We start from the raw sequence: 72089 nt of genomic DNA, 5'->3' as shown, positions 1-72089 counted from the left end.
AATGGGGATTACACATAAAGTATGTCAGCTCCACAGTGAAGTATGATGTTGTTATGAGGAAAACATTGTGATTGTTTGAATTGTAAGCTAAAATTAGCCAATGTTTTTGTAAAAGATGTTTTATTTGAACAAATGATTAATAGGTAAACTATAGTTATACAGATTTGGGTATTTGGCAGACATTATATTGAAAATGAATAAAGTAAGCCTGGTACATCAAAGGAAAACAACTGTCAGTATGTGTTATCAGTGATGAAGTTTGAATTTTTACGTGAAAATTACATTTTGGAATACTTACCTTCACAACAATGAGATTTAACAGCATCTCACAAGTACTTGACTTTTCTTATGAGATCGGTAGTTATAATAATAAATATTACTTTTTGATATTGTATAATGAAATCATAAATATTTGTAACAGCTGCATAAATCAGTTACTCAATATTTTCCAGATGACCAATGCATGATGTTACAATAGCATGCATGGGTAAAAGATGTTTTCAAGTACAAGATAAGCCAATGGATTTCAATGTAAGAGAGTAAAAGAAGTTCATTGATATGGTATCAATTTCTACGTTGCATATAGCATTTAAGAAATTACCACTTGTCAAGATTTGGTGTTGTATCAAAGAAGAAAATCCCAAATTAGCTGATGAGACAATTAAAATACTCTTCCCTCTTCCAAGGACACAGCTGTGTGAGGCCATAATTTCTTCTGGAACTTCAATTAAAAGAACATATTGCAACACGGAATTCAGAAAGAGAAACAAGAATCCAGCACTCTTTCTCTAAGCCAGCCATTAAAGAGCTTTGCAAAAATGTAAAGTGATACATCACTCTTCTCACTAAATGTATGTTTGTTTTGAAAAATCTAGTTGTTTTTCACAAAATATTTTATGTTAACATGTAATGGGTTTATTATTTTTTACTTAATAAATAGATGTTTATGATGTCTCCATTTTAAGTTTTCATACGGTAAATATTGATAGATGTAACACGCACCTACATTGTGGTTCTCAGACATTTTTAACAGTGTGTAAGGGGTCCTGAGAACAAAATATTTGAGAACTGCTGCCCTAAACCAGAGGCAGGTATCAAAGCCTGGTCAGACGACTGCTCTGACTAAACAGAAGGAAACTGAGCAAGCTGACATGGAATCTGACACTAAAATCCCAGAGAAGCCAGGAGAGTGCTGAGGAACCATGTGACATTGTCAAGGGAAAGTGACAGACCAGAGAGATGGCTTTCATGGTGGAGAAAATGACAGCGATTCAGGCACGAGAAGACTGAGACCTGAACCCGAGCTTTGATTCGGATCTGTGGAAAGGAAGGTGCAAACATTCTGACTGCTCTAGAAGAAATCATTCTGATTTTTCAGGCAAGGAGTCAGAATTTACTCTAAGAGTTTGTCTTGGGGTGACTGCTACTGATACACACACCGCATGGTTGTTTAAGGGGCTGGGAGGCCTGGAGGAAGAGCATTAGAAATTAAGTCCTGCTTTGCTCTGGTGAGGTTCTTCCTGCCCCCAAATTCTTTGTGATAATTTAAAATAGCCTGTCTCATTTTTAGGATTTTACTCTCTGTATGAGGCTCTCTGAATACATCCATTCAGTTCTATTTATTGTGTCGGTCTTGAATGTGTTATATGATGTATGTTCACGGGTTTGACATCTCTGGGAGCGGGAAAGAGAAACTGGCCACAGAGCTCTTGAGTGGAGTTTGAGGCCCCTCAACCTGGTGTCTCAGAGCATCAAACCATGCTCCAGGAAGGGCAAAGACTTCGGGAGGTGAGCTAAAGATTACGGAGAATAAGACAAGTTTCGATCTTTGGGATACGATCGGTTTTGCAGAAAGTTGAGAGCACTCCTTTACTCTGGGATTCTTCCCTGGGTTTGATACAATACATTTTCAAGAGCTGACTGGCTTGCTGCTTGCTTAACCATGCTTCCTATGAAGTGCTCCTTGAGAATCAAACTGCCATGTTACATTTGCATTGTGTGTTATGCCTGGAGTGTTGTCCTTTGAAATAGATTGGTCAGGGCTGCTATTCACAGAAGAGCAAAAAGCAACCAGCTTGATATTGACACTGAAATTGTGCTCTCGCGGAGAGAATGCCAAAGTAAGTTATCAGAGGCTACTCTTGAAAAATAAAAGAGCTGAGTAGAGCAGGAAACACACACACACAGCCCTCTCAGCTTGACTAAACACGTCTTTATTCAGCGGGAGTACTCACATTATCAGGCACAGCTGAAGAGCTCTCCTATAACCTCGGAGCGAAGGCGACATCTCCCTGACTTCCCATTTACAGCTTTGCTTCCGACCCTTTTGTGCTAGTCATGTTCACGCATCATCGTCACCTGGCGTTGGACGTGCGGAGGCTGCCTTTACGGCCTCTAGGAAAAGGACATTCACTCCAGTCCCTGAGGGACAGATATAAAAAGTCAGCTTTCAAGAAATTTGCTAACTGACACGGCTTCTTCATTCTGTAACCCCATTTGGGGGAAAGTAATTTCAAACTGGCCTCAGATATTGGAAATATATCAAGTTCCAAGAGGTCAATATTGTCCATCAAATATTTTTCTGAGAAAGGCAATGCTGAAGGCAATATCATGGACCCAAAAAGCTACTAACACTTTAACTTTGTAATATAGCATGATGTTTAATGAATTTATTTACCAGTGGTCTTGAATATCTGAATTAATAGCATTATCATGAAATAATAAAATTTTATGAAAAGATCTGATCAAAATAAAGGTTTCTTTTCCAATTTATTGCTTATAAGAGATTTTCTGATCATCAATTAAGACTTTGGAGTTGGTCTCGGGACATGAATCCACCACCTTCTCCTCAAGTTGCCAGCTTTTCTGATTAAAGCACCTTTCCTTTCTACTGACACTTGCTTCTCGAATTATTGGCTTTTGAGTGGCCAGTAGCCAAACCTGAGTTCGGTAACATTTTGATGATATTTGTGTGAAGAAGGGAAGGAGAAGAATCTGTCCTTCTCAACGATAAGTGCTTTGGTTTTCTTTAGTCTAAAACATCTTCATTTCTTTAAATATTTTACTTGAAATATTTCAAGTTTTCAGTTAACAGAAATGTCTCAAGCATTATGCTGTTGTCATAAATCACTTAAATTGCCAGGTTATATTTTACAGCTTCGGTTGCTTGAATATTTATTGTAAAGCACCAAGTACAATAATTTCCATTTTTGTAATTAATGAAAAGATCTGGGAAAATAATTCTAGTTGGGAAGGCAAGAGTGAATGCAACGTATTCTCAAAATGCTGTCAAAGTTCTGAAGTATCACGCCCTTTCGTGAATACACTTTAATTAGAAGAGCAAAGGGGGTGTACCTACTAAAAGCTGAGTCACCGACACTTTGACGTTGTGATGAGCGACCAATGACAAGATGCCGCTTGGCCATCTTACGAATGCCCTTCTTTTCAATGCACGACTCTCTTTTTTGGTGCATTTTTCTATAATTTTTGAAATACTTCCTCAGTCTTAACTCATTAAATACTTCCTTCATGAGGGCAATTAAGCCTGAATTTGGATCTCCCAGTGTAATTCTGATGACAGTATTTAACAATTATACTGGTCTCCCCAAATCTCTCCTAGTCTCCAGCTACCCAGTACTCACATCATAACCTTAGATGTAGGAGAGTCATACAAGTAGTTCTCAGCCATGGTGTTCAAGTCATTCACTTTGGAAATGCCCCATTTTAACATTCTTTATATACACATTATTCTTGACCTTGTTTCCTCATCTGTGGAGTGATCATAATAAAATCTATTTGTATATGTATATTATATCAAATATCATATTGTATACCTCAAATATGTAAAATTTTTATTTGTCAATTATACCTCAATAAAGCTCAGGGGAAATCTTAAAAAAAAAAATCACAATTATACTTGTCTCAGACCTAACCTATCTACATCTTTTATTCTTTAGTTTGACTCTGTTATCTTCCTGAACTTTTATGTCTATTCACTCTTCATTCTTTAAAGAATGCAGTCTATTTTCTTGTTATACGAGACAGCAGTTTGCTTGTGCTCTTTTTCCTCCAAAAGTTCTCCTTTTATATTGCTCCCAAGGCCCCAGATAGTTAAGTTACCCTTGACTTGAACCTACTGTTTCCTCCTCTGCCTTTTCACCTGTCATGCACCCTTGAACATTTCTAATACATGCCCTTACCAGAGCCTTGCCTATGCTGAAATTCTTATTTATATCTTAATCATTTTCTATATCAAATACTACCTCTACCTCATTTACAGCCTTCTTAAATCTTTAATCTGTGAGTTTCAGAAGATCTAGGATTCTGCTGCTACACTATGTTACCTCTGCATTTTTCAAAGCTCTATATTCTCGACCTTTTCCTATAATCATTAAAGATTATACCTCAAGGCTTTTTCATCCTTTTTTTTTTTTTTCCTAAACTCTCAGTTACCAGCTCACTTGGTTTATTCTGGATATCTTTTAAACTTTCTTATACTCTACTCTTGAAATGGTCCCATAAAAAAAAAAAAAACCCAATACAATGTACCTAATCTCCATTGTGTTTCTGTGAAGTTTATTTTCACAGTATTATTCAACAAACAGCAGTTGAATTCCTATAGTCTGTGCTAGAAAATGTGTAGGGCACTGAATATAAAACGTTATGCTGTATATAGGGCATCTGTCATTACGTGTTTACTGAATTGATTCCTCAGTGTCATCTTTATGAACTTAGATTCCTATTCGAGGCTATAATAAAGGGTTGACTTTACAGTTGAATGAGACAGTAAGGTCCCTTACAGTTTGAATTCTTGATCTCTGCTTTTTGTAGTTTCCTGCATTTCTCTGTGTTTTCTTGCTTTTATCAGTGTGGATACCAAGAAGCAACCTCTCTCCCTAACTCTTATTTCTGCTTTTGTCTCCCAAAATCTGGAATAATAGACATTTATAATGAAAACAATGCACAAAGAGTAAATAGGCTGAGAAGCTGATCCTCATTTTTAAGATGGTAGGAGTTCACCCCAAAAATAAGTTGTGGAAATTTAGTGCCTAGACTTGGGGAGCTGCACTTTATCTCCTCAAAAGCATGTTTTGCTTATTCCATGGTGTTCTACTTCTGTATGACTGTTGGATACACAGGTTCAAAATACAGATGTCATTAAATCTGTTAGTGAGGTAGCTAAGGGTATGCTAAAAATTTATTCACCTCTAAAATGCATGTGCCATGGCCACTCCTTTAGGTGAAGAGAATAATAATTTAGGGACAGACAGTAGGCAAGGAAGAAAGAGGAGAGTGGTTTGTGGTCTCCACAAGTGCCCCCCCACCCCCAGTTATTTGCCAGGTGTGGTTAGTCCAGCGGAGGGCAGGAGAGTCACCCCGTGGAGTTTGAGATAAAGTTGTCCTCCAAGAATAAAATCAGGAAGATTCAAAAAGGTAATGGATGAGATTAGTTATCTGTGGAAATGACATACCCTAAGGAATAGCCAGAAAGATTATGTGGAGAAATTTAGAAACACCCTGAGGAATTTGACAATGGCATAAACTTGATTGTATCCGTATATTTCCAGCAACAATCGAATCAAAGTAAATGGATGAAGCTGTAACACAATCAGGCAGGAACCTAATCTGTTATAGTGAATAGATTAAGTGCTCTAATCACAATCAATTGTACTGTAACCCACCTGAAGAACGAATGTACTAGCGGATGCTGGGGGCGTGGAGAGCCCAGGAAGCCAGGATTTGTCTGTGACCAGCTCCCTCCAGCGTGAGAAAGGCAGCCTCAACCTCCACTTCCAGAGCTGAACCCGGGGCTGTTTCCATAGCAATTTGTATTTCAAAGGCTTAATTCACATGTAGATTTGCCTATCGGGGAGAGCCAGCTTATCAGCAAAGCAGACTTCCCTATCAGTTTGGAGGCCAAAGGATTGCATTCTTAGAATTAAAATAACAGCCAGTAAATCTAGTAAAGTAAGAGGATAACGTTAATTCAACAGCCACTATGGAACACCTACCATATTGAAGCCGCTGGCCTAGGAGCTGGGAATCCCGTGTTGAATAAGAGAAAACCCGTGCCTGCGTGGAGGGTTCCGTGGAGGAAGACAGACATTAAACAGTTAATTATCCAGTACACTATTTTGTTACAATTGTGATTACTTCTAGGAAGAAAATACACAGGATTTACTTGAACAGAAAAAAAACAAAAAACCCGCAGAGGCCCCTGAACTGATCTGAGGTTTAGAGAAAGCTTTTATGAGGATCCCTTTGGTTCATTTACGCTTGTCTTACAAAGGGGAAAGGGAATGAGGAAGATGAGAATAAACACAAGTTGAGGGAATAAAATTAGATTAATACTGTGCATATAGTGGTGAGAGTAAGTAGCTCAAAAATGACCTGTGACAAAACAATTATCCACAGAGAGACTACTTAGAGGACTATTGCTAATATTCCTTTAAGAGTGGCTCCAAGAGGAGCTTACAGAGTGATCCACATTCCGGAGCTGATGTACTCTTCAGAAGTGAACGCCTTCCGAGATACTTAGACCAGACAACAGCTTTGAAGATTTTACAGCCCTGGAGTTGACCAGGGATCAGAATTACCTATGCTCGCTCCCGAAACAAAATGAAGACTTCTGGAGACGTGTTCTGGACGCATGCAGCCCCTTTGCAGAGTGCTGGACAATCAGCTACAGCGGACAAGACCAATCTGGGGATGCAAGACCGGAAGACGTAAAGGTGGAATGACTGCGAAGTGATGCTGAAATAGAGCATTCTCCTGTACTTTCCTATTCGAGGCAGAGAAGGGTTACTGAAAAGTTTTAGATCAACCAAGCACATGCTCTAAGTGGGTCTCAAGGGTGCTCGAGCAGAAGCTGCATTACCCAGGAACGTGTTAGGAGTGGGGTGCCGGGACATAAAACATGGAGTGCCAACATCCTGTGCTGTGTAAGAGAGAGGAGAGAGCCCGCATGTGTCAGCTCCCCAGTCAGAGATCGCATCAGAAAGGCAGTAGGGGCAGATGAAGCAGCAAATAGGTGAATCGAAAAACTGTCCCTCCTTGCAAAAACACAGAGAAAATATTTTGGAGAGATGCTCCAAGGATTGTAAAGGGAACCAATCTTACTGGGGCTAAGATTATAAGGCATTAAGCATTGATTCTTTAAGTCTGTATCCCTTAAACTTTTATTGAGAAAGTATTTGTTTAGAGCGTTATGCTAAATGTTATGGGGGGTTTACCAAATCCTGCCTTTTAGAAGTTTACAGTTTCATATATGCAAGATTTGGTGCCAAAGCAGCTCAACAGAAAGCAAATCAGTACAAGAGAAGATGGATGGAAGGAAGGAGGGAAGGGAAATTCTAATGGACTGTGTACAAAGGGAAGGGTTAAGTTTTTTCTCTAGGTCTCTAGCTTCTGAAATCTTAACTTTAGTGAAACATTGTTTTCTTCTTAGTTCCCATCCCCTGTTAATTGTTCACTTGACATTCAAGACAGAATATTTCACACTCCAAGATAAAGACTATTTGTTTTGTTTTCTTCTAAAAGTCTATTGGGGAGTTTTAATCAAGGAGCCTTCAGGGGAGTTTTAATATGTATCAAAGTAAGGGGATCCCATTTTAAATAACTATGTAGTGAACCAATCACTGCCCCAAAGTGGGAAGGTAGAAAGAAAAGGTTTAAAAATGATGGACGGGAAACACAGCAGAGAGCAAGGGCTGGACTGCTTTCAAAAGACACAAGAGGAGAACACAGCTGAAGATCACCTGCAAAGAGACTGACATGTATAAATTATTTAATTATGCAAATAATTACTGTTAAAACCCCTTCAGAACCACAGTATTTTAGACTTGGAAAGGGATTTTAGAAATCTTCCAATATAACCTCTTCGTTTAATGGCTGAAGACTCTGAGGTCCAAGAGAAGTTCAGTATCTTGGCGGAGTGAGACTTTCTTTAGCGGCATTTATTGTTACCATTTAGAGGCAGGGCTGGAGTTAGAAACTAGGCGGCCTGACTCCCAGCGCATTCACTGTTTTCTCCAACCTCACGTCCCCATTTCACGTCAGATTAATTTACCTGTTAGAGCACACTTAAAAAAAAATTGTCACATGTTTATTCTAGTATATTAGATTAAATGTTGTCTAAAACACACGCAGATACTCTGCTCCAGAACAGCGGTTCACAACCTTGAGCTTGTAGAGAGGTTACCTGGGGAGCTTGTTGAAGCGGGCCTGCCTGGGCCTGCATCCTGCAGCGTTTACCAAGCTTGAAGGCGACGCCGATGTGGCGGGCTCACATTTTCAGCGGCACGTTTCCTAGCACTGGCCCTAGGGGACAGACAGTAGTGACAGTAAACCGTTCTTGGAAATCTGGATGAGAACAATCAACAACTTGCGATGAGCGAACAACACGGGGAAAACGACCAGCGCCAGAGTTACTTGGTTAGCTCTAGCCATCAATCAGAGAGGCCTCATTAATAGCCGCTTTCCAGGCCAAAGTGCCTTGCACAAACCTTTCTCTCTGCCTACAGCCTCCTGCGTTCCACCTGGCACACTCCTCATCCCCAGCCTTGCCCCCTGGTGTCTTGCAGGTTGTCATGGGAGTTCTCTCCCCTATTTTCTCTTCGAACCCCGTATCTCTGTCACTCTGAACCGAGACTGCGATTACCGCTTTGAACGCTCACTTCCCTGCGAAGACTTTAAACTCCTTGAGGCACTGTTCTTCATCTACACTTTCAGCCTCGCCCAGCAACAGGCACAGAAATAACATCTGTTGAACGAATGCTTTTATAAATGAGGATAACTCGAGAGAAAACAAATATAAAATACATATGATAGAACTAATTCTCTGTGAGTGAAATGCATGGTTCTTAGTTGTGTGTTTATTACCTTTTATTTATCTATGTATCTGTCTATCCATCTATCCATCCATTTTATCCTTAGTAGGCCTATAAATAAAATGAAAACTTCTGTCAAAAAACAATAAGCATGTGAACATGTGTAAATGTCATTTCACGTGACATCAAATCTTTAATGCAAGTATTCAGAAACTACCACCCAAAAGTTTAGCACCATTGATGATAATACATTCATTTACTGCTGTACTATCTCCTCTACAGATGGGATTTTACAATGTACCTTCTCCTCTAGGGTCTGAGATTACAGTGGGAAAAAAAACCTTTGATAGAACCTGAGGTCCTTCTAACCACATCCAGCCTTGCAGGAAGTCAGGCACTGAATTTAGTTGATGACATTCCTGGCAGGACCTAAGCACCTTCCAGTATACTCATTTCCATTTTAAGAACTCTGAAAATTTTTGGAATTTTGTCTTGTTATTAAATCTATCATCTCATGTTTTTCTGGACTTGTACGGAATGAACATGATTCTTTTTCCCGTCAGTCCCTCAGATTTCTAGATTGTTATCATGGTCCATCCAGCATATTTCCTTTAGGTAAAAAGGGATAGAAAACAATGAAACTGTGTTTTTTGCATTTTTTAATTTAAGAAATACTTATCAAGTACATTTATTAATTCAAATGCAACTATATATTTACTGTACATATCATCATTCAGATACATATCTGAATATAATTTCATTCAGAAGGGATATATGGGAATGATATGCACTCATTAAAAGAACTTTACAAATTGACTTCTGTCTTATCCTATTTCAATTTCCAATTTTACAGGAGCTTTTTGGTCATTGGTAGTATCCTTGCTTCCATATTGCTCATTTATAGAATTATATCCACATGAACATTAAGAGTATTATCATCAGAAGAAAATGTAAAGTGGCCATCTGCCATCCAACCTTAGAATCGTCCTTGATTTTATTTCATGGTGACGCTCCCACCCAGTTCAAGACATAGCTGATACACCTCCCTTCCACTTGAAGTCTCCATGTCTGTTAAAAAATGAGATACTTGAGTTTATGCAGCTGTTCACGAGCTAATTATCTGCAATCACTTCTGATTACTTAATAGGCCATGGTAGGATGTGTGTTTGCTGCTATGCAGAGTTTACACATTAGGTTTTAATGCGCTGATATGGTTAATTGTGCTCACTGCTGCCTGCTAATAGACCATTCCTGAAAACGAGACCATATCTCAATGGAATTGGCTTGTTTATTTAAATAAGTAATAACTACAAACTCAGATCCTAGATCTAGTGTTTACCGTTTTAAGAACACACTTTTCTTTTTTTTAGTGCTGGTCATTCCTAATGCATTCAAATTATTCAAGTTTGGAGAAAACGAGTTATTAAACTAATGAGTCCATAACCAACTCAGATAGATTTAACATTTTTCCTGCTCTGTTCAGTTTCCTAAATTGTTTTCTGCCATTGACAGCAAAATAAATTCTTTTTAAATGGAGCTAAACACTCTGAGTATAATAATATGAGAAAGATACATGCATATGAAAAGCAGATGAATATTTATTAATATGTAAACCAAGATGCCAAGGTGAGCGATTGGGAGTGATACAGAGATGTGCACACGGACAGTAGGTGTGGAATTGTTGTAATGAGACTGCTCATTTGCTTTGCAGTTTTGCATTTTATGATAGCATTTAGTCCAAAAGCTAGTGCTTAGTTTTAAAAATTTACAAGGCTGTTCTTTTGTTGACTATCCATATATTTGTGTTTCTGATTGCTAAAAATGGAGGCATAGTGTCTGTATAGATGCTTTAGACATTTCTCTTTGTCTTTCCCTTTCTGTTCATAAGATCTCTTTTTTCCTACCATTACTTTTTCCTTTCTTCATCTCTTTTAATTTCCTGTGTTTTCCCCTCCTTCACTACTCTTTTATTAGAGAAGCAAATATGATTTGAATAATAAATAGAAAGTATTTCAAGCCCAAAACCCTTGGCTTTTATTCTGCAACTTCCAAGAACAGTAGGGTTCATCCACTCTCCATGTGTTTGGGGGCCTTGCTCTGCCTTGTCAAGCACTGGATTTACCCCTTTAAAAATAGATTTCAGTGAATGGGACTCTATGCACTGCTGGGGCCCATCACTCTGGGTGAAACTGTGCGACCCAATGACCTGCTTTCCCAGAAACACTATATGCAGTGCTTCCATGCGCTCAAAGCCAGAATCTCTTCTGCAGTCAAAGAAATAGGGAGAGAAGGGGATGCGAGTGATTGTGGTTGATAAAGATTTATACTCATTGTTGGGATATATGATTTCTATCTAGAATAATGGATGCCTGGATTACTATGAACCTTTGGGTCTCTCAATTCTTCATGAATGAAGGCTTTTCATAGTTCTTTCATGTTTTGTATTCCTAAATTTCTGATGCCTCACTGGAAACTTAAAACTGAGTCCACCGTCTTCTTCCTAATACCTTCTTATAAAGTTCCAGGCTCTCCGTTCCCCAAACACAACTGCACTTCCTCCTGCCCCCAAGCTTTCCTCCTATTGCTCCCTTCCATCCCGAGTCCTTCTCTGTCTGGTGAAATCCACATCCTTTTTTAAGGCCACCACCAGTGCTATTTCCTCTCTGAAACCTCCCACGATAACCATTGTAAGGGTAGGAGGAGGAGTAGGAATAATGAAGATAAAAAAATTAACTCTTGTGTTTTGACGGCCAGGGATTGTGCTCAGCCCTTTAAACAGATACAGCACTTTATCCTCAAAACAGCGTTGGAGATGGTACCATCACCACCTAACAGGTGAGGTACCTAAGACTCAGCACACAGTATCCCAAACCTAATAAAATATCACGTTCAAGGTCACAGGGTCAAGGTCAGGGTCGGGGGGGGGCAGGCTTTGAACTAGCAGTCTTGACTCCAGAACTCAATTGTTTTCTAGAATCTAAGTAATTAAACACTATACATACCATCTTGCACAGCATTGGCAGAATAATTCCTTTTTTCATTTGTTCAGAAGGCCCACTGGTTGCATCATTAACCTAGCACAGGTCCCGGTGTGCACTGGCTTGCTTCTCTGCCATGGGCTCCCTAAGGGGAAAGAGTGACTTTTTATTTTTATATCCTGGGAACAAAGAACTGGCCCATCTTAGGAACTCCATTTGTAGCAGCGAAATGGAATGAATTCTTCCTTTACAGATTTTCCCCCTGTATTCTCCTTCATATTCCCTATGATCTAGCCAAACAGGACTCTTTGCTATTCCCCACACATTCCCTGTGCTCTGAGCTTCTTTGCTTACGCTGCACCTACACTCTGAAATGCCCTTGCACATATGCAAATCTTCACCAAGGTGAAATTCCAGCTGCTGTCTCTCCTGAGGCATCTCCAGCTCCTGAATCAGGCGTGGGCTCTCCTTCCACACTCTGCTTACAGAGCTGCTATCCCTTATTATCTCTCCCTCATTTCGGCATTGGCAAGATCTACTTTAAAAATACGTATCATTGAATTTTTCACATAGTAGGTGCTCAATAGAGATTACTTGAATTAAACACTAAGAAGTAATTTAAACCAGTTGACTTGGTTTCCTACAAAATGAAGAGGTTAAAACTCATGGGTGTTGTAAGGGGTACTCACATTGTTTTTCATCTCTATATGTTATGAAACACAGGGTAGCACTAAGGCAGCCTTATGCTTTCTTTCCTTTCCAGTGAATGCATACCCTTTGATCTGATTAGTTTGGGCCTGTCCGTGAAGACTTTCATTTAAATTACCAGGAAGATTTAACAGCTTTTAGACACCAAGGAATTTCTTTCTCTTTTATAATAAACCAGTGACACTCTTTTCAATGACATTTAAGTGACTTCATGTTTGAATAGTGGTAACAAGGTTAACAATGTTCAAAAGACTGACATGATATTAAACCTTTATCTATTAGATTCATCAAATGTTTACCAAGTTTCTACTGTGTACAAGGCACAATCTTTGGTAAGAGTCTGTGAAGAACAAAGAAGGGTTACATACAATCCCTTAGGTGAACATCAGAAAACGCAGACAGGACAAGTAATACAACACAAGGCAAACACTAGCATAAGCTCCAGAAGAGATATAAGTGCTGGAAAGATATACCAAGAAAAAGGAGGTTAAATTTTTTGGAAACTCATTGGAACATTTGTTCCTTCATCCCACACCCCAACTTGCTAATAATGGTGGTCTAGAATATACGATGGCAGGTACCTTTAGAAAGTACATGAAAATAACAGATTTTTAAAAAGAATTTTAATAGAAATTAAATAAATAAAAGCAATGGAAAGTAATGGAGATTTCAAATAAATTTATAGAAATTTTAACATGACAAATTTTAGAGAAAAAAAATGACCACAATCTTATTGTCATCTGACAATTATTTTCATTTGTGTATGTTAGATATTTGTACATATCAACAACACGCAATTCTGGGTACAGCCAATTTTCTTTAATACATGGAGAGGGGAGAAGCTTATTCAGAGCATGCAAACTTCATTCAAACCACAGCCTGCGTGACACATATTTCTGACTTAACCTACAGCAAGCCAGCTTTCTTAAAGTGTAAAATGAGAAATAACAGTAATAGATGTCACAGGGCAGTCAAGAGGATGAAATGAAAGAATCTATGGAAAGTGACAGCAGCTGTCACCAAATAAGGGCTCAGAAGCAGTGGCTCTTAAAATCATCTTCCTCATTTTTACCCTCTCTATTGTTTTCCCCCAATCATGAAAAGCCTTTATATTCATATGCTATGGTTTGAAGTACCAAGAAATAGGCAGGTAAACTCCAGAGAGATGAATACCAGCAGACCACACAGCAGCTTCCAAAGGTTCAGACAGTGATGAACAGATGCAGCTCTGAAGGCTGACAGCCCGGTCCTGGTTCTGCTTCCGTGGGAACCAGTGTTGTTGATGTGGAAGATAACAATACCAGTTCCCCCACCCAGTGGCATAAGGAGACACAGGCACAGTGGCTTCTGCCCACACCCCTCTGCAGAAGATGTCCTAGAAGCACCAGGCAGCCCAGGGAATCACCTTCTGTGTCTGCAGACAGCACCAGAGGGCTTGATGAGGACCCACAGCAAAACCAGAAAAAAGCAGACCAGAACTGGATTGCAAAGGCTCCGAAAACTAAGCTGTCACTGGAAATAAAGCCCACAATGTAAGTCAGAGCCTACACACTTAACTAATCTGGATGACTGCATGCTAAAATATAATATTTACATAGGACCTAGAGCCTCCTAACATAATAACAAACATCCAGGATACAATCAAAAAATCACCTGTCCTGCCCCAAACTGAAGAAACCACATCTGAAGGAGAAAAGACACTCAACTGATAAAGATACTGAGATAAATCAGATATTAGAATTATCTGATAAGGATTTTAAAGCAGACATCATAAAAGTGCTTCTGGAATCAACTATAAATTATCTTGAAACCAATGGAAAAAATGGAAAATCTCACTAAAGAAATAGAAATTATAAAAAAAGGACCAGGTGGAAGTTATAGGTATGAAAAATACAATTATTGAAATAAAAAATTAGCTGGATGATCTCAATAGTAGAGTGATGAAGACAACAGAGTCAGTGAACTTGAAGACAGATCAATAAAATTTACTCAATTTGAATGAGAGTGGGAAAAATAGACAGGGAAAAATAGACAGGGAAAAATAAATAGAGTCCAGAAATCTGTGGGACAATAACAATCTAATGATCTAATATTTGTATCACTGGAATCTCAGAGAGGAGGAAGCGTGTGGAACTAAAAAAGTACTCAAAGAAATAGTGGTTGAAAACTTCCCAAGTCTGATAATAGATATCACATGCAGACACTTAACTTTTTACAATTAGAGTTAATATAGAACCACTTCACACAAAACGTAGAAAACTTGCAACTGTATAGCTCCTTTGACCTCTTTATGCTACAGTTCTCATATCTACATGCATTATAAATCTCACAAGACTATGTTGTAACTTTTTTTTGCTTTGAACAGTCCCATGTATTATAATGAAACTAAGAGACAAAAATAATATTTTATATTTATTTAGATATTTGCCATTTAAGAGTTTCTGTATTGCTTCTTGAAGATTTGAATTTCCATTTGGTATCATCTCCATTTAGCATTTACGTCAGTGAGCACAGTTATAATGGCTGCTTTAAGATCCTTGGTAGATTCCAACATCGTGGTCATCTTGGAGTCGGTCTTGGGTGTTAGTCTTTTCTCTGAATCTAGGTCACATTACTCTGGATCTTCTTATGTTGCATAATTCCCGACGGAACCCTGAACATGTGAATATGATGTGGTGGAGACTCTGGATTTGGCATATTCCTCTAGACAGGAATATGATCCTGTCTAGAGGAATGTTGATCCTTTTTTCCTAGAGGAATGTTGGTCGACTTTTGTCTAAGGACAAGTGGATTCAAAGTGCAAATTCTCTTGGTTCAGTTCTTTTATCTATCCAGTTCTTTCAGCTGCTCTGTGTTGTCTGCCCCACGCCTGAGTGTGTGGTCCAGGGGTCATTCAAGGTCATGGGCAGTTTAGACACAGAACTTGGGCTCCCCATCTTGCAATCTCTTCTGAGATTTCCCCCTTCCCGGTGGCTGTGGTTGGCCAGACTGTCTGCTGGCTCTTCAGCCCAGAAAGACTCTGGGTTGAAACCGACTTTGTGCTGCCCTCAGGATAAAAACTGTAAAACCTGGGAAATTACCTCCAGGCAGTCCCTTCTTCCACATTTTACACGCCTCCAGAATCTGCCTGCTTTTGTTCACTCTCCAGTATTGTTTATTTGTCCAGAATCTGAAGCTGGGTTCAGCTGGAGCTTACTCCACAATGGAAGCAGAAACCTCCTTAAGATTTTGATGGGAAGTTTCCTTAAAACTCGAAATTAAGTTTGGAAGAATGACATTTTTTAAACATCCATTCTTTCCAGTCAAGATCCTGCTTTGTCTATCCATCTGATTCTTTGATGTTTGTCAGTAAAATTTTCTTTGTTTCTTAGTAGATAAGTCTCTAAACTTATTATATTGAAATCTATTGTTTCACTTGCCTATATTTCCTTGTAATTAATTTGCTAATTTTTGGAGACTGGAATTTATGGAAGCTTGATTTGCAGTAGGCCTTCTCCCTTGTTGTTGTACAATTAATTTGTAGTTGTCTTCTGAATACACACTATGTGTACTTCACATCATGTCACTAAGACCATCAATGGTCCAGTCTCATTCCTGGTTTGCTCTGTAGTTATTACCCTGTTGAGCAATTTAGGTGAAGACCACTGGTCTTAGGTTGGTTCTAATTGTGTCTCTTCAGGGTAGAGTTCAAACACAGGACGATGAAATATGCTCTGTCCCTGCTGGTAATTTCGTATGCTGTTAACTTCTAGAGCTCTGCATGGGCCATTTAGTTTTAGAAGGGGGAAGGGTTCCAGCCATCTTCCATGCTGCCTTTTTTTTTTTTTTTTTAAATAGATTGAACCAGCTCTGAATGGAATTTTCCACCAACATGCAGAAATGCATTGATTAACGTTTTTCTTTTCTTTTGGGAAATAATAATACCTGAACTAAATTTTAAAAAAAAGGAGAGGAGTTAAAATAAAACTAGAAATAAAAAAATAGTATCACATTAAGCTTTTGAAATGAACTTACTTTTAAAAATTAATTAATAGGTATTAAAATCAAGATCAGAAAAGTTTAAACCAACTTCTCTTTTAAAGATATACAGATGACTTCTTTTCTTAAATGTTACTTTTATATTCTGAATCCCCACAGCTTTTCACAAAAATGCATTTGAAGTTATACAAGTGTTTGGCATGTCTCTAGCATCTAGAGGAACCTGATGTTTTTATTTATTTATTTGTTTATTTAATTTGTTTATTATTTTTGGCTGTGTTGGGTCTTCATTGCTGCACGCGGGCTTTCTAGTTGCGGCGAGCCAGGGCTGCTCTTCGTTGTGGTGCACGGGCTTCTCATTGCGGTGGCTTCTCTTGTTGCAGAGCACAGGCTCTAGGTGCACGGGCTTCGGTAGTTGTGGTGCGTGAGCTCAGTAGTTGTGGCTCGCGGGCTCCAGAGTGCAGGCTCAGTAGTTGTGGCGCACGGGCTTAGCTGCTCTGCGGCATGTGGGATCTTCCCAGACCAGGGCTCGAAACTGTGTCCCCTGCACTGGCAGGCGGATTCTTAACCACTGCGCCACCAGGGAAGCCCTAGAGGAACTTGATGTTTGTTAAATAGAAAAAAAGAAGAAAATATGATTTTCTATAACGAAGATCCCATTTCTTACATTTCATTTACGAAAACAAGAAGTTTCTTTAATCATATGTTATGAATAGTGGTGATACTTGAGAAATTATTCATTTCAGACAGAATACCTTATTATTTTATTGTACTGCATACTCCACTCCTAAAAAAAAAATCACTGCTTCCCCAAAGAAGTTACAAGAGACCAAGAGCATACTAAAAATACTTTATTGTCATAACTAAATGCATTAAATATACATTCTAAATGGAATATATTGTATATTTGATAAAATGAAGAGTTCTCAAATATTGCAATAACTTTAGCATCCTGGAATAATGTTTATTCCTGGCCCATTTTCTGCCCATTGGAAAAAATTGCACTGTTCTTCCTTCCCAAGAGGGCACACAAAAAAATTCTTTCCATTATTAGGTCCAATCTTCAACACTGTTCTCATGATGGAGCGTTTGCCATGGCTGCAGAATGGGAAGGACAAATCTGCCCACTGGGGGGGAAAAAGATTGTAAAGTTTAGATGGAAGGTAGAATGACAGACAGGCTGAGCCTCGGCACATTTGATTAGTACTGTACTGTCTTCACTGCTGTTCCTATTAATTTGACATTGTAAGATACACGTAAGTCATTAGTTGTTGCCCCTAAAAAACCTTATATCCTATAAGAAGCATCTCTAACAAATTTGCTTGAATCACACAGAAAATTGTCATAATTCTGAGCTTCCCTCTGTCCAAAGGCATACCTACAGAAGTTCCTTCACTTTACTGAAAATCTCTCTGTAAAGTAAATCACCAGTGTTCCTGCTATAGCTCTGTTTAAACTATTAAAGTCAAAGATTTGTTATGATTTTAATATTAAACTTCCTTAGTCTCCTAGGAAAAGAAAGCATCCAATACAGAATTACCAGGACTAATTCACGCAAATTCCATTGTATTATTCTTATCCTTATTAATTTTGGCCTCAAGAGAGCTACCAAGAAGGCTGTGATATTGTTAATATTGCTAATAATATTTCCTCCATTACATCTATACAAGCTTTGAGGGGAGGAGATCAGGAAGTTGAGTAGTCGGGAGCCACGTCTCGGGCAGGGGTTATGCTCTAAGATCATGATCAAATTTTCCCTGGGGAATTCCTTAGGAAGGTATCACACTGAAGACAGATCATTTCTCTCTCAGCAAGCCCAACCAGAAAACTTTTGCTCCAGTGCTGAAACAGATCCATATTTTCATCTTCTAGTTAGGCACCAGATGAAGCAGCTGGGAAAAATATGTATCTTTAAACCTTCGGATCACAGTCAGAAGTGAGAGGCTCTCGTTCTGTGGAAGGCAGAAAGACTGACCAAAAGCGCCCAGATTCCTGTCTTGTATCTCACACTCATTTGCAGGGACAAACTCATAGATTGAAAGGTTGGGGAATCACCTACATCTAAACTGTTATTGTGTCATCACTTTTTTTGGTTAAGCCTGTGCAGTAGGATTTGCTAAGTTTACTGTAAATCCAGGGCATGTAAATTATTTCTCTGGGTTCTTCTATCCAATGCATAAACCAAAGGTTTGGATGTCACACGGAAGTCAGGAAGAGCAAGTATCTATCTTGGATTATCAGTCACTTGGGTGACTCAATACCTCTCTCTTTGTAAACCAAGGGGGCAACACTTCTACCCTGTGGTTACAAGTATGATATACTCTAATAATGGAATACCTGTCATTTGATTAATTTTTCTTTTTGGGATGAACCTCTTTGAATTTTCAGTTATTCAACATTCAGGTTTTAGACTAAATGTCAGTCAGCATGGCTTTTAAATTTAAAGGTAAAACCAGAAACGGACTGCTATTTGTGACATTTTAATAACTGAAGTATTCAAGGACACTATCATTAAGCTTGAGGTCGTACACGTACTTCGAAAAATCCACATTGTGCATCTCTCGGTAGAGGACAAGCATAAAAGTGCCTGCCCTTGTTTTCTCCATCCTTCCTCACCACTCGGAGAACGCAGGGGCGGTCATGTTTACTGCAGCGGGGACTGCTGGCATTTAATGAACGAGGACCATCTGTCGTGTTACTTTGAAGTTCCCTGTAATGACAAGTTACAAAATAACTGCAGCATGATAGTGCTAAAAGGGGTCATTCACACCACCTCACCCCTGCATCGGAATCCCGCCTGTACAAAGAAATGGTACCAGAAAGTGACCATGGTCAACTTCCCGCAATTACTGGGTTGGCCAAAAAGTTCGTTCGGTTTTAGGTAAAAATAAAAGACATCTTTCATTTTCACCACGAATTTTATTGAACAATGTATTCACTAACTGAACGATCTTTTTGGCCAACCCAATACATAGACTCCTACATCCTTCTAATTCTTGGTTTTCCTAGGTAATTTCCTTCCAAAGCTACCTATTTATGTAAATTAAATTTAAATTAGACATATCATTTAAATTTCTCAAGAATAAAAGCAGCTGAATTGCACATCCAATCTTCTTAGTTTTCATTTGTGACATTTGGTTCTTTTCTTACCCAACATGACAGGGTGGCCACTTTTATTTCCCCTAAAATATTCTCAAGTCCAGCTGTCCCCTGACCCCCAAAGGAACTAGAGTCACAGTCTTCTCCAATTATTTTCTCATCGGTAGCAAACTCTCATCAATGGTTCTGACAAGGCCAAAGAGATCTACTGTCCAATTTAAAGACAATTTTCTATGCTTTTCTTTGATCAAGTCTACCATAATAGTTGCAATCATATTTCAGCAAGTAACAGGCTGCCTGGCAGAGCAGAAATGTGTATTTTGTAAAGCTAGCGAGGAAGCTTCAGTCTCCCCCCATGATTAGATCAAGAGTGTCTATTCAGGAGGTTACCCCTGAACACAGTGTATAAAGGCCAGAAGCCGGGCTTCCACTGTAGCTGTCTAGGCGGAATGTTTTCTTTGAAAAGGAGCTTCATGATTATTTTTAATTTTTTTATATTTTGCATATTTTAATAATGCCTTTATAAAAGGCTCTTATTAAAACCAGAAGTCCTTCCCCTTAATAGCCCCATTTTTAACCTTTTAATGATAAAGTTCTTCCTTTCTTTTTTTGTTAACTTCTAAAGAACAAAATACCATTCTTAAATGATTTTTTAAAAACACTTATAAATCAGAGGTTGGTTCCCTCTTCCTTGTTTCCTAAACCACATTCTTCCCATACTTGTTCCTATAATGATGCCTTGAGGCGTCATATCTAATCGAAATGTTCAGAGTGTGAGATATTTTTTCCAGTCTTATTGAGATAGAATTGACATACAAGGGATCTTTTATTTGTGGTGAAATTGGCTTACACTCGTTTATAAAATAGATGCTTAAATATATTTCTTTAAATGGACTCAAGCATCCTGATATCTGGGATGGACTCAAACATCCTGAAGTTTCTGAAGCTGCTTGGGCAGCGGGCGTCTGCAAGATGAAAGCAGCTGTGGGCACTGCTAAGGAAACTGTTATAATTAAATATTTCTCCAGCAGCTATTTTGTTGGTAGCATTTTCAGGGTAGGGGATAGTGGCTTACATTTTAGCATCACGGGGGATGTTAACCAGAAATAGGGAGGGTGAGGGGCAACAGACTTCTCTTTTCCAAACCCCCTTCACTTCAACAGCCCCCCTCCCCAAAAGGGGCAATATTAAAACGTTAACTTCAAGAGAAGCTGAACATCTGGGTGGTTGTAGAGAAGTTGAGTGATTTCAAAATTGAAGCAAGTGGGTCATAAACAGTGCTTAAAAAAAATTTAGAGGAGGAACACAGAAGGTTAAGAATCTTAACGGAAAGAAAGAAACTGATGCTTTCGTAAAAAAAAAAGTACACCCATGCAAACAGTTTTATATATTATATGGAAGGCTGTCTGAGGTAACAATTAGTGAAACATTTGCAAACCCACTTGCTTCAACCCAGAAATCTCCAGAGTTTCACAAATCCAGGGAGATGTTTAGATTTTCTTACTAGTACAGCTTTTCTGGAGAGGAGCACGGTGGAAGGCAGGATGAAGGCAGAAAGGAGAGATCCCAGTGTTTCCTCCAGGTTCCTCATTTCTGTCTGCAATCTGTTTCCTCCTTGGTACAGAGGTGAAGGAGAAGAGAGCCACCTGCTGTCTGATCCCGGCCCTCAGAGTGCGGTCCATCTGACCAGCAGTGGCAGCATCGCCGGGCAGCTCCTCACAAGCACGGAGTTACCCTCCCCTACTCCAGCCCCTCCCCTACTCCAGCCCCTCTCCTACTCCAGCTCGCTGGCAGAATCAGCATCTGCATGTTAACAGGACGCCCAGGTGATTCGTATACGCATTAAGTACTGAAGCACTGAGTTAATGTAACCAAGACACTGATGCCATCTGTGAACACATCAGCTCTAAAGATGTACAGGGAATCTTAATTTTATGAGAGCAAACATTATCCAGGGTAATTAAATGTTCTGATTAATTGAGGACATCTTGGTTCCTCTTTGTTTCAATCATTACTTTAAAAACTTCCGAAAATGTAGCAGAGCATCTTCTTGGGTAAACTTAGCATATGGGATAGTTTAACTTATTTTGATAACTAGGACCATCATTTTGAATACTAATACTGGATTATAAATGGTCAATATAATAGATCAGGGTTGGAAAATCTTTTTCAGAAGGGACATACGTTTAGGCTTGTGGGTCTTATGGTCTCTGTTGCAAAATACTCAAATCTGCTGTTTTAGCATGAAAAGCAGCCAGAGGGAATATGTAAACCAATGGGAATGGGATGTGTCCCAATAAAACTTTATTTATAAAAACAGGGGGTGGGCTGACTTTGGCCCTGCTGGCTGTAGTTTGCTGAGGTAGAGGTCGTCATTAGAACCAAGAGTAATGCTTAATGTATAATAGGTTCTTAATAAATACTTATTAATAAATAAACACTGAATATGTTCAATAAGCATTGTTCAAGTAACACTGAACAGAGATCAGATAAAAACTATTATCAAGAAGGAAGACATTACCAAGCACAGGTTTGTAATTTTTAAAACGGGTATTTTTTCAGTGATCCATTTATCATGGTTTAACTTATTTTACAGATAGGGTGATTCATTATAATAAAAACATTGAACTGATCAGTCTCACTGAATATAGGTTTTGTAGTTCAGCAGTATTTCAAGGATCGTAACAAACAAACAGAGGTTAAATGACTCATCCTGGATGGTCCCAGGTGGTTCTGACATCCTTGGGGACTGAAAACACCAAAAGGTGAACCAGAAGCATGAATGAGAGGTGAGGGCTTCACTGGTGATTAGAGGTAGAATTTGGCAACCCTGATGGAGGCAGACCTGAGAAAATGTTAGTGATTTTATTTGTTTCATTTCACTCATCTACGTGAACCTTTGCATCAGCTCAGGAAAAACTTCAACCCAAAACACATTATGCTTCTTTGAAGCGGTATCACTGTGTTTTGCTCTGCATTTACAATAATTGGATCAAAGACTTAAAACTGTCTAACAGTCATTCTTAACTGCTTAAAAATTGGTTCAACGATCTAATTTATAATCCAGTAGCTGGATAAAATTCAAGTCTATCTAAAGACCAATCTGAAAATATGCCCCATCAACATAGCACGTATCATGTGGTGATGAGAGCAGTAATTAAGAGAACAAAAGGCAAATTAATTAGCATACCATTATTAAAGAAACAATGAGCTGGCTTTGAATTCTCTGAGTGGACCACCTGCTTTAACCCTATTATGTTGTGAGCTTCTGCTCGGCATCTTGTCCGCAAGATGAACACTGTAGCAGCCAGACAAGGAGAAAAATGAAATAAATGACAGTAATTTGCAATTTATTCCTTGTAAAGTAGCTGGGTGCAGAAGGGCTGCGGGGTGAATGTATTTCATCACTTGACATTTATTCTGCTAGTTGATGTTGATTGATTTTGGAGTCTCATTCCTGGGGTTCTTATATTCAACACATACGCACGCTGCAGTGTTTCTAAGTAAAGCTGTGTGCTGTGATTAATCATATGACCCTATTACTAATGGCTTATGAAGAAATCTTTAAAATTTAAGGTTACATTAATGTTTTTCTAAATCCATAATTCATTAGTTAAATTGTCTGAGATTTTCTACAAAGCACTAAGGAAATAAAAATATGCCAAGATACTTCATTTGAGTACAACAAAAGCCACAATATTTTTAAATGATCACATCTGCTTCTTTCCACTTAAGCTACACAACAGAAAAGGCTGTTCAAAAATGATTTTCCTACAGCATAGCCTCCCAACTCAGACACTCTTAACTAGCTTCTTCATGAACTTTCGTCATGACACATTAATTAGTGTTCAGTGAAAAGGTGGTGTACTGATCAAGTCAGTTAAAAGTTTGCCCTCCATAGCTTAACTCAAATGTTTATATTTTGTGAGTATTATGGACAAAAGTCAAGCCAGTTATTATAAATGATTATGAACAACAACAACAACAAAAATCAGCCAAGGATAAATGATCAAGATTAACTGATGGTAAAATTAGAGTTAGTACAAGAAACTCGAGATTAAAGCATCTATTGACCAAAAACCGTCTCAGAATTCTGTTATTAAAGGATTCCCAGAGGTCGGTCTAGGTTTGTGCAATGGTGGTCCTTGATCTCACTGCCCAAAGAATCTTTCCATCAGCAAAGACATAGCTCATCAGATGAGAAGTTGGAAGTCAGAATCCCTCCTGAGATTATTTTAGATCCCATCCACAGCAACTCTTCCTCTTCTCATCCCCCGTTAGCAAGAAAAGGCACAGGGGAAGAAAACTCACATTCACTCCATTTAAAATAGTCTTCCTTTCATTTAAAGATGCTGGATATACAGTGTCTGCTTTCTGAAGGAAAAGAAAATTGTGGAGAGATCTGTCTCCCTGACGGAGGCATAATATCAGGTGTGACAGGAGCCCCAGATAAAGAAATTAAACAAGGTTGGGGAAGAATAGTGCCAGGATCTGCCAATAATCATTAAGGAACAAGGATGACATTGTTTATGAAAATTTCTCTATCTCTGGTGACAGCAACTGGCGGGGGCGGGGGGTGGTCCTTCTCCTGAATGTGTAGCTGGTAGTCTCATAAAACATATCTGATCTGGTAGCATTCATTAACTGGAATTCCAACTTTTTAATTTCAGGTCCAAAAGTAGTACTCACGCTCTTTGAGCCTCTTTGGTTGAAACAAAGACCACCCTCCCTGCCCCCTGGATGTTTGAAATACAGTCACTTTCTTTAGCAGAAATGTCACTAAAAATATCTCAGATCCCTCTCTTTAGAACAAAAGACATTTACTAAACGTTATGAATGATAGTTTCCCTTCTAGAAGAACTATCTTTCATTGGAAGAAAAGCTTAAACAAAACTGCTAACAGTGGAGACTGCTAACCGGTAAGATTATGGGGGATTTAATCATTATTCTTTATACTTTCCAATATTTTCCAAACATTCTGTATTAAGCATGTATATGGTTACAGTCAGAGAAAAGCAAAACAAAACTTTCTACAGATGGAGGAAATTCTGTTTTTCATTCCCTTCCCTTCTCTAATATTATAAGCTAGAGGAGGCAAGGGATGCAAATTACTGTAATAGTCTTTCAGGGTTTGACTGACATTTCCAAGATCAATTCAGCTTCCTCAGCAATGGATGATCTTTCTGCGTTCTTAAAACTTAAGCAAATACCTTAAAGAGCAAGGTTAGAAGCATCATACCTGTTAGATAATCCAGGGTTGCCACTTTTGAGATCCCGTGATGAGTAGTGGGTTGTTTTAAATTTTTTATATGCTGGACTAAATAATTTAGACGGAGAGCAGACCACAGATGATATGTTTACTTTGTTAGATAGTTGAGTTCTATAGTTTGTTCTCTCCTTGGAGGGGTGCACTGTATCACTAAAACAAATGTTAGTAGGATGGTTTAGAAATTCCCCATCTAGTATCTGGTTTTGGCTTTCTTCTCTTTCCAAAGCACTGGATTTATTGCTGAAATCCGTCAAAACAAGGGTTGCAGTTCCAAATGCAGTTTTCCTGTTGATCTTCACTTCCGTCCTTGGCTTTCCAAAGCTATTACAAGGGTATTTCACTAAACTGTTAAAGGCAATAGGATTTTCTTCATTCTTGGGTACCGAATCTGGAAGGAGAGACCAGTAATTCTGCATTATTCCTATAAATACATTTACTGTTTGAAACATCTTTTCATTTGATTAAAACATTTAGTTCATTTATTACAGTGACCTCATGTATAGAACTAATAATACAAAGTTAGCTTGAGCAATTCAGAATTAACCACCTTCAGATTAGGAAATAAAGTACCATATGAAGTGCAAAATTTCCAGGGACTCAGAGGTGGGTTTAATAAAGATTTCTACTTGTTGTGCTTTATGTTATGTTTAAGCATTTAAAGGTTACTGAGCTATCAATTTTGTTGCTATTAGGCCAAATATTAAAGCAGTGTAAATAAGGGGTGACACCCCACAAAGCTTTAGATCAGCAGTTAAAGCCTATATCTAGATTATCAGGAATGCTTCTGTGAATGACAAGACCAAGTGAAAGGCCTATTAAAATTAAGTAAAGATGAATTACAAAGATTTACATTTATTAAATGTTTCAAAAAAGCATCCTAGGATTTTGGAATCTGTAATTTATTCTAAATTGCAGTTATCTGCCTTTCATACTCAGAAAAAAATAACAAGAAAATAATTAAGATGTGTAAAGGCATTACACAATGTCAGAATAAATGTGGAAACCTAAGACTGGGGTTTTCTGAGGGCTCTCTGTTGAATGATACTGCAGAGGGAGGGACAGAAATAGGAGACACAGTCCCTTCTGCTATGAGCAAAGCTGTATAAGGGGTGATGCCTGCATTTCTGGCCCAGCGAACAAAACACAGTATGACAGCTCACACAATGGGGGGTCCAGAAGTCAAGAATGAACTTTCTCCTCTCTAACTGAAGAAAGAAAGAACACTTTGAGAACACAATAGAAGCTGCATCAATGAGATGGTTCTTAATCACAGGTTTCCTCTGAGGTTCTACATCCTCTGAACGCATGAAATTGTGAGCTATAAAGAGTTATTCTGAAGGATTTCAATGAAATCAGTACAATTGTCTGGGTAAAGATTTTAATAACAAGGGGTAGGAGGGATAAAGAAGAGAAAAAATTCAGCATTTTTCTCTTCCACCTGCAAAGATATTCTTACAGAAATCCTCCCTTTCGATTTTTGAAACACTTGGACTGAATAACAAACTCAAAAGTTGCTGAAATCTGCATAAAACAAAGCTTTATTGAATAATTCATTAGAAACAGTAGAGAGCAGATGTGATCATCTCAGTTTTTTGAGATACAATGGTACATACTCTTTTAGCACAAGCGTGTTTTCCCCCCGTTAAAAAAAAAGTGCTCAACAGAATGTCAGCACGGTTTACATGCAAAGGCTGGCAATTCCTTTAAACCTTCCAGAAAGAGAGCATTTTACTTCATTATGAAATATCAAGATGGAACAAGATATGTACCTGACTTTGTATAATTAACCCTCTTTGAAATGGAAGGAACTCGGAATCAAAATTCAGTCTTACCCGCAGGCCTTGAAGTCAGGCAAGCATCACATGCTCTAGAAGACGGCTGATTTATTAGCGTACAGACCTCACATGTCCACTGCTCTTCAGACTTCCGGGCCACCGAGTCCGTAAGATGACCCCCTCTGCTAGATGGCCAACTGACTGTAGTATTTCTAGCTGGCAGCCTGCTATAAGAGAACTTCTAAAGTTAATCATTAACACTTTCATTATTGTCTTGTTCTTATACATTCTGGGTATCTTAGAAACAATTACAGAACCATTAATACCCAAATGCTACATGTTTACCATTGCTTAGAAGTTCTACCTCTCTGGGAATAAAATGTTTTTACTTGGGCCCTGCTGATTGCTTTTAAAGCCAGAAATAACAAAAGTTTTAGAGTCAAAGAGTTGTGTGTGTGTGTTTTCTAAACTAACTAAAAATATTTGACATAACCACTAGGGAGCATTTCTCAACTAGTTTTTTAAGTAAGTGGGACTCTTCCCAAAGCAAAACTAAAATATCTTTATTCAAATTAGGGAGGAAAAAAGTCATGTAGAAATGAGAGCACTGAACTTAAGATGAGAAAAGTTTCACACTTACTGCGTGTGCCTCTGGAATTCCTCAGTATCTACTGGGCACTAAATCACCTGATCTATAATCTATAACGACGGAATTCCTAATTGACTCTACTCTACAGGAAACGCCTTTCTAAAGCTCTGATACAGTCCTGCTCTTCAGCACAGGGCTCTGGGCCTACAGAGCACATCACGTGCCTCAGCAGCCAATGCAGTGTCATGGATTCCTTTCATGACTCCAAACATTAATACTGAAAAAAAGCTCTTTCAGGAAAGGCTTTGTACCTTACGTTTCAGAACATGAGTTCTTTGACTTTCAAAGGTAGCCTTGTCTTCTGTAACATTTTGCTCCTACACATAATTATAACAGGTTTAAAATTCAGACTTGTCTGGAAAAATCATAAATAGCATAAGAAAATCTGAAAGTAAGACACATCTCATTATGGTTTTTTTTTTTTTTTTTTAAGGATTTTCTTATTTATTTATTTATTTATTTATTTATTTATTTTTGGCTGTGTTGGGTCTTCGGTTCGTGCGAGGGCTTTCTCCAGTTGCGGCAAGCGGGGGCCACTCTTCATCGCGGTGCGCGGGCCTTTCTCTATCGCGGCCCCTCCCGTCGCGGGGCACAGGCTCCAGACGCGCAGGCTCAGCAATTGTGGCTCACGGGCCCAGCTGCTCCGTGGCATGTGGGATCTTCCCAGACCAGGGCTCGAACCCGTGTCCCCTGCATTAGCAGGCAGATTCTCAACCACTGCGCCACCAGGGAAGCCCTCATTATGGTTTTTTTACCTTTACTTACCTTGACTTTTAATGCCATTCAATATTTCTTATCCCTGTAAATCAACTATACTTAAATAAATTTTAAAAAATATTTCTTATTCCTATGGAACAGCAGACCTTCTATAGAATTTACTTGACCTAATCCCTGCCCTCTAATAACTTACTCTGAGAGGCAGCATCATACATTGACTCATAATTAAGTAAACACCATTTAAATAACCTTCAGATTTTCAGTGTGCTCCAACTTTTAACCACTTTCACCTTCTATCCTATAAATTTCATTAACCATGAGGGGATATTTGTTGTTACATAAAGAAGCTTTGGAAGCATTCTCTCCTTACTGCTCCATTTCTTAATCGCCTACTAATAAATTCTTTCCAATCTCCAGTTGGACGTTTAACAGGAATTTCCACCTTAACCTGTCTGTAGTAGGCTGAATGATGGCCTCCTAAAGATAGCAGGTCACAAAACCAGGAACCTGTAAATGCTACTTTATAAAGAGGATCTTTGCAGATGTCATTAAGGATCTTGACATGGGGAGATGATTATCAGGGTGATCTCTTAATCCAAGCACAAGTGTCCTTATGAGAGAGAGGCAGAGGGAGATACGATACGCACAGGAGGGGAGAAGGCAAAGTGACCGCACACGCAGAGATGTGAGGAGTCGTGTAGCCACAAATGAAGAACGCTGGCAGCCACCGGAAGCGTGAAGAGGCAAGAAATGGATTCTCCCCTAGAGCCTCCAGGGGAGCACAGACCTGCCCACGCCTTGACTTTGGCCCAATGAAACGGATGCTGAGCCTCTGGCATCCAGAACCGTGAGAGAATAAACTTCTGTTGCTTTAAGCTGTCAGGTTAGCGGTAATGTGTTATGGCAGCCATGGGAAACTGGTACAAATAAGTCAGGACCCCCTGCCCCCATCCGCGACTCCGCTAGTTTGTCACATCTCAGTAAATGGCATCACCATCACTCAGTTGATCAGGCCAGAAGCCTGTGAACCGTCCCTAACACTTCTTACCCTCACACCTGGTCCACCAGCCAATCCTGCAGGCTCTGCTGCAGAGGCAGATCTACTAGAAGCTCACGAAGCTTCCACGGCTTGCTGCGCTGTCCTCTGCGGATCGGAGAGGGAGCGTGCAGGGCGGGAGCAGCCCCTCCAGCTGCACGGACGTTGAGGACACTGCCGCTGGTGCCAGTGCTGGGGTTCTTTCCGGGCAAGGCCCTCGTGCTGCCAGCACCAGCGCACACCTGCTCAGTGCCCAGGGGCAGTGGGCCCTGGTGACGTCAGGGAGCAGGTGGACCGTCTTAAACTTCCAGGACGAGAGGTGCTGCTCCATTCCTCACTTAGGGGACGTTATGACCTGGGCTGCAAGCCCACTCGGCACAGGCGCCACCCGCCACCGACCCACGAACAGCCCGGTAGAGGCGCGAGTCAGAGACAGCTGAGGGAGACCCAAAGGCTGGTGGCTCTCAGAGAAAGGTCCCTGGGCTCACAGCGCCAGCACCACGTGGGAACTTGTGAGTCATACAGCCCAGGCCTCTCCCCAGACCGGTGAATCGCACACTCTGGGGGTAAAGCCCAGCAACCTGTCCAAATCCTACTTCAACTGAATCAATTGCCGGTCTACTCCGATCCCTTAGTCGGGGAGCCGCAGTGCTTCCTGGAAGCCCCCCAGGATGTGTTTCTCCTGCTGAAACCAGAGAGGATCTGCTACCGTGAGACTTGAGAGGGTTAAGCGGGAAGCAGCTTAGACCTGCCTGTATTCTTTCCACTTGTTCCATCTGTGGACAGCCCAGGCAAGGTCACCTTCAGGCGTTCCAGTCCCTGAGACGTGGGTTTTCACAGTTTTTCCATTGATGCTATGAAATCACCCCAATATTGATTTTGGCTCCATGACCCATAAATCCCCATTTTAATTTAAGATAATTTGCACTGGGTATCTTTCGTTGTAGTCAAAAGAATCCTTTGTAAATTATGGTTTTAAACATGACAACTATGTAATCAAACTCTCTTCCCCAAACAGGGCTATCCTGTCAAGATTAACCCATCACAGATTTTCTTCACGTCTCCCAAATGCCCTGTAATTGCTCCATCCCCCTGAAAACTCTCTGCCAGGTCACGTCGGCCTTAAGGACTGGTTTGCAGACAACACTAAATTCTCATTAACTGGCAACCAACCCTCAACACGTTTCCAAACTAGACGGTTTCTAGGGACGTAAATATGTCTTCGTACAGGAGCAAAACATCCCCCTCTCCGGCAGCTCCCCGAATGCACAGGGTGTTTCCCCAGGCACCTTGTCAGGGGCTGTGTTCTCTCCCAGGAAATCCCTTTCCTGCCTCTTGTCTTTGATGAGTTCCTATTTCTTCCCACGCTAAGCTCAAACTTCACCTCCCCAGAGAGGTTTCTTTGTTCTTCCCAGGTGGATTTCAGGGTTTCCTCATCCATACTATAGCTCCATTGCCGTTAGCACAAATGTGCCCTTTTGCAGCATTTCCATCAAGGGGTTCTAATGATCTATTTACTCCCCACATTAGATCCTGAGCACTTCGAGTGACTGTATTCTGTTTTCTCTTTGTTTTCCCAGTACCTGGCATATAGTAGACCCTAAGAAAGAAAGTAAATAGTACAGAAATGAAAAAGTGAAACAGAAAATTATAAAGACTCTAGTAAAAAACAAAGAAAAATGCAGTTTCCCCTTAGGGAAACAATACTCACACATGTAAATTACGCTAGTATATAAAGGAGAGCCAACAATAACTGGTATATAGGTATTCAAAGTGTGGTGTGATCAATGAAAACTGGAAAATCTGGGGAGGACTTCGGGAAGGGGTGAAGTAAACTTTTAGTGACTGAAGGAACACAAGAATTTAGATCATTACTACTGGGCTTCTCATATTTCAATTTAATTTGAAATGACTCTAAAGTGAAAAAATTTAGTCAATATAAAAAGTGCTCAAATGCTCATCCAGAAAATGAATTGAATATACTTAATTACAGAAATCTCTAAGAGTGGGGTAAATATTACTGGTTTTCAAATGTTTTATTTTGCATACACTTATTTTGCAATGTGTCTTGAGCTGGATGCCAATATAGAGAACAGAACTAGGTCAGGAGGGAGGAGGTAATGCAGGGCCCAGGACATTTCCAGTACAGCATGGCCTCCCTAACTCATAGTAACTCCCAAGTCTCTTTCAGGGAACCCTTGAGGTTTTGAATCCTAGTTTCAAAAAACCTTTGGAATTGACAATGATCTTATTTATATGATAAATAACATGTTTACTTGATAATCTGGAAGAATTTTTTAAAAATTCAAAAGCTATCAATTCACAGGAAACAAATACATACGGAACATTAATCACTTATTCAGTAGACAAATATATATTGAATGTACTCTATCTTCCAGATCCAGTGTTACACACTTTTGATCAAATAAATGTACACCTATAACATTAAAAATAAGAATCCCACAAATCTGTGTAATATAACATATTATTTAAACATATTTCAGATCTCTATGATAGTAAAATGGGATGAGGAAGCTTAGAAAAAGGGGATATGGTGTGGCTTAGAGAAAAGTAATCGATAATGAAAGGTGATGAAGAAAATGAAACACAGGAACAAGGAGAAAAAAAAAAAGATAGCTGCAAATATATTTATGAAGACATAATGGGGATCTGGACCACATCATCTCCATCCCAGGGCCCTGAGCTCTCCACAGACAAGATGGCAACTCCCTCCTCCTTTGTTCTTTTCTATATACTTTTTCAGTGAACTGATCCTGCTTTAATACTTCAACTAAGAACACAGGTAGTAACACTCAAGCCATCATCTCCCACCCCCTTCCCACCCTATGTGGACTATCTAGTCCACACATCCAAAACTTAATTTATCTCTTCCATTCTACCCATCTTTCCCACGTCTAAAAGTGAAAATTTCTGTTTTTGGGCCTGGAACTTTTTGCTTTATCCTCCATAGCAAACCTCTCACAATACTTGCTGGCATTAAAATTTTCTTAAAGTACCTATTTTTTCCTCCATTTCCAGTGTCTTGACCTCAGGACTGGAAACCATCTCTCGCCCATTACACAAGTTTCACGTCTGTTTCTTCATTTCCCATCCTAATTATGCTATAATCAATTAAAAAGTCCTTAATCTACTGATTCAGGTAAGACATTAGCCATATCCAGAACTACTACTGATTCCTTCTAGTTGATCCCATCCTACCTGCAAAACTAGCTTTTGCTATTTAACAAACTTGGGAGACTTCGTTTGGCTCCGCCACTGTTATCATCAATGATTCAAGGTTTGTGGCAATGCTCCTTCTTTCCAAGTAAATAATGTCTGTTTGCTCATTTATTTAGCCAAAATTCTTTTTTTTTTAAACATCTTTATTGGAGTATAATTGCTTTACAAACTTGTTAGTTTCTGCTGTATAACAAAGTGAATCAGCTATACGCATACATATATCCCCATATCGCCTCCCTCTTGCATCTCCCTCCCACCCTCCCTATCCCACCCCTCTAGGTGGTCACAAAGCACTGAGCTGATCTCCCTGTGCTATGTGGCTGCTTCCCACTAGCTATCTGTTTTATACTTGGTAGTGTATATATGTCCATACCACTCTCTCACTTCGTCCCAGCTTACCCTTCCCCCTCCCCATGTCTTCAAGTCCATTCTTTACATCTGCATTTTTATTCCTGCCCTGCCCCTAGGTTCATCAGAACCATGTTTTTTTTTATTTTTAGATTCCATATATATGTGTTAGCATACAGTATCTGTTTTTCTTTCTGACTTACTTCACCCTGTATGACAGACTCTAGGTCCATCCACCTCACTACAAATAACTCAATTTCGTTTCTTTTTATGGCTGAGTAATATTCCATTGTATATATGTGCCACATCTTCTTTATCCATTCATCTGTCAATGGACACTTAGGTTACTTCCATATCCTGGCTATTGTAAATAGTGCTGCAATGAACATTGTGGTACATGACTCTTTTTGATTATGATTTTCTCAGGGTATATGCCCAGTAGCAGGATTGCTGGGACATATGGTAGTTCTATTTTTAGTTAAGGAACCTCCATACTGTCCTCCATAGTGGCTGTATCAATTTACATTCCCACCAACAGTGCAAGAGGGTTCCCTTTTCTCCACACCCTCTCCAGAATTTATGGTTTGTAGATTTTTTGATGATGGCCATTCTGACTGGTGTGAGGTGATACCTCATTGTAGTTTTGATTTGCATTTCTCTAATGATCAGTGATGTTGAGCATACTTTCATGTGTTTGTTGGCAATCTGTGTATCTTCTTTGGAGAAATGTCTATTTAGGTCTTCTGCCCATTTTGGATTGGGTTGTTTGTTTTTTGATATTGAGCTACATGAGCTGCTTGTAAATTTTGGAGATTAATCCTTTCTCAGTTGCTTCGTTTGCACATATTTTCTCCCATTCTGAGGGTTGTCTTTTCGTCTTGTTTATGGTTTCCTTCGCTGTGCGAAAGCTTTTAAGTTTCATTAGGTCCCATTTGTTTATTTTTGTTTTTATTTCCCTTTCTCTAGGAGGTGGGTCAGAAAGGATCTTGCTGTGATGTATGTCATAGAGTGTTCTGCCTATGTTTTCCTCTGAGAATTTTATAGGGTCTGGCCTTACATTTAGGTCTTTAATCCATTTTGAGTTTATTTTTGTGTATGGTGTTAGGAGGTGTTCTAATTTCATTCTTTTACATGTAGCTGTCCAGTTTTCCCAGCATCACTTATTGAAGAGGCTTTCTTTTCTCCTTTGTATACTCTTGCCTCCTTTATCAAACATAAGGTGACAATATGTGCATGGGTTTATCTCTGGGCTTTCTATAATGTTCCATTGATCTATATTTCTGTTTTTGTGCCAGTACCATACTGTCTTGATTACTGTAGCTGTGTAGTATAGTCTGAAGTCCGGGAGCCTGATTCCTCCAGCTCCATTTTTCATTCTCAAGATTGCTTTGGCTATTCGGGGTCTTTTGTGTTTCCATGCAAATTGTGAAATTTTTTGTTCTAGTTCTGTGAAAAATGCCATTGGTAATTTGATAGGGATTGCATTGAATCTGTAGATTGCTTTGGGTAGTAGAGTCATTTTCACAGTGCTGATTCTTCCAATCCAAGAACATGGTATATCTCTCCATCTGTTTGTATCATCTTTAATTACTTTCATCAGTGTCTTGTAGATTTCTGCATACAGGTCTTTTGTCTCCTTAGGTAGGTTTATTCCTAGGTATTTTATTCTTTCTGTTGCAGTGGTAAATGGGAGTGTTTCCTTAATTTCTCTTTCAGATTTTTCATCATTAGTGTATAGGAATGCAAGAGATTTCTGTGCATTAATTTTGTATCCCGCTACTCTACCAAATTCATTGATTAGCTCTAATAGTTTGTATGTTATTTGCTGCTTTTCCCTTGCTGCTTTCAATATTTTTTTCTTCATATTTAATTTTTGATAGTTTCATTAATATGTGTCTCGGTGTGTTTCTCTTTGGGTTTATCCTGTATGGTACTCTCTGTGTTTCCTGGACTTGATTGACTATTTCCTTTCCCATGTTAGGGAAGTTTTCGACTATAATCTCTTCAAATATTTTCTCAACCCCCCCTTTTTTTCTCTTATTCTTCTGGGACCGCTATAATTCGAATGTTGGTTCGTTTAATGTTGTCCCAGAGGTCTCTTGAGACTGCCCTCAATTCTTTTCATTGTTTTTTCTTTTCTGCTCTCTGGCAGTTATTTCCACTGTTTTATCTTCCAGCTCACTTATCTGTTCTTCTGCCTCAGTTATTCTGCTACTGGTTCCTTCTAGAATATTTTTAATTTCAGTAATTGTGTTGTTCATCTCTGTTTGTTTGCTCTTTAGTTCTTCTAGATCCTTGGTAAGTGTTTCTTGCATTTTATCTATTCTGTCTCCCAGATTTCGGATCATCTTTACTATCAATACTCTGAACTCTTTTTCAGTTAGGTTGCCTATTTCATCTTCATTTATTTGGTCTTGTAGGTTTTTACCTTGCTCCTTCACCTGTAACATATTTTTCTGTGGTTTCATCTTTTTTTTTTGTTTGCTTCCTCTTTTTGATAGGTGGTGCTGTATTCCTGTCTTACTGGTTGTTTGGCCTGAGACGTCTAGCACTGGAGTTTGCAGGCAGTTGGATAGATCCAGGTCTTGGTGCTGACATGAGGACCTCCGGGAGGCCTTACTCTGATTAATATTCCCTGGGGTCTGAGGTTCTCTGTTAGTCCAGTGGTTTGGACTCGGAGCTTCCACCACAGGAGCTTGGTCCCGACCTCTGGCCTGAGAACCAACATCTTGCAAGCTTCGTGGTGTGGTTAAAAAAAAAAAAAAAAAGAAAGAAAGAAAAAAAGGAGCAGTACAATATCAAAGAATAAAAAACAAAATAAAATTAGAATGATAAAAAATACATTAAGAGAAATAAAAGTATAATTGAAACAACCAGTCACTGGAGGTTCCTCCCATCCCCTTAGGTGTCTGTGGTCTCCCACCGGTGCCTGGTAGGTGCCCTAGTTGTGCGGGGCCGCAAATTCCGCATCCTCGTAGTACGCCATCTTGACCCCGTCCCCCTATCTCTTTAAAATAAACTTCAAATTACACTTTTTCTATGAGATTTTCCCAACCTTTTGTATACCTATAAACTTCTAACATTCCCCCAAACTTTTGTAGCACTTTATGTGCTTCATGTCTGTACTGGTTATTTTGGCTTGTAATCACATATAGTTCAGCTCCTCTATATTGTTAATATTTCAGCCAGCCATCCCCAAAGGGACCTATGGCCTTTTACCGGGGTAAGTGTACACTGCGGAAAAGGAAAGTGTCAAAGCGTTGAGGCCTACTGGACACTGGTTCTGCACTGACACTAATTCCAGGAGACCCAGGAGCGCCACTGTGCTCCGCCAGTCAGAGCAGGGGCTTGTGGAGGTCAGGTGATCAATGGGGTTTTAGTTCAAGTTCATCCCACAGCGGGTCCAGTAGGGCCCTGAGCCCATCCTGTGGTTACTTCCCCAGCTCTGGAATGCAGAATGGGAACAGCCTTACTCAGCCACTGGCTGAATCACCACACAAGTGCTTAGTAAGTAGTCGGCTGTTTCACCAAGAAGACTGCAATTTTGTAAAGAGAGCTTGCTAATGTTTTATAATATTATTTCAAAAGCAAGAACTTTTGAAAATACTTGCATTTTTCCAATTACTGACAAAACTACATCTCCTGGTAATCACTTTACAAATGAGATGAAAGTCAAAGCCTGGATATTAACATCAAAGTTAGAGATTTTCTACTGAATTCAGAAGAGGCTCATAAATCATCTTCAGCTCATTCTGGTTTTTGGATGATATTATTTACTATTTCCTTCCAAGGGTTCAAATACTTGTGAGTTATGTTCTGTTCTTAATAGCCTGATAGCTATTCAACTATGTTCTCTTATTAATAGCATTTTTGTTAGAGAATTAGGGCAAACAGTACACTTTAAATTAGACTTCTCACCATATGTCAGCATGTTGAGGATTTTCCTTCTGACAGTGAGGACAGAAATATGTCATTCTCTTATTCTCCCCTAAGTGACACACAGTTATTTTGCAGCAGCACTGACCACAATTAGGACGCTTGTAAACCTTATAGTGGTTAGAGACAGCAGATCCTGCTTTGTGGCACTAAAAACAAACAAACAAACAAACATTACAATGTTATCTACAAAATAGTATTGAAAGATACATTCTTAAAAGTCATTTCTAAAAATAATTTGTTAAAAATGTACATATGTTTATACATATGTCCTCATAATCTTTTCTTTCATCTGAGAAAAAGGTATTGACAAGATTCAGCAACATTTGTCAAATAAGATTTGTGTGAAATAATTAAGTCATTATTTTATAACTTATTAGTATTTAAAATTGTTCTTTGCATGGCTTTACCCTCCTATCTAAATGGGATATAAAAGTTCTATAATTTAAAATGTCTTTCATGCTTTTAAGGTTTTTATAATTAAACATAATTATGTGGTTATATGAAAAAGACTAGATTAGCTTTAAATCTGATTACTTTTAGAACACTGAAGCTGCTCACTTTGTTTCAACAGTCAAAAAATTTACTCCTAGGGAGAAACACTTAACAAGATCATCTTTTTTGTTGACCTGAAAAGGGACAGTTTTTTGTTTTTAATCTTACAGATTCACTGAAAAAGAAAAATTTAAATGCCATCTTAGCAGCGAACATGTTCTGTTTTGGCATAAGTTCTATTTCAAAAGACACTGATATTCTCTGTCACAGTTTTATTCTACTCACATACAGTTAAAGCTCCTACAAAGAGAACGTTAGGGATTTACATCAGCAGTGTGAAAATATAAAAGCCCAGAAATATGGTGGATCATATTACAAGCTGAAAATTACAGGAACAACTCATATTAATTTAAGCAAAGTATTGAAATACCCATCTTAATCTGAGCAGAAAATGGGTAGGTATCTGTAATCATCTTTCCCTAGAAGAATAAGTGAGCATATGTAATATTAAAATAGCCACCGATACTCAGGACAGGTATGTAAAGCAAGGGGCTCATTAACACTTTAGGCCAATTAATGAAGAAGCCTACAATACCTGACTTTCTAACAGTAGTAAAAACAAACATTTTGAATACAGGAAATGGACTGTAGAGAAAAAGACAAATTTATGATACTTCGTTTAAAGACAAAATGTGTTTACTTAACTCTATATATGCATATATATGTGTATATATATACAACATTCAAAATTTACAGTTTAGTGAGGACTTATTCTCAAAACAGTCTCTGTGGTAGATAGAGAAGTATTATTATCCCATTTTACAGATAAAGAAACTAAATCTAAATTAAGTTACCTAAATAATATTAACCACACTGATGGTAAGTGGCAAAATCTGATTGAACTGAAGTCTATTTATCCCAAAGTATTGAATCTCTCTCTAGGCTACCTATATGTTACTTTTATATATCCAAAATTAGAACAAGAGTCTAAGTAAGTAAAATGCTAACATAGCTGTCCCCCAACTTAGTGTAAACATAATTTAATATAATTAGAGTTAGACAAGTTTGGACCGACCTGTGACCTAAAATTTCAAGGTGTTAATTATGCCCATAACATGTCACTCTCCCCTATTGCACCTCTATGCTCTTACCACTAGATGGCTACACACAGCCTTGACATTGCTGGTGAAATCAAAGGGAAATAACTGACATTTTATATAGTTGAAAAATTTTTGCTCTTACCCTGTAAAGAAGAAGGCTGAAATCACGTATCATTTTCACAAGGTGATGTATCTGTTCATGTGTTAACTGACAAACCTTAAAATAGAAAAACAACTCAGGAGAGTTTCGTAATTTGTTCATTATTGTAGAAAAACAATACCACTTGCCAGTTCTACCTAAGAGAACTTGAAATAGATTTGAAATATATGCATCTCTTCTAAAACTCATGTATCTATTCAGTGTTATTAACAGTGTATATTTTTAAGTGATGGTACTACAGATAAAAAATACCATTCTCGAACTTATTTACAAAACAGAACTAGACCCACAGACACAGAAAACAAACTTATGGTTACCAAAGGGGCGAGCCAGGGGTGGGGTGGGAGATAAATTAGGACTTTGGGATTAATGGATACACACGACTATACAGAAAATAGATAAACAACAAGGACCTACTGTATAGCATGGGGAACTATACTCAGTATCTTTTTTTTTTTTAAGATTTATTTTTTTTTTGATGTGGACCATTTTTATAGACTTCACTGAATTTTTTACAATATTGCTTCTGTTTGATGTTTTGGTTTTTTGGCCACGAGGCATGTGGGATCTTAGCTCCCCAACCAGGGATCGAACCCGCACCCCCTGCATTGGAAGGCGAAGTCTTAACCACTGGACCGCCACGGAAGTCCCCTCAGTATCTTTTAATAACCTATAATGGAAAAGATTCTGAAAAAGAATACATATATGTGTATAACTGAATCACTCTGCTGTACAGTTGAAACTAACACAACATTGCGAATTAACTATATCTCAATTTTAGAAAAATTCAAAAAAGGAAAAATACCAGTCTTATAATCTTTAATTCTAAATTCAAATATTTCTTGAATATCTATTCTGTACTGGACATCTTCAAAGTCCCAGCATTGCCTATCAGCCACCTTGAAAAGTCTTGCAGGAGAAAAAGGAAAGGAAAAAAAAAAGACCAGAAAGAAGGGACAAACAGGTACAGGAGCAGATGATCACCAAGGTCACTATCAAGCTTTAAAAAGATATGAATTTATAGACATGCTTTAATATTAAAGTACTTGTTAACACATGGAAGAACTCAGAAACAAACCTTACTGAAGAATTTTTTTGTGACACAGCCTAGCATAAACCTCAGGGTCACCCTTTGCAGAATTCATTATCATTTGGCACATGTAGTTTCAATAATAATTCCAGAAGAAATTCTAAAGACTCACTTTTGTTGTGTGTATATGAAAACATATGTATATCTTTATACAACAGAAACAAATTTATCAGTGCCTATAAAATCTAAAACCATCTAATCAACATAATCCTTCTAAAAGTATTATCTATTTTTTCATTTATTTAAAGTTTAAAACATATGTACTTCTCAAATTCATTTATTTCTTACCACATCTTATGTACTACGTTCAGTCACATCTTAAAAGGCTAGATTATACTTTTTCAATCATTGCCCGTGTGCTTTTAGGGGGCTAATAGCTAAGCTTCAGAAATATTAATTTTTAACCCCCTCACGCATTACGGCCAAACGATCTTTACTAGATGAACGGCCAACTGGACGTACTGATAAAAAGTAAATTGTTGGGCTTCCCTGGTGGTGCAGTGGTTGAGAATCTGCCTGCCAATGCAGGGGACACGGGTTCGAGCCCTGGTCTGGGAAGATCCCACATGCCGCGGAGCAACTGGGCCCGTGAGCCACAACTACTGAGCCTGCGCGTCTGGAGCCTGTGCTCTGCAACAAGAGAGGCCGCGATAGTGAGAGGCAGCGCACCGCGATGAAGAGTGGCCCCCGCTCGCCTCAACTAGAGAAAGCCCTCGCACAGAAACGAAGACCCAACACAGCCAAAAATAAATAAATAAATAAATAAATTTTTTTAAAAAAGTAAATTGTCAGTTTATCAAAGATAATAACAGTGTTCTGGTCAACAACACTCTGGGTACTTTTTTCAAAAACATTTTCCATAGAGTTCTAGATGATTTTAAAAAGCTCATAAGCTCATTCGTGTTAAAATTCTGTTTCATTATTCCCATATTACAGAAATTTGACTAGCTTGCTCCAAGCGTCAAAAAACAGAACCAAATCTACAACAATTATTAACTGGTTTCTTCGAAAACTTATTTCCTACTGATTTGAATTTTATAAAAACTCTCTGGGAAGCAGTTACACAAAATAAATAGGTACCTTTGGAATCACGTAAAAGATGGTTTAGTTAATAGAGACTATTTGGGTCTGGATAAAAGCCCTAATGTAGCTTTCTTCCCTGGAAACTAAAATATATGTATCCTTCTACCTGGGTTTGAGTTCTAACTGCTCTGACCTTCTTACAACTTGGTCCTATTAATCACCGTCCCTTTTTTTTTTTTCAATTTTAACCTCTCCCTCTTGACCAGTTTGTGTTTTTTTCCCCAACATATAAATAAGTTCATGTCACTCCAGTTGAAGAACAAGAAAAAAACCCCTAAAAATCCAGTTCTTGTCCCAACTTCTCCATCCAGCAGTCTAATATTTTCCCTTTGCTCCAATCTAAGCTATTTTAACAATTACTCTAAGTTTTGTTTCCATTTCCTCACCAATCACTTATTCCTTATTCTCTGCTACCTGACTTCCATTCTTACCATTCCACCAAAACAGCATCTTCTAATGTCATGAATAGGTACAAACAGGAATATATGAGTGTGTGTAGAGTGTGAATTTAATATGCCAGACAGTAAAAGAAAGTTGTGAGCTTAGCTCATTCATACATTCAACAAATATTTCTTTAATGCCTTCCAAATGCCAGACACTGTATTCTAGATACTTGGATACATCAACGAGCCAAACAGACACCTTCCTCCTAAGTCAGATCCTAAACAATATATATAACAGGTAAGGATCAGGCTACATCTGAAGGTGATCAGTGGTGTGGAGAAAAATAAAAAGAAAGCAAGTTATGGAAGCCTGGGAGGAAGAAGTGGGTGGCAGGGATGCACACAGCAATTTTAAAAAGAGAGGCCAGGGTTGGCCTCACGGAGAAGCTGACGTGAGCGAAGACCCCGGAAGTCTGTCTGGGGAGAATGTGTTACTGTCATGCCGATTTAAGTGTTCCACGTTGGTCCCTTCACAGTATTTAAAAATACAGAAATCATTTAAAAACTACTTAAAACCTACTTTAACAGCGGGATGAAGACCACTGTCAAAGAGAGCTTCATTTTTGATGATGTTTCCCACCCCGGGCAACACTTTCTGATCCATTAACACATCACATAGCATCCGTCCTCTCTGCTTTGTCACTTCACTTTCTGCTCTTGAGAAACTAAAGTTAGGTGAACATACATCTAATTCTTCCATCATTCTTATTCTCTCTTGGCTTTCTGCTGAGTTTCTATAGAAAGGAATAGAAAACACATTAATCATGTGCCTGGTTACAACTCACAAAGTGTCATTTAAAATGATCTTTGATAAAAACATAAACACTTTATGTTAACCAGCTTATAAGAGTTACATAGCCAAACAATGACGACCCTAACAAAACATGTTATTTGAAGAATCTTTTAAAATGACGTTTTATCAGTTATAAACTACTTTTAAAATGTTTGTTTATTTATTTATTTTCACATGTGACATCCCAAACCCAACTGCAGAGTCAACTTTGCAGTTTTGCAGCTGAAGCAATTTTTAATTCAATCTTTTACCTGATTTCTACTGATGAGTCAAAGAAACAAATCAGATCTTTGGTGAGCTGTACTTCAAAAACAGGAGAAAGTCCATTTTTATTTTTAGACTTAACTGGATTAATCACGAGGGAGCCTTTCATTCCAAAATGAATCCTAGAACAAAAGCAAACCCATCTTTGAGCGGCAGTAAGTATATCATGCATGAAATTTTTGTTCCTTCACTTTTTGGAATATAAGCAAACAAATGTTAGTCACAATAGACACTTCAAGGGCACAAAATGATAGCTAATATCATATTTTTCTGTTAATGGCTTTGTATCCTTATAAAACTAGATATGGCAATCATTTTTTCAACTCACAAAGAAAATAAGTTCCTAGAGAAATAATAAGGCCCTGACAATAAGACCAAGAAAACACACCCCGGTTCTCTTTTCTTGTCAGATGAGGTATCTTTTATTCACTCAACAGTCTACTGTCTCTCAGCTTTTTCTCTGATTCAAAGGCTTGGGGTAAGACAAGGCTAAATTTAAATTGCCTATAGTCGTGTTTTTATGAATTCTACAAAGCCACCAACATTCATGTTCCTTATTTCTAGCCGCAGTAGACTGGAAATGTTTACCTATTCCAAAATGAGATCTATAGTTTAAGACACTTACTCTTTTCTACCCCCCTGCTTTGGGATAACACAGTGAAACAATTTTTTGCAAAATCTTTCATATTAAAAGAAAAGAGAACAAGTCAAAATGCTATTGTCTTCAATTCTTCTAGTTTCCTTCTACCTTTATATGTATTGGGAAGAGGGGATTTATAAATATTTACGGTTATCTTGAAAGCCACAATGCAGTGATGAAAAATTCATAGCCTTTCAGTTTTTATAGGATTGATTAGCATGTCCAGTTTAAAAAAGAGGGAAAAAAAAAGTGGTTTTACGAGACTTCTGATGATGAAGATCAAAAATGATTCTCAAGATGAAATACTGTTTTCTGCCTTTCAAATCCTCCTCCTTATAGCTTTGTTGAGTTAATAAATATGGCTCTCTTGGCAGCAAATGTTACTGCTCTGTGCTTCTAATTCCAAAGCACCATGTTATAGTATTGTACAAGGTTAACCAGTCTAACTTTAAAGATGTGGGTTTTAAACTCTGTGTGCCCTACTATCAATCATAAATGCATTTTACATGCCCCATAGTTCTTGACAGGAAAAATGTGTGCCTGTAAGTACTCCATAATTTAGCTTATGGAGGTTCAACGCCAGTGAAAGGTGTACAACTGTCATGCCCAGAAGCCATCATACCTAAAATCTTTTCAGCTGCGTGGCCCCTAAAGTGGATTCTAAATCCCTTTCTATAATGAAACTGCATCTACATATAAAATCTCAAAGGTTAAGACCCAATTCAAATGCAGGAGTAACCCCAGTAAGAACCCCAAATCAAATAAGTATGCCTTTTTTTGGTCTTATAAATCTATTCAGGTGGAAATGTGCATAAAAATAACTATTTTTATAATAAATAAATTTTATTTCTATGAATTTTTATGAAATAGAAAAATGTTATGATAACTGAGCCCCAATAAACCAATAAATATTGTGTTTATTATTAAGTACCCTTTATCTTAAACTAAGAAAAACATATCAGTACCATGAAAATTTTCAAGGCACAGTAAATACCTGTTCTGTTACAACAATTTTCATACTGATGTTTTATAAACTTGGACATATGCCCCTATTAACATTTGCATTCCAGAGTCAGATTTGCTTTCCAAGATTCCTCATTATTATCAAGCCAGTTTAGGAGAATTTTATTAGATCCTTATTTCTATCTCTTGATCCTCTCAAGCTCCATCCACTCACAATGCAACTGGCTACCTGAGACCATTCACTCTGCATAACATGACTGCCTGCCCACGCGGGGCTTGAGGCCCAACCGGGAGCGGTCTCTGTCCCTCCCTCTGATCCCATGCCGTTCACACAGCTGATTCGGGAATGGACACCTGGATCAAGCTGGATTCATCAGCGTTTTCCTGAGGAATTTATCTGGGACACAGAGAGATCAGTTTCTCGTTAGGATTGGGAGATCGATCATGGGAGCTGTCTATGGTAATGTGTCCTGACATGGGCACCAGAAAAGCCGAGAGGCCTGTCTGCAGAGACACAGACGACAGTAGATGTCAGCGGGGAACAGAATCAAGAAATGCAGACAGTCCTCATGGCGCTTAGTCTTTGCTCCCAGTTCTACCTGAAGCCTGACTGCATTATCTTCCGCTATCAAAAGACACCCATATTCTTATAATAAATCATCAGTAAACTTGTTTAAGTTGGGCTTCTGTCGCTTGCAACCAAAATTCTAATATAAAAATTATGTTCAAACTAAAAATTGAAGTGATAGTAAGAAAATTCCTCTAGTTAGAAATAACTGCCTGAAACAAATCAATAAATAAGACCCGATACTATTTTAACCACCAGCCACATTCTTCCTGGTTATCGCTAGCAGAATAATCTGAACATCCTTAACCAAACATAAATAGCATCAACAACAGTATTGTCACAGGTTCAGACTAATGACAACTACACATGCAGATGAGGCAGTTGCTTATGAAAATTATCAAGTGGTCAAAAGTGTCATACGGATACTAGCGTGTAAAATAGTTGAATATGAAGATTGTAAAACTTATGCTGGGAATTCAAGGAAAGAGGTTATAAAAAGAAAGATATGGTCTTAACCACGTTGAAAAGGAAAAAGGGAGTTCTGCTTCTACTTAGGATATAGAAGCTAAAAGTGAATATGGATCCTACCCTAACAAGGAGAGAAAAATCACAGTATTTACAAAATCCTAAATTTTCTTGAGCCCACCAGAGACAGGACATTGCAGGCAGCCAGCCAGGTGAAATAAATTCCAAAGAGTGACAAGCCCCTCTGTGGAAAGACATCACACACAAATTATTCCATCTGGGGAAGAGTACAGGAGAAAGAGACAGCTACTGTAGAAATGGATAAGAAGAAAACAGCTAATATTTTCAACAAACTTTTAAATAGTGTGGCTGGTATGACGGTTTAGAATCTCTGGAGCCCCAGACACAAGGAGAATGTGCCCTCACTTGTAAGCTCTTTCCCACGGGCATCCACAAGTTAGCTGCCCACAAGTAAGATGTGAGTCATGGCAGGGGACCTGAAAGAACCACCCTTGGTGACATGGGACCTGCCTGCATGAAACCCTGTCTCCTTGCTTCTTGAACATGCCTCTTATATGAAGCAGAAGTCTTAGAAAGTTTTAAGATGCCCTAGCCAATAGAGAGGTACAAACAAAAAGCCGTCTGTCCCTGAAGGAGTAACAGGAAACTTCCTGCAGGCAGAGGAAGTCTTGTGCCAGGTAACAAGGATAAGCAAGCAGTCTGCCACTGGGGAGGGCAAGAAACCCTTCTGCCTCCAGGCCCAGGCCAAGTGCACTGCTGTTAAGAACTAGCGGAAGCAAAAGCCATCTGCCTCTAGGCATGAGGCAGGGCATCAACTCTGCCGCAGACTCCTACAGTGACACAACGAGGCACCAGTCCCATGGGAGAGAGCGAGGAAACGCTCTCTGACCTAAGGCCACCTACACAGCGGAGGAAGCACGGCTGCCTTAGGGAAGAGAGGGGCAGCAGCCTTGAGAAAACTGCAACCCTGAGGCCCACATGCTCAGGGCCTGCCCCAAATTAAAGCTGGTCTGGAAGAAACCAGAACCTCTGTCTCTCCATCACGAACCTCTCACTGAGTAACAGGCAACAGCAGTCTGCCACCGGGGGGTGGGCTGGGGGACCTGAGTGTGGGGACTCCCTTAGGACAGGAATATGCAGGGTAGGAAGTCAGTAGGTAGCTGACTAAAAAAATGATGATCTATCCATAGAGTAGAACACTTTGTGCACATTAAAAATAATAATGTACGTTCTGACATTGACCAATGCAATATGCATGTTATGTAAAAGGGAAAAATATAAATTAAAATTCCTGTTTATATAAAAATCATAACATGCAATATATTATAATTCATGCATATGTAATATAAACTATATATGGTATATATACAATTTATATTTTATCTATGACATTTACAAAAACTGTTGAGTGTTTTTTTTTTTAACAGTAGTAATTATGGGTGGTATTTACTTTTTCCTTTAGATATTTTGGAATTATCTTAAGGTTTTACAATTGGCTTATATATGATTTTAAAATATGGGAAAAACTGCAATAAAATGACGTGTACTGTGAAAAGAAGCAAGAAAAGGAAAGCGGCAGAACTAGTGACCCTGTAGGCTGTCAGGTGCAGAAGGGAACGTAAATGACTGCAGTAAAGATTTCCATATTTTCTCCAGTTACACATGAAAGCATTATGGTAATTGAAATACAAAATAAAAGCTACTATTTAAAAAATTAAAAGTATGTATTTTTCTACCTGTAGATTACTTTAATGGTCAGTTTTCTTAAATTGCAAGTGACAGAGACCCAACTCAAAAAGTTTAGGCATTAAGGGATATTTGGTAGTTTATGGAGTCTTAGGAAGGCTGAAGAATCACACTGCAGGAAAGGCAAGAATGTGGCTGGATCTTAGGAACAGAGGGAATTAGGGGCTAAAATGCCTCTGGGATTCTCTCTGCTTTATGGAGGCTGGCTGTATTTTCCATCACCTGTCTTTCTGGACAAGCCAATGGCCACCTACAAGTCTTAAGGCCTCACATCCCCAGCTTTCCTCCAACAGAGAGCCTAACCCACCTCAGCTCCTGCTGAGAAAGTTCACAGAAGAACTCGGGTTGACCCAATCGACTACGTAGGAGAGAAAGTTAAGTAAGATTATGCGAAATTCAACTTGAATTCTTTGGTTATTGCGACCAGATGATCAGTTTCCAGAGGAAATGCTGTCCCCAAAAGATAAGTGGGCATGTTGGACAAACAGTAGGTATTCACTACTCTAAAGTATAAAATTTCATTTAGAGTCCTTATCACACTCCAACTTTTCCTAACATGTTATGTGACAGATTACAAAACTATGTTTAAGCTCTAAAACCCTCTTATAAGTAGCGTATCATGGATTCCTTAAAGACTTTTCAGCAAACCAGAAAGAACTGTCACATTATCTTTTGCATTTCTCTTTAGAGGATCATATCACTCAAGCTCCAATAAATTACAAAATTGATTATGTATAATGCTTCACTAAAATGGCAAAGCCTCCAAAATATTTCAGATACAGTTTCTGGTCTCTGAGTATGCACGTAATTGCAAACAATTGGAGTCACATAAACCATAAGTTGGAAACACCAAAGTGTTTTAGAAAAGATATTCATTTAAAAAATATATATATAAGTTCACGATATAAGCTGCATTCATTTTGATTGAAAATAGCAGCTTGGAGGATGGGCATGTCTGGGTGAATAGAGTTACAAATATATGCACACATAGTACTGGCAATACACGCATTCATGGTTAATAGAGATTCTATTCGGTAGTGGGATTGTGAAGGTATAAATTTATTCTTGTTTGTTCATTGTTTCTCAGTTTGCTCTAAGGAGTATTTGATACATATTTAACAAAAAATTAAACATGACTCTTTTTTTTTTTGTTACAGATGAAGAGCTTCTGTAAAGTGTTCAGAAAGAGTATAGGTATTAATCACAACTAACACCAGATCTGCGCTCCTAAAATAAACGTATATCAAGTCATTTTTATTGTTTTCTGGCACTATTCCAGAGCACTTTGATACATCTTTTAGCAACAGAAATAGTCACTGTCTAATTTGTATCTTTCTGAAGTGTGGATTTTACATGGCAGATTCCCTTCCAGAGGGCTAGGCCTGTATTCTACTTTCATAACAAATGAATCCCAGGAAGATTCATGGCCCGGCCTATAAGATGTACTAAATCTATGGGCAATTTTAGTTGTGAGAAGCTGCCTATTGAGGGAAAACTGTGATCATTAAGCATGTTTCCTGCTATCGGCTTTCTAAAGAGCAGACCAGCCTGGTGGGGAGGAAACAGAGGTCAGAAATGAAGACTACATTTCTATCTCACGCTCACAGACCTGCAGGCTTACACAGGACCCCATTTTGCTGACACTGCCATCCATCCTCCCAAGAAGCACAGGTTAGGAGAGCATTTTCGTAACTTATGTTAAACTGTGAAAGGGCATACAGGTGATTTTAGGTGTTCACTTCATATTCAAACAGCTGACCTGCCAGTGACCTTGAACTGTTATGTCACACAGTGGTCACGGTGGTAGGAATCACACTGCTCCCCAGCCATATGCTGAGACACGTGCTCGCCAGGGGCGGTACTAGTTCACTTAGTTTGAGGAAACAACTGCCTTTGTTTAGAACTTCATGGAACACTTGCTGACAGCTCTGCACTGAGAAATGATTCCCCCCTTATCAGTCTGGTGGAGAACACTTGATAAAAACCTCCCTCTCGTGCTATAGAAATAAATCTGCACCTCACAACAGAGAATCAATAACATATCAATGTTTTCAACTACCTTACATGGATCCCATTGTGTCCTACTGTTTGGAGCAAAGAATTTTCAATCACATCAATCAATCTATTACCACAATAATGTAGCCTGCGGTAGATCACTGCTGCCTGAACCGGGAGGCGTGTGCTGATGCTATCAATTCCAGACTAAGAAAAACCACGGAGGGACAACGAAGGGACAACGCTGTCCAAGGGCAGCAGCTACTGACAATGAAGAGACCACGTCAAAGGAAAAGCAATCACATAAAGTCTGAAGTACTCTAAACATGCAATAGATGAGATGCAATAAATAACAATCATAGAGTCATATTATCTCTTTGCAACAATTATTCATCTTCACTCAGAAGCATGGGGTCCAGTAACAGAACTTTCAAGAAGGGGAAAACTGTTTAATATCTTAAGGAAACATTAAAAAAGATTCAAATTTACAGTTTGCAATAGATTAGGCTAAACTCCGAGAAGACAGATTTGACAGACATATTAATCCACAGGCCTTTTTTTGTATTTTTGGCAAAAATTAGATAGGTGATTACATACATTTTGACATTTTTATCATTAAGTCAACCAGTGTGTTAGCAATGAATTTCCATAAGCACTGTGAAACAGCAGAGAACCGGTTACTTCTGTGCAAAGTTTTGAAATCTATAAATAAGTTTCCATTTCCGTACGAGGCTTCAGAGAAAGGAGAGAAAAATGAAAAAATCTAGAGACATTCACACCAAACGAGGAGCTGTCATAAATATAAAGAGAATAATGTCGCTAAATGCAATAAATATTTGGTGAAAGTGAGAGGGGAAAAGAGCGCCCTAGGGAGTGTGAGGAAGAGCAAAACAGAGCTGTAGTGCTCTAGCATCCCCTGGGAGGCCCTGCCAGACTAGCGTCTTTTTTTAAGAGAAATAAATTGACTAACCCTCCAAGGAACGATGACATCACAATCTGTTCTTCTTCTGCTTATTGCTTTCCATGATAGAATCTCAACCTCTTGTATGAGAGCTCTCTTAAAAATGGAGTACTTTCTACATATTTCAACGTGACATGCAGCAAACTGCAAGAAAAGCCTTCTACACATCTTTAAACACAGAGGTACGACGTACTGTACAGATTTACCTTACCGTAAAGCTTTTGGCCCAAAGTACATAAAGAGCTCCTTCCCCAAAGTTTCCACGCCACTGTAAATGTGTCCATTAAACAGTCTCAAGAAATTCTGGCTGGAATCTTTATTATTATTCAGTGCAGCAGCCTAGGAGAAAATACATACACATATGTAAACACACACAAACTCGAAACAAAAATCATAATTTAATTCTTAATGTTTTTATATTACTTCGTGCCCAGGTACATCCAATGAGAAGAATAATCTCCAACAAGTCAAGTAACGTAATCAGCTGTTTACATACATTTTGTCAAATTACTAGGCAGTCATTTGAAAAGAGAGAGGCCAAATAAAAATTACGTGGAAAAAAAGTCACTGGCACACAATCAAAATGAACTTCTTCCAGGACCATATCGCTCTGTGCATATGAAAAGCACAGAAAAACGATGTGAATGTTTTAAAGCTAAAAACTAGGGCACAGAGTCTTTCATGTCCAACGTGCAGCCAAGGTCCTCGGAAGAGCATTCAGATACAAACAGCTAAAAATGGTGGATAAAATATGAAAACAAGACATTTTGACTTGTAAGCCAGTAAGGAAGAATAAGAGGTCACAAGCCAAGTAAAGAGAACCCCAAAGGTAAGAAGCCAGCTTTTATCAGAAAGGCATTTTACCAGACATAAGGAATGAGAGCTTCAATTTCATGGTCTTGTGGGATACCGGGGATCAGAGATAAAGCCTGGGGTCCCCCTGAGGAGGAGAATCTGATTTGAGGTCTGCGCCCCTCTCTCTCCCCAACTGCAGTGTTCAGAATAAAGGAAAAAGAAACCCACTACTCCTTCTCCCTATCAGCATGCAAAACCAAACAACATATTGTTAGAATTACAACATATGAACTGAACGTTATCAGGAAGATCAAGGAAATTATAAACATAAAATCTCAGTTCTTCTGTGGGTGAAGGAAAGGAATGGGTTGAGTTTAGATATCCCTTGAGAAGCCCTGCCAACCTGTCTTTTTTTTTTTTTAAAGAAATCAATTGACTAGACTTCCAAGTAACAATGACATAATGACATAGAAAATGATGACATAGATAATGCTCTTTTTCTTAAGCTGGGCAGTATGTATACTGGTATCATAAAACTATAAAACAGTTTTAGATACTGTCTGTGAGCAAATCACAACTTTCCTTCCACTTATGTTAGGATGTTACCATTCAGTGATTCTCAGACTTTTGGTTTACAGACATCTGTCATCCTATATATTTAAGATGATATGTTCATTCTATTCTTTGACTAAATTGGTCCTTGTTTAAAAAAAAAAAAAAGACACAACTGTAGTATTTAGCTCAAAGGGATAAAGGAATAAGAGATGTTAAAAAGAAGAAAAAAAGATTGCAAATTGCTAGGGACTAAATTGTGTCCCCTCCAACACTCTTTACGTTGAAATTCTTACCCCCATTGTGACTGTATTTGGAAACAGGGCCTTTAAGAGGTAATTAAGGTTTAATCGGGTCATAAGGGTGGGACCCTGATCCAATAGGATTAGTATCTTTATAAGAAGAGACACCAGAGAACACACTCTCTTCCTCCTGTATACTCAGAGGAAAGGCCATGTGAAAAGAAAGTGGTATCAGCAAACTAGGAAGACAGCTTCACCAGAAACAACTGGCAGGAACCCTGGTCTTAAACTTCTAGCCTCCAGAACTGTAAGGAAATTAACTTCTGTTGTCTAAGCCACCCAGTCTGTGGTATTTTGTTATAGCAGCCCAAGCAGATGAAGGCATGAACAGACACTATTCTTCCACTAAATCCATTCACAGTTGTAATGGCTACAGCCAATGCCAAACTCTCCCAACTGCCTGAAGTTCAGAGAACTGGCTTTACATCTCTCCTTTGCAAAATAATAACTGCGGAATCAATCACAGACTTAGAGAGACCAATGAACGAATGCACAGGAGTAATTAACAGTGACAGCCTTGCAGTTCTGCACGAACCAAAAAACAAAAAAACAAACAAAAAAAACAAACAAACAAAAACCTGTGGGAGAGTCTAGCATCAGGAACTACAGACACGTGCCACCATGTCCTCAGAACATTTGCCTCCGATTTCTCTTCTCTTTCTTGGAGGAACTCTAGTGCCAATCCACTGGACCACCAGGGAAGTCCCAGAATTCGTTTTTTAATACTTGATGAGGTGCTTGGGTTTAAAATGACATGTTAGTATAACCTCTTCCTTGCTCACATGTATTGTGTGTCCCTCTCTCTGGTTCTGGAATTTCCCCACTGGAAAGAGGAATCATCTTGAGGTTTTCAACCTGCCAAACCCAGGACAGTGCTTTCACCAACCACTATGATGGGACTGAACAAACTGAATGATGATCTGTCTTGTGTTTCTCTCTTATTTGTCCATAAGCTCCTGGGGAAAAGTAGCTCTGGTGTTTAATATCCCTGGGAGCCTCACACAATGCCTGGAATTCAGGAAACATCTGTGGGATTAATCAGATTCCTCCTTCTTTCCCTCTTAAAAATGAGTGTGGCTTTAAAATACAGGGTTGCTGTCTTCCCCACCCATCATCCTCATCTTGCTTTACCTTTCCCAAGGTTTCTTGGCAAAAACTTCTACTCTACCACCTGTTTTATCTCCTTTGAAAATTATTAACACCCTAGTCTCTTATTTTCTAATTATCTTCAATGGAGTGAGGCTTAAATGTAGGAGGACCAAATTCTCATGACTACCAAAAGCTAGATGGATGTAAAATACTATATTTACCAGAGCTTCCCATAAAGTGAAAAGAACTTTATGGGAAGGTTTAGGAAAAGATTAATGTATTTTCAGCGACCAGTCCCAGCCTGTCCTGGTTTTTATTTAAGATGTTTACTTAGCATTTAAATGGCTGCTTTGAAAACATCTATTCCAATACCTTATTTGGGTTTTGAGAGAGGTGATACAAAAAGATCTTTTTATCCAGTTGTCTATCATGTGAGCACTTGACCAAATCACCTGATTCCCAGTACACTATCATTTCTAAAATAATCAGCTTCAGATAATATACTCAGGGCAAAATAAAAATTTCAACTTATAATCGCCCATCTCAAGCACCGGCATGTATTTTTACTGTTTTTTAAAAACTCCATTTAGGGGAAATTCTGGTGTACCAGTGATGGTTTGTTCCATTTATTTTGAGAGCGCCTGTGTACAAACTGGGTAAGGCTTTTGCAATAAACCATAGATTTACAAGATATTCACTTGTCCTACTGTGGAATCTGAGGTTATCACCTCTTTGTATAAGCTTCAGCTGTCCAAATTCAAAAATTAATTTCCACAAGCCTTATTTTTGCTGTAACTATACACAATGGCCCAATATATACTTGACTTTCTCATTTTGGCCCTTATAATCCTATTACAGTATTATTTGAACATTTCATCCTTTTTTTTTTTTCCTGAAATAGAGAGGAAAATCTCCTTTGCCACAATTTTAAGTATGATTGAGAAGGGTTCACCTTCCCATTTTCAAGTGGCTTAATATGAAATCGTCAAAACAACATATATCTTCAGAGACAGCACATGATTTATTGTGCTGATTACCATTTATCCTGCCTATCCATGGGTGAACAAGGAAGATGAACTTTTCAGAACAGAATAAGGCTTTTCCATAGATAAATGTTTCAGCTCTAGTGCAGTTACATATTTTCCCCAGAGAGGAAGAAAATAATACCATATTTACATTCATAGTCTGTCCTCCTTTTTGTCTCCCACATGCTTTACTTTCCTAATACGACGACACTTCCAGTAATCAGAAGTCACTTCTCTACCAATTTAAACCATCAAAGAACCTAATTTTAAAATGGTCTCTAAGCCCCCAAACAGAAGTCTTTAGGCCCTTTCATCAAAATATATTCTACAGTTTCGTAAGAGCAGAGGCTATAAGCGCTCACTCACAGGCTAAATGCTTTATACACAATGTGAGGGCACCAAAAGGTTACACCCCTTCATAAGGGAATAGGTCATGCCTCTGATAAATGGGTCTGGTGAGACAGCCCTGATGTGGGAGAAAAAGGAACAAACAATTACCAGGACGTTTACTTTACACTGCTAGGCACTAAACTCAGAGTTTTATGTCCTCTAATCTAATCCTGACCAAATAAGCAAAGATGTAAGTATAAGCACCTCCAGCTGAGGAAGTAACAAAGGAGCTGGAATTCAAAATCAAGATAGTCATGTGTTCTTTTCTCTACATCACCCCCAATACTTTGTTGTTTGGTGAAAGCTCCAATGGCCATGGAAAGTCATCTCCCTGAGTTTCCGCATCCGAAAGACTGTTATCTGTTCTCTGTTGACCCTTGTTCCATGACTCCATATAATGCTGAGTGCTGATAATAATGATCCTGAGTCATTAAGGTGAAACCATTATCAGTATCCACTGAAGAAGGTAAGCAAGTACTATAATGCAATTTTAAAACCCCTTTTTGGATTTAAACAAGTAAGCTTCATTTAGCTGGAAAACGAATCTCTGTGGATTAGCTCCTTCCTTTACAGAATGGCAATAAAAATGAGCTATGATTCTTTCCCCCCACTATGAAGAAGGGAGAGGAGGGAGGAAAACCTTTACTATGTGGCTTCACGATTTTCTTGTCATAGGAATTTCCATTTAACATACATAACAAAATACATACTCATAAAGAAAGATTCTGAACTGAATCGATTTTTAAATCCTTCATCAAAACTACTTTTGCACTATTCAAAACTTCGCTCTTCTCCATCCAAATGTTTACTAAACGCCTACTCTGTTCAAGGCCCGTGAAGGGCAGATCAAGATGGGGAAGAGCTCGCTACATGTATCAACGCCTAAGGAGTGATGGAGTAGCCAGAGGATCGAGTTTCACATGAAAGGAATACTTATAAATAAACTGTTTCATATCCTGTTTTGTGAAAGGAGATTGAAAACTCATGCAGATTACACACCAATTTCACTAAAATATTGTATACACCCAACAATTAACATCAGAGGATTGACTCTTCACAGCTCATTAACCAGACATGTTCATTTATATTCCAATGTTGTTTCGTACCATAAGGTTCCAAAGCTCCAACAGAGTTTTATGCAGTGTACTTACAGAGTTGCATAATTTTATGCTGACAAGACAGTGGATCAAAACTCAGAGAAATAATATAGTGCATGCAGGACTAGTAAATGCCGGGACCTTCTATGGCGAGCCTTTCTTCTTCAAAATGAGGATCACTTGTCACAGGGAGACATGCCTTAAAACGTGTTCTCTATGAACTTCAAACTGCAGCAAAGAGGAAGGCTATATGCCACAGTAACTGGTTCATTACGGCGGTAGCTACGGAGGTGTTTTTTTTGGTACAATGATTATCTGGAGTTTAAATCATTTATTTTAAATAGCCAATTAATATTTCTTTAACTCTCCTTTGTATTTTTTCCTGTTTACTGCAATATAAAGAAGATTGTATGCAGTTATTTTTCAACTGCTGCCTTGTGAAAACTAATGACTTCAAGCCAGTAGCAGACACCTTTAAATAGCTTTAACTCTGGCATAAAGGCCCAGAAAACACGGGATCATTACCTGTTACAGTAATGATCATGCCAGAGACCTGTGACAACCTAGCATGTTTTGATGCAATTTACTATGGATCTAACAACCCTCTAAAATGCAAAGAACCCTTCATGTTGATAAAGATTATTATTTTTTTAGATCAAAGGCCCAGAAAGTGAAGCCATGGCAAAATATTTAGAATATTCCCAATAACCACAAAGGGATTATTCATTCCACATTGATTTTCACAAAGGGATTATTCATTCCACATTGATTTTCAAAGCCAGTTCCCACAGAACCAGATTCCTGATCCCAATCATAAAGACCTCTTCTAACTTTTAATACCTCTTTACGTCAAGGTATTAAGCATAACAGCTTTATGTTCAAGGCTTTTTATTTAAGGGGTATAGAGCTCATTTAGTAATGCTTCCAAGTTATATTAATAATTGCCCAACCATTGACTAAGCGTTTGTATTATATTACCAGGCTGCACTGTGAACAGGGGAATGGAAGCCATTAGGATTATCAAATTAGGTAAGAGAATCAACCAAACTGAACAAAACTAAAAATGGTGGCAGACACAGCCAAAAACCTAGGGTCTCACTTCTCTGGTCAATCAGTAATCACCACTATATGCTGAGCAATATGGTGTTCCTGACAGTGAATTAGCCATTTTCCTACTGCACCGTTTATAACTGAGGGGATCTATGGTTAGGAGTGTAGGCTTTGGAGTCTGAAAGCAGGGAGGCCAAACCCTGGTTCACCCCTTCCTAGTCATGTGATCTTGATTATTTAAATTATTAACTTAATTATTTAAACTCGCTCTGAGCTTCACATTCCTCATCTGTAGAATCAGGTTAATCCTTTATCATGGGGTTATTATCTCTAGTAACGAAATGAAATGGAACAGTTCTTCAAAAGCACTTTACGGGGCTTCCCTGGTGGCGCGGTGGTTGAGAGTCTGCCCGCTAATGCGGGGGACACGGGTTCGAGCCCTGGTCTGGGAGGACCCCACATGCCGCGGAGCGGCTGGGCCCGTGAGCCACAGCTGCTGAGCCTGCGCGTCTGGAGCCTGTGCCCCGCAACGGGAGGGGCCGCGATAGTGAAAGCCCCGCGCACCGCGATGAAGAGCGGTCCCCGCACCGCGATGAAGAGTGGCCCCCGCTTGCCGCAACTGGAGAAAGCCCTCGCACGAACCGAAGACCCAACACAGCCAAAAATAAAGAAATAAATAAATAAAGTAGCTATAAAAAAAAAATTAAAAAAAAAAAAAAAAGCACTTTACGCCTTGCTACTAAAGACAATCACAAACCAAAGGGAATGTGCATGCTGTTTGGGCCTAAATACCAATGAGGTGATGACTAGTTAAAACACTAAGTGGGATTCTCACGAAAGGAAGTTTATCTAACTCATCTTTGTATCCTCGGGAGCAAGCTTAAGACCTAATACAAAAATGTATTACTGTTGAATGATGTCAGTGATGATATCTGTAACATATTCATGCCGCAGTTACCAAGCCCTGCTGCCTTTGCTTCCGAAATAGCGACTCTGCTCCCTTCTCTTCCCCTCCGCCACCAGCACCCTCCTCCAAGGTCCAGGCGTGCCGCCCTGGAGTCCTGCAGTCCTCGTGTAACCGAGGGAGCTGCGTCTACCCTGCCTCTCCTCCACTCTTTTTATTTTACCTTTGCAAGGTAGAGTGGCCTTTTCAAAGTGTCAATGGATCTTATCACCCTTCAAAGACCCCCATTACTCCTAAAATGAATAGAGTCCCTACCCAGGTCTACAAAGATCCGCAGCGTCTGACTCCGACCCACCCATCCCAATCCTGTCTTATTTCAAACCACCTTCCTTCTATCTCATCCTCCCTTTTCCAGCCCCACAAGGTTTCTTTCGATCCCTCATACATTCGCAGCTCTCTTCCTTTGCTATTCTTCTGCCTGAAGCGTTCCGCCCGCCACCCTTCAGTTCAGGTCTGCGTATCCCCTCACCCTTCATACCTCAGCTTAATTGTTACTTTCTCAGCAAAGCTTTCCCTGAACTTCCTGTAAGTTCTTATGGAACCGTGTATCTCTTCTTTAGAGAAGCTATCCATTTATATTTCTTTCTCTTCTTACTTAATGAATGTCTGTGTAGCTTCCCAACTAAAGAATAGACTCCACAAGAGGAAGTGTTAGTTTCTGTTCCCCAGGTTCCTGGAGTATTCAAAATTTTGTTGAATGAGTGATTTTTCTAAACGTTAATATTCTTAAGAGACCACCCAGGGTCCATCTCTGTGGCACCCTGAAATGATTTTGAGAGAAACGCTACAATAAAAGAATAGGTGCAGAGTACTGACTGACATATAAAGTCAAAAATAAATTAAATACAAGGGCAACTGGAAGGAGATGCAAAACTTACTCTTTTTCCAAGTTTGAAAATGTATTTTCTCAGACTCAGAACCTCATTTCTTTCAAGTTGTAAGCATATGCTGATTTCATAGCAGGCAACTTTTTCTTCCAGGACCAAAGGCTATGGTGAAGCTTTGCAGGAGAAACTGAAGTACAGCGCAACACTGCATGCATTCATGAGATACAATCATCCGTACATCTAAAGGGCTTTTAAGGCATGATGGCTTAATCAGAATATTTTTAGTTCTAAATTCTAAATTCTCATTTAGTTCTAAGTTCTAAATTCTTACCAAATGACTACCCCACCATCTGGAATGCATGCCTGAGTGGCAAGAAGCTGTGCTACAATTTCCTTTAAAAAGCAATAAATTCACTTAAGGGAACCAGAATGGGTTTCACTGCCCCTTCATTAGACGGCAATATTAATTTGAGTGGGAAGGTTGGTGCTAAATCTTCTATGTGAAATTTCAGAATTATATATTAGTTGTGATACATTTTCAATTGCAGAGTATTAGGCAAGCGAGAAGCCAGAATTGTATCCTACAAAGCTTATTGTCTTAAAAATGTGAAGGAAAAACACACGTCAGGGGGTGCGGAGATCTGAGAACATTAACAGCAGAAAATGCAGCTCTAGACAGAAGGAACCACCTTTCGCTGGGCTGTAAAGAAGTGACGTGACCTGGAATAAAACACCATCCGTCACTCCCCGCCCGGGCGTCTCCACCGCACCCTTAGCCCAGCGGCCCAGCAGCTCTCAACTGCGCAGGCGCAATAGCACGGCCTTCTCCCTCCGGTGAAGTCAAGGTCAGCTTTCGGGAACGCGGGGCCCCAGGGGGCCTGGGCTAGAGCAAAGAGATGACACTTTGGACCCTGGAAACCCGATGGGGTTTTTATTCCACTTCGCCCTGCTGGTCCCCTCGCAAGATATAGGAGCGTCTCACCTGTGAGGAGCCCGCAGCGCCAGAGGCCGAGGGCGGCGAGCCGGGCCCCCCCGGGCTCTGCAGCGCTCGGCCCCGCATGTCCGTCACCGCCTGGCCCGGGCGCACTCGCGCCCGAATCTTCTCTCCATTGAGAGTACAGCCCGGTCCTTCCACCATCTCTCGAGCCGCCCGGTGCCCCACTAGGCTGCACGGCCCTGCTGAGAAAACTGCCGCGCAACCTCACCCCTGCGCGGGCGCGTACTCGACCCCGAGGAGATTCAAATCTCGCGCGCGTCCAGCCCCGCCCCGGAAGCCCCGCCCCCGTCCGCGGGCCGGGCTCCCGGGCGCAGGCGCAGTGGCTCAGCGCCCCGGGCCCGGACGCGAGATTACAGGCAGCGAAACGTGAGATCTGGCGCAGCCCACCTACCACCCACCGGGGCCGAATCGTAAAAGCGGAGGCAATTGGAACCTCAGAAGCTCCAACTTGTTCTTTGCTTTGAGGTTTTGCCTTTGTCTTTGAGCTGCTCCGTACACCACTTTGGACCTTATCCTCTTATTCTGTCCTAAAATCCGAGGTTGCCTGGCAGGCCTTTGCTTGCCCTCTTTGGACGTGGGTGGGCGCAGAGGGAGTCGGAGGAGGGTTTTAGAGCAAGCAGCTTTTGCTTTTTCTCTTACAGGTTTAGCATGTCTTACAAAACGTGGCCTCATATGCCAAATATATTTTAGTGTGTATATTAAAATCCTCTTCATTTTTTGATAGCTGAACTAAGCGAGACCCTACCCAAATTCATGCAACCATTCTATTTGGGGATGAACGCTATTTGAAATTGCTTTGTAAAAGTCAGGGCTCTATATAAATTTGAGGGCAATGCATAGCTTTTCAAATTTACACAAGGATGTGTGCATGGAAATACATAAAGATAAGGACTCCATACAATTTTTTAGAAAATGAAAAAAATCTAATCATTTTTGAAAATTAAAACAGCACATTAAAACAGTGTCAATTTATAAGTGATTTAATAAGCATACCACTGCTGTCGTTAACCAGAAAAATATATGTAGTAGAGACTTGAATTACAATATATTACTGGGCTTCCCTGGTGGCGCAGTGGTTGAGAATCTGCCTGCCAATGCAGGGGATATGGGTTCGAGCCCTGGTCTGGGAAGATCCCACATGCCGCGGAGCAACTGGGCCCGTGAGCCACAATTACTGAGCCTGCACGTCTGGAGCCTGTGCTCCGCAACGAGAGGCCGCGATAGTGAGAGGCCCGCGTACCGCGAGAAGAGTGACCCCCGCTCGCCGCAACTGGAGAAAGCCCTCGCACAGCAACGAAGACCCAACACAGCCAAAAAAATAAATTAATTAATTAATATTTTAAAAAAGAATATATTACTAAAGACTTGAATTCAAAAATTTGAAAACTAATAAGTCTTTCTGTAGGGAGAGATCAGTGGTCAAAAGTTAGCTGGATCAGGTTCAGAATTCTTTGTACTTCCTTGCTTAATTGTTTTTTAATAAATTTATTTTATTTATTTTTGGTTGCGTTGGGTCTTCATTGCTGCATTGCGGGCTTTCTCTAGTTGCAGTGAGGTGTGCGGGTTTCTCATTGTGGTGGCTTTCTTGTTGCAGAGCAGGGATTCTAGGCACATGGGCTTCAGCAGTTGTGGCTCGCGGGCTCTAGAGCGCAGCCTCAGTAGTTGTGGCCCACGGGCTTAGTTGCTCTGAGGCATGTGGGATCTTCCTGGACCAGGGCTCGAACCCGTGTCCTCTGCATGGGCAGGCAGATTCTTAACCACTGGGCCACCAGGGAAGCCCTTCTTGTTTAATTGTTGTTTACTCTTCTAGGTCAAGTTACTAACTAATCAAGGAAGAATCCTATTCCCTACAACCCAGATTCAGTCATAATCTTTGCCCTTTGATGGAAGACAATCCTCATACACCTTATTCACGTTTACCTTTTTATTCATTATTTTTTGCTACCTAACAAATTATCCCATTTGTTATTTCAAAGTTTCTGCAGGTCAAAAATTTGGCAGGGGTCTGGCTCAGTGGTGCTGGCTCAGTGCTTGTCAAGCAGTTGCAGCCAAGACATTGGCCAGGGCTGCAGTCATCTAAAGGTTTGATTGTAGCCGGAAGATCCACTTCTGAGATGGCTCTCTGGCATAGCTCTTGGCAGAAGGCTTTGGTTTCTCATTTTACGGGTCTCTCCATAGGGTTGCTTGGCTGTTTTCCTGACATGGCAGGCGCCATCCCCACCGTGTGTGATCCAAGCGGGAAGGCAAGGAGGAAGCTGTACTGTAATGGCCTTTACTACCTTGTCTCTGAAGTGGCGCGCCCACACCTTCACTCCTTCAGTTCATTAGAATCCAGTCATTCGGTACAGCCCGCAACGGGTAAAGGAGGGGAATTGAGCTTTATCCCTGGAAGGGAGGAGTATCAAATAACTTGTGAACATATTTTAACGCCATCACAATCTTCATTCATCTGATTGATTCATCGTGAACTTATTCTCTTTAGCTGTTGTGTACTGGGGCACATTTGGATCAAATAAAATCTTGAACTTGAATTAGGTTTACCATTCTCCAGAGAGCTGAGTAAGAGCTGGGGAGTGACACTGAAGCCACTGAGAGACGTCACCAATGTGCCCCTGCAAGGCCAAGCCAGATTTTGTTTATCCGTGACGAGACTCTGAGCCTTTGGATACTTCTCCTTTTTATCCTTCCTTACGTGCAATTAAGAGCGAAATCGCATGCACTCTGCATCTGCAGTGTTTATAGACAGTCATCCCACCGCTGCAAGCAAACCTTCCCTCGTATAGACTCGATTTCTTCCTAAGCGTTATTTATTACTTGATGACTTTATGAAAGTCATTCATTTTCTCTAAAACACACTTTTTTCTTATGTAAAATAAAATATACCTTTCCTATAAACCTCTACATGATTTTTTTTTGTTTTAATTCCCAAGTAGCATAACATATATGAAAGCACTTTGAAAACACACACTACAATCAAGGAATTAAGATAAATTCTATTTGCTCTGCCCAGAATATGCTCTGTTTCTCGGCTCATGCTGTTATTCTCACCTTTTTGTAACCTTGTCTTCATCCCAGTTTACTGAAATTCTCCCAATTTTTAAGTCCTAATTGAATGCATATCCTCTAAGAAACCTTCCAGGTACACTTTACAAATGAAGAAACGGAGAGGGGCACGGAGAGGTTAGGTAACATGCTCAAGGTCACAGAGTTGGGATTCAACCAGGCAAGCCAAGGTCTTAGCCAAATGTTTTCACCAACATCACTTACATGACACTAGCCCTCAATCAAATATTTTTAGGAACAACTTATGAAATGGTGGTTTAGAGGAAAAGCACCTTTTAGTCAGCCTTATATGGGAATTAAAGACAATCTCAAAACCTTCCTTTAGCATATTAAGTTTTAACATATTCTGGATAATGAAACTTTGTTTTTACCCTTCTCCTTACAAGGTCTGTGTGCAGATTTTTAGTTGGAATGATAAAAATGTAGCATGGGGGAAATTTCGTTAATTTCTGTGTTTTACATAAACTACCTGAATATATTTAACAGGTAGAGAGATAACATCCATCCTCTCTGAACACCCTCTTAATTTTAGCTCTGAATAGAGGAAACAGTCGTTAGTGAACATTACGTGCAGGTGTTTTCAGTGGTATTTACTAAATACCAGTTTATACTGGTATTTATACTCCAGTTTATACCCATTAAGAGAAACTTTTAACGTTAGATTACAAGAAGAATAAAATGCACAGCAGCAGAAACCATTTTTGACACTTTCATTGTTTGAAGCATATACCAAATGCTGGGACTTTGCAAAGCAGTGGATTTTGTTCCATTGTGAAGGCTGGAAGTGCCAGGTGACAGTTTTCTGCTTGCAAAGTCAAAATCTAAATTGCAGAATCAACCATGGGCTTCTGGGTAACTCATGAAACCGCCCTGACATACCTAGCCTTTTCACAGTGATGTGAAATCTAGGATTGGGTGCTTTGATTTTGCCAGATTCTCCATGGAAAGGATTTTTCTAATTTATTTCTTGATTTAAGCATATTTAGTAAGCAAAGGTAGTTTCTGAGCATGAACTTAATTTGGAGGAAAATAATAACTAGTTGTTAAACAATCATAAAAGAGCCCAGATAACCTCTTTGTGAGGGGTTCTCTCCATGAGAGAGGATAGGAGAATTAATTTTCTATTTTGAAATAGAAAAGCAGGTTATTTTTTGTCAGTATCTTGGAGCAATATTCTTCGTCGGTCTCAGGCACTGGAGAGCCTATTCAAGTTGAGGCATGAAATCCGCCATTTATTCATTCATTCAAAAAGCAATGCAATTCTTGGGCACCTAATTTGTTGCAGGAAGAGTGCTAGATCCATGGATACAGATATAAGTCAGAGATCTAAACAGCCCACCAACTAGTGCAGCGAGAAGAGGAAATAAACACCAGCGTGCCGACAGGTAACCTCAGGGTGCTGCCGGCAGACACAGGGAGGAGACCTCGGTTTTCCGACATCTCAGCTAAATTTTGAGGAGGCGTAAATAAAAGTTTGTTGCATAAAGGATAGGAGAAGGGGATTTTTAGGCAGACAGGGGGAAACAGATTTTACAACGCCAGGAGGTGTGAGAGAACCTCATATTTGGGGGATCCACAAGAATATCTGGAGGACAAGAGGATAGGGAGTGAGGGCAGATGGGGCCAAGAGAAGTCAGCAAAGCCAGACGATGGAAAACCTGAATGGTGTGCTAAGAAGTATGGGTACTCTGTTGAAAGTAATAGGGGAACAAATAGAGAACTCTATGCAGGAGATGGACGTGCTTAGCTTTGCTTTATTAAATGATCCCCAGAATGGTGTGAAGCAGTGGGTCTCAACCGGTGACATCCGGTCACGACTAGGGGGAGAGGTACTACAGGCATCTCATGGGCCGAGGGCAGGGGTGCTACTAAATATCTAACCACGCGCAGGACAAGCCGCCACAGCCGATCGTTAATTACCCAGTCGAGAAAGTGTTACCAGTGCCAAGGCTGAGAAAGCCTGGTGCGGTAGGCTGAATAAGGCTCCCGCCAACCCTAACGTGTTCATGACCTAATCCGTGGAATCTGTGAACACGTTTCCTTAAGTGGCAAAAGGGATTTGACAGATGTGATTAAATTAAGGATTGTGAAATGAGGAGATGATCCTGAATTATCTGAGTGCACCCAGTGTAATCACAAGGGTCTGATAAGAGGGGGGCACGAGGGTCAAAGACAGAAAAGGTAATGCGAGGACAGACCCAGTCAGTGAAGGAGATGGATGACGCTTCCGAAGATGGAGGAGGGAACGAGGAGCCTAGGAACGCAGGCGACCTCCGAAAGGAGCAGCCCTGCTGACACCTTGACTCAAGGCCAGTAGGACTGATGTTGGACTTTTGCCCTTCAGAAAAGTTAGAGAGTAAATCTGTGTTATTTTAAGCTGCTAAACATGAACTACTTAGAGCAGCAATAAGAAATTAATGTATCTGTCTCGGAGAACAGGACAGATGCGAAGTGAATCTTGATGCAGAATAAACAGTAAGCAGGTGTCAATATTGCCAGGCACTTATCTGAGCACTGGAGATACAACAGTGATTGAGGAAGGAAAAAAAATTCTACTCTCTTGAAACCTATAGTTTTTTTTGTATGTGCGAGTTCTTTTTATAGTCCAGGAAATAATGTCTGTATGACACTTACTTCCTTTCCCAGTCCATCACACATCAGCTAACTTTCTCTAAAACTTGAGAGTTTTACTTTTGATTTATTTGAATTTATCAGTATTTTACATTACGATTTGTGCTTCCCCCCTCTAGCCCAAGGTATTTTAATGTCATAAAAATACCTTCCTACATTTTTCTACTAACTTTGTTTATAGTTTTATTATGATAGATTATTATTCCTAATTACCCACTCACTTCTTCATATCACTATTATTAACCCGTTCCTACCACGTGTCCCTGTAAAGGAATAGACTTCACCACACCATTGTCAGGACCGGCCACTGGACTACCTTTGGCTGATTGAATGCAAGTTCTTTTATCTGATCATAAACTTGTGTGGGAGAAATAAAATGACTATTGTTGGAAGCCCCTGAGACCTGGGGGTGGTTCGTCATGCAGCTTACCCTCGAGAAATTTGACTAAAACATTTATGTTTACATTTAGGCCCTTTATCTATGATGCCATCATTGTTACATGCAGTTATCCTTTGTACATAAGTCTGTTTGGTCTTTCTATTCTGTGTCATTGATCTATCTGTTCGGGTACCAATTCAACACTATTTTTAGTCCTGTGATAGTATAATGTGTCAATATTTCATGAGTTTCCACTTTTAGTCTTCCTTCTCAAAATTATATTAGCTTTGTATGAATGTGTAAACTTTATTATATTTAAAATCAGTTTCATGTTCTCTTGCAAATTCTGAGATACTGATTATATATATACATTTAGTTTATAGATAAACTTGGGAAACCGTTAATAGCTTTACAATGTTAACATGCCTTCTTTTATTAAGGTCTCATTTGATTAACTTTAGAAATCTTATAAATGTCTCTGTGAAGATGTCGTGCTTTCTTCGTTGGTCTAATTCCTAGGATTTCATAGTTTGGGTTGATATTTTGAGTGGCATATTATCTTCTCTTATATTTTTAGTTGGTTTTTACTATGTAAGGTGCCGGACTCCAGTGTAAAGTATACCCAACTGAGGAAGAGAAGAAAATATTAGCGCTTCTATAAATACTTATTTTTTATTTTATTTTCTTTTAACATTTTAATTTTTAGGCAAATAGTACCTAATGTATTAATACATTAGTTCTATAATAATAATTATTATTATTATAATAATAGCTAATTTTTATGAGACACCAACTTTGTGCTATTCAAATGTTTTCCAAGTATTAATTCACTTAATCCTCACAATATCCTAAGTGGTAATTTTTTTCTTCTCATTTTATAGGCAAGAAAAATGAGGCAGAGAGTGGTTATGTAACTTGTCTAAGTTCACACAGGTGTAAATGAACCAAGATTTGAACCCAAGGCAACCTTGCTTTCAATCTCTATACTATGTTGTTTGTAAAGTACATAACTGCAGTTTATAAATAAACACTGGGATCATACTGGGCTCATAAAATGAGTTGGTTTGCTTTTTGAAGATAAGAATTATATGTTTTTTAAAGTTTTATTTATCAAATTTTAGAGGAACCAATATTTTGAGACTAGTGGTGTAGAAAAATGCTATTAATCTTTAAAGTTTATCTTGTATCTGGCAATTTCACTTAACTCTTTTATTAGATACACTAATTTGTTCATTCTGTTGGGTTTTCTACATAATCTTATCATTTACAAATAATGACAGTTTTATGTCTTCCTTTCCAATTCTTATCATTGCAATTATTTTCCTTGTCTCATTGTGTTGGTTAGGGCCTTCAGTACTATACTGAATAGCAGTGGTGATAAAATAAATCCTTGCTTTGTTGAGTTCAAAATTTCTTCAATAAACACTATCTAGCTGAGTCTTTTCAATGAAGACTTTTATTAAGTTAAAGACATCATATTTGCTCCCAGTTTTCTTAGTTTCTTTTGTTTTCTCATTAAATAAGTGTAAATTTTATGAAATGCTTTTTCTGTATCTACTGAGGTGATAAATTTCTTTTTTTAGTCCACTGTCATGATGAATTACATTGATAAAGTTTTGATCGGTAAGCCATTGTACCATTCCTGAGATAATTCCTACAAATTCACACTGTATTGTTCTTAACAGACAATGTTTACTTGGCTAATATTTTATTTAGTATTTTCTTATCTGTGTTTAGAAGTGGACTATTTTTCTTTTTCGTTTGTACTGTCCTTATATAGTTTTAATATCACGATATTAAGCTCATAAAATGACTTGTGCAGTTTTTGTTTTTTCTGGAAAAGCTTTTATATGATAAAATCATCTGCCTTTTAAAGTTTCACTTAACCTCTAAAGGACCTTATCTCAACTAACTCCGAGGTATTTAGTTACCTAAGAAGAAAAAGAAGGATACCAAAACTGTACTATGGCATTTTCTAGAGATATCTTATTTAGTCAGTTAAATATGTTCTGCAATTCATCATAAGATAAGTGAGCTTTAAAGCTTCATAGCAGAATTTTGAAATATGTAGTATTTGGCAATTTTGGAAAAGATTAAGAACATTAGTGCTTTTGTATATTTGCTTCATGGCACTGTCATTTGGTTGCCAACCATTTTTGTAGGGTGTTTCCCCACAATTCCTGTCAGATTACTAATGAAAAGAATTAAAATAACTATGTCAACATAAACTAAGTTTTATTGAGCAAACTGAAAGATGAAAAGGAATCAGGTCTCAGAAGGCCATTACTATAAACATTAGATTTCTGGTGGGGACCACATTTGTTCTAGTGAGAAGTTACATCAAGGATATCCTTCTTCAAAAATGTGGCATTGCACAGGAAATTATACTCAATATTTTGTAATAACTATGAGAGAAAACAATCTGAAAAAGAATATATATATATATATATATATATATATATGAAACTGAGTCACTTTGCTGTACACCTGAAACTAACACAACATTGTAAATCAACTATACTCCAACTATAAAAAAAGAAAGAAAAAATCATCATGTTGTATGCTTGAAATATATTTTTAAAATGCGGCATTGTCACTTGAGGTAAAAAACAGGCAACTATTTTTTGCCTTGATTGGGTCAGAATGTGGGGAAGGGTTTAGTGAGGTGCCCTCCTTAAGAAGTAAAAGCTGAGAACAGGAATCTTAGTAGCTTTCAGGTAGCAATTTAGGCAGGGACTTGGTCATTTTAGACCAAGGATCAAGACTCTAAGAGGTTTGCAGTCTTCTTAATTGCAGATTCATTGTTGTTATTTTAAATGACTGCCAGTTTCATGTAATGAGTTACTGGAAAACTCCTAAGACCTTAGCAGGCTGTGTGCTCTTTTAGGAACAGCAAGGCATTTGGAGAAGTGGAAGCAAAACAGAGAGGGAGGTGACAGCACACAAGACAAGCAGAGACTGAGCCACTACAAGGAAGAAAAAGAGCACAGGAAATTGTCCTGAGCCTGAGAAAAGACCTGAAGTTTAAAACAGAAATGCTTGGATTCTGTCATTATGCCACGCTATCTATACTTTGTGGACATTCCAAGTTTGGCTGGATCGCACTGGGGCCTGATGTGAAGTTAGGCAGCTGTGATAGCTGTGGAATGACAGCAACAGATGGACCTTGCTAGCATGAAGCAACCAAAGGTGTGCACGGTTTAAGGAAAAATCCTCAATCCTGAGCTTGACAGACTATATAGAAGCAGCTTACGTCATTAACTAAAGGTCAGATATAAATACAGTGAGCTTGTTTGAGACAGTTGGGCATGCTCTAGCCTTCTCAATCAAATTTATCTACCTGGGAGATAACCTGTCAGCTATATGTGTATCCCTCTCTACCTATGTAACAGAACAAACAAAAATCTCAAGAGATGGTTGAGTCCAATCTATTGTATTTGATGTCTTATTGAGAACACAATGGGCATAATGTAGTAAAATAGATTTATATTCCTAGCAGAAGGGCCCAGTTCAGCAGACAAATATAAGATCACTTCTTGCCAAAGTGATACCATATATAATTTAGCATATATAATTTTAATCAGCTACCCAAGTCAACAGAAAAACTTAGTCTTAAGTAATTTGTAGATGTCTTGAAACCCATTAAAAAAACAAGAACAATATTTTGACATTGTTCATATTATGCAGACAAGGCTCAAAGTTTATCTGTTAAACCTCAAGAGGATTCTTTGGCATTTCTGATCTAATTATTATTGGCTTGGACCCAATTTGGACTACTGATTAATTCACAACAGGCTCTATTTTCCATTATTAATCTCTTAAGACTTGAAAAGTTTATCAGACCCAAAGCTATTAGATATTTCAAATTCTGTACTTTTTGCTTACTTGCTATATATTGACTCCTAGTTTTTTTTCTGTTCCACTATTTTCATTCGTGAAGCAACTGGAAAATGCGAGTGTGTGTGTGTGTGCCTGTGCACACACAAGTAGAAGTTTTATAATCTTTCAGGGATAAGCACTCACCTTCACAAAATATTCAAATTTAAGTTAGCAGAGCTGAGAAACACTGCATTCTCTTCCTCTGCTAACTCTCAAGTAGGGCATCCAGAGCCATATCCTAAATGCCGAGCGGAACTGCTGTCTGTCCTAGATGTGGAAGTTTACATCAGTAGATATTCATGTGAAAGCTTGATTGTGAACGGGTTGATTAATTCCCCAGCACATGCATGTGGGAATTTGCTTCTGATGTTCAGTGCTAATGCGGAAGGGATTCGCACTGCACTTTGGGAATTCAAAACTCCCCAAGAGGGGCTTCCCTGGTGGCGCAGTGGTTGAGAATGATGCCTGCCAATGCAGGGGACACGGGTTCGGGCCCTGGTCTGGGAGGATCCCATATGCCGTGGGGCAACTAGGCCCATGAGCCACAATTACTGAGCCTGTGCGTCTGGAGTCTGTGCTCCGCAACAAGAGAGGCTGCGATGGTGAGAGGCCCGTGCACCGCGATGAGGAGTGGCCCCCACTCGCCACAACTGGAGAAAGCCCTCGCACAGAAACTAAGACCCGACACAGCCATAAATAAATAAATTAATTAATTAATTAATTAATTAATTTAAAAAAAAACTCCCCAAGAGAAAACGGTTAAGCCTGACGTCAACTCAGAGAGAAAAGGCCAAGGCAGTTACAGAAACACATTTGCCGAGATACCAGATAAGAAAATAATTTTGTACAGACTTCACCTTGTAATGTCTTTCAAACTGTGCAGGAAGTCGAATTGTTTTACAGAAGGGCAGTCAACAATCTTCCTCTGTATAGCCTGGACTTAATGTTTCATTTTAGAAAAAGGAGTGATATTTCAAAGAGAAAACCACTGCTTGGAGGACTTCTGATTACCAAAATGATACCAAATGGGTGAAAGTCTGCACTGAGTTCTTTGCATGATAACGTAGAAAGTTTTGAAGTTTATTTTTTAAAGAAATTGTTCTAGAAGAGTAGAAAATGTGCAAGTATAACTCAGGCAGAAGTTTGAATTTGGCTTCTGATAGAGTAATGAGTCTCTTAATACTTTATCTTTTTAAAGTTCAGCTGCATACAACAGAAACACAATTATGGCAGCTTAACCAAATAGGGGTTTCTTGTTCTTATACAGTAAGCCTGGACATAGGCAGGCCAGGTGACATAGCAGCCTTGTAATATCATCAACATCCTGGATTTATTCGGTCTTTCCGTTCCCTCATTCGCACGGTTACTTCACGGTTGCGAGATACCTCTGACCCCCCTTCTGTACTCCAAGCAGGAAGAATAAGAAAGCTATGCAGAGGAAGACTGGCACCTATGTCAGGAAAGCAAAACTACACAGGAATTCCTGGTTAGGTTCCAGCTAATCTCACCGACGAAGCCATGTCCTACGGTCAGCCTTTGCGGTAATAGAGTCTGAGAAGTGGTAGGGTCGGTTTGTTTTGTTTTTTTTGTTCGTGCGTTTTTTGGCTGCATTGCCAATGAAAGCTGAGAACAAGGGTTCTTTCAGTAGAAACAAAGGAGAGCGTGGCCCCCGGGCAGGCGAGCAGCATGCTGAGCCACACGTGCGGCATGTTCACCAGCGCCCATCCTGAGCTGGCACTGCCGTGACGTTCCCACTGCTGCTCTGTACACTGTGCCCTCTTGTGCTTGACTGGAAGTAGATTTTGTTCAACGTAGCTCTGGTGCACAGAGCTGAAGTCCTCGGGGAGAAACGACATTCTGAGAGCTTGCTGCTCCAGAGCCCCCTCCCCCCACAGGCTCGCAAACAACAGCTGCGATGACCGCCCACGACCCGTCCACGCGGAGGGGCTGCCCAGGTACGTCCGACTGCCAGCCCGGATGCGAAGCCCAAAGCAAGTCTGGCGTCATGCTTCACGTGGGGCGGCGCTGGGAGCTGAAACTTCAAGGATAAACCGCGTGGATAACAAAAAGCCCAAAGCAAACACTGGTGATAAACCTAATGGAGATTTTAACATCCCTTGTCAAGTGCATACAGTAAAATCTCCAAGAGAAACTCTATGCTGGGAAAGAAACATATTCAATCAACTTAAAAGGCTGGATTTTTAAAGCCTGGTAACTGACAGTAACAGACTCAAATGAGAAATCAATAACACATCTAGATAAGCCTAGACGTTTGGAAATTAAAGAACTCCCTTCTAAATATCAAAGAAGTCAAGGGGAAAAAAATCACAAAGAAAACGAAAACTTGATTTGAGAAAAATTATAATGAAAATATAGCCTATGAAATGTTATGGGATGCTGTGGGATGTTGCTAAAGCAGTACTTAAAGGGAAATTCTTAAATTAGGAAAGAAAAAAGACTTAAGATCACTCTAAATTTCCACCTTAAGAATCTAGAAAATGACAAGCAATTTCAACCCAAATATATAAAAGGACAAAAATAATAAACATAAGAGTGGAGATCAAGTAATATAAAACAAACAATGGAGGAAATTCACAAAACCAAAAGTAAGTCCTCTGAAAAGGTTAATAAAATATTTCTTTTGATAAAGACAAGAAAGTTAAAAAGAAAACCAAAACTATTTCTTTCAGGAATAAATGAGAGTTTGGTTTTTTCCATATATTATAGATATTAAAGGAATAATAAGGGAATATTTTGAACAACCATATACCAACATATATGACAATTTAGATGAGGTGGACAAATTCCTTTAAAAGCAAGTTACCAAAACTAACAAAATAGAAAATCTGAGTAGCCCCATAATAATGGAGTTGAATCAAAGGGAACTCTACTCAATGCTCCGTGGTGACCTAAAATGGGAAGGAAATCCAAAAAAGAGGGGATATACGTATACATATAGCTGATTCACTTTGCTGTACAGTAGAAACTAACACAACATTGTAAAGCAGCTATACTCCAGTAAAAATTTAAAAAAAAAGAATCTTAACCACAAGTAGAACTTGAGTCTCAAATGGCTTTACTGATGAATTCTATCAAACTTTAAAAAAGGAAATAACGCAAATCCTGCAGATAATTTCACATAAAATAGAAAAGGAGTTAATCCCCAACTTTTTCTATGAGGCTTATATCCAGCCTGGCAATTGATCTTATCTGACTTACAGGTTAATAAATTAGCCTATTCCTGTTTCATAGATTCAGAAGACGTGAGACTCTTGGGTGGGAGACAAAGGACTTTGTTACTCACAGGCACCAAAGCAACATGAGTGCCATCGTGCTTGTGGCTGTTCCCCTTGTTCTCAAGTCCCACGGAAGTGACACAAAGGACCCAAATAGATGCTGACACATGCAGGGACCTGCATTACAGGAGAGGGTCCTGAGTCTGGAGAACACACTGACTTGTGTGTCTGCTGACATGGAGCCTGAATGAAAGTCAGGAACAGGGGTTTGGGTGTTAGCTCAGCTACTGATATACTCCCAGCACAAGACAAATCACCTGTGTTTTGGGGTCTCAGCTTCATTATCCATAAAATCAGAGGATTTGGACAAGGTGATCTCTCAAGTCCCTTCCAACTCTATGATTTTAAGGGTCCATGTCCATGAACTAAAGTGGTTTGAAAAACAGAGGCTTAACTTATTTTATA

The 72089-nt window shown here is 39.2% G+C and overlaps 1 protein-coding gene across 5 annotated transcripts; it reads right to left on the bottom strand.

Annotated features, from left to right (window-relative positions):
• Positions 1-11882: 11882 nt before the first annotated feature.
• Positions 11883-58696, bottom strand: NEIL3 (nei like DNA glycosylase 3). 5 transcript variants are annotated; one of them, XM_057537400.1, is made up of 10 exons: positions 58422-58696; positions 49560-49687; positions 41977-42111; positions 41453-41666; positions 38299-38373; positions 36544-36710; positions 26693-26862; positions 24831-25248; positions 19028-19202; positions 11883-11951 (listed from the first exon to the last, which is right to left on the bottom strand). In XM_057537400.1, the coding sequence occupies exons 1-10, from the start codon at positions 58575-58577 to the stop codon at positions 11898-11900; spliced, it is 1692 nt and encodes a 563-aa protein (XP_057393383.1). In that variant the 5' UTR covers positions 58578-58696; the 3' UTR covers positions 11883-11897. The 5 variants fall into 5 exon arrangements, with proteins under 5 accessions (XP_057393383.1, XP_007189049.2, XP_057393384.1 ...); XM_007188987.2 differs by lacking the exon at positions 11883-11951 and adding an exon at positions 17411-17619; XM_057537401.1 differs by lacking the exon at positions 11883-11951 and adding an exon at positions 17411-17619 and having other exon boundaries at positions 41618-41666.
• Between the last annotated feature and the right edge of the window lie 13393 nt (positions 58697-72089).

This window comes from Balaenoptera acutorostrata, chromosome 21 (genome assembly GCF_949987535.1).
Source record: "Balaenoptera acutorostrata chromosome 21, mBalAcu1.1, whole genome shotgun sequence".
Lineage (NCBI taxonomy): Eukaryota > Metazoa > Chordata > Mammalia > Artiodactyla > Balaenopteridae > Balaenoptera > Balaenoptera acutorostrata.
Note: the sequence above shows the minus strand (reverse complement) of the source record. Positions and strands in the feature narration are given on the sequence as shown.

Excerpts from the sequence above, each read along its gene's own strand:
- NEIL3 (XM_007188987.2), bottom strand. The coding sequence starts at position 58,577 with ATGGTGGAAGGACCGGGCTGTACTCTCAATGGAGAGAAGATTCGGGCG. Across the intron at positions 38,374-41,452 it reads GTCTTCATCCCGCTGTTAAA|GTTTGTCAGTTAACACATGA; the intron begins GTAGGTTTTAAG and ends TTCTATTTTAAG. Across the intron at positions 36,711-38,298 it reads TCAGCCTTCTTCTTTACAGG|TGCCACAAAGCAGGATCTGC; the intron begins GTAAGAGCAAAA and ends GTTTGTTTTTAG.